Source organism: Hibiscus syriacus, unplaced genomic scaffold (assembly GCF_006381635.1).
Source record: "Hibiscus syriacus cultivar Baekdansim isolate YM2019G1 unplaced genomic scaffold, ASM638163v2 tig00116971_pilon, whole genome shotgun sequence".
Classification (NCBI taxonomy): Eukaryota; Viridiplantae; Streptophyta; class Magnoliopsida; order Malvales; family Malvaceae; genus Hibiscus; species Hibiscus syriacus.
The window spans coordinates 2,462,483-2,534,571 of NW_024063495.1; the positions used below are offsets into that span (position 1 = coordinate 2,462,483).

Consider the following 72,089-nt stretch of genomic DNA (forward strand, 5'->3'; position numbering starts at 1 on the left):
TTTGTTCACTATTTTAAACTTTAGCCTTAATACTGTAAGATCTTTTGAGAGATTGCCTGGTGCCACGTCAAAACATTCTTAGTATTTGTAAGAGCTTTTGAGAGATTGTCATTTTTCTAAAAGTTGATGCCTAATATCGAGAGAGTTAGGTTTGATTTATGTGAACAAAGGAACTAATCCGAGATGGTGAGGTTCTAACCCGCTTTAGAGATAAAGAGAGGATTTCATTCGACTAAAAGGGTGAATGCTTGAGTGTGATAGGCTAAAAGTTACAGTTTACGCTGAGTATTGCTACAGCAACAGTTTGGTAAACCAAGGGTTGTAGTTCACGCTGAGTAGTATTGTCGTAGCAAAAGTTCTAGAAACCAATGTTATTAAAACCGGACCGACCGGTTGAACCGTGAACCGGTGGCCTGTCCGGTCTGGTTAACTCCCAAAACCGAATTAGCACAGAACCGGTAAAGAACCGGAAGAACCGGCTGAAAATCGGGAAAACCGGGGTGAACCGGCTGAAAACTGGCAAAACCGGTTTGAACCGCTGGTTCACTTTTTTTCTTTAAAAAAAATTAAACCAAACAACGTCGTTTGTTCAACGAGCCGAGTCAAATTCAAGTATTGCTGAGCTCGACTCGAACTCGAAAACTTTAAAAGTAAGCTCAACTCGACTAAAAAATTCACGAGCTAAAAATTATCAACTCGAAATATAATATTAAAACTTGAAATCGAAAAGGCTCAAACTCAAAAAAAATTTAGAAGTTTGATTGAAGCCTAAAATTTGAGCTCAATTGAAGCGAAAGAATAGTTCGCTTTGTGCTCACCAAAAGACTCCATGATTTTGAATGTCAAATTACCTCTATTATTTATAGAAGTAAGTTGGGATGCTCTTCTATGTTTCTTAGCCATGTGGGATTGTTTTGTTCTCATATTTTTACTCTTTAAACTTCTGAGATACTCTTCTATGTTTCTTAGCCATGTGGGATTGTTTTTTTTAAAACAATTAAACCAAATGACATCGTTTGTTATGATTTTTTAAAACCCCAATTTTATTTTTTTTGATTATAGTTTTATAATTATATTTATTATTTAATATGTTTTACCTTAAATATTATGTTGTAGTTGATTTGAATCAATTTGTTTCACTTGATTTTATGGTTTTTTATTTATACATGTTATGACTTGTGATATTTTTATACCTTTTAATATTGTAAACTTAAAAAAAGTGTTACATATATATTAATATTGCTTTGAATATTATGTAAAATTAAAAAAATATATTATTTTATATAAAATCCGGTTCAACCGCGATTGAACCCGGTTGAACCAGTGAACCAGTACCTTCACCGGTTCAATGTCCGGTCCGGTTTTGAAAACATTGCTAGAAACACACTAGTATATCCTGTCGGGCAGTATAGGCATAGCATACTAAATCATCCTAGACATAAAATAATTTCTCGCCATAGCAAAATTCAACCCAAGTGCTCCGTTAGAAGTTTGATTGTGTGAGGTTTTACAGAATATAGTACACTCAACATTTTTATTTGCTTTGACAACTTTTATTGTTTACCTTTGCAAATTTTTATTATCTCGACCAAACGTTTATTCTCACTTCACTTTATAATTTTTCTCGCCTCAATAATACTTTTCCATCCGTTCACATCATTTGTTACTGCTTGCTTTTCTTTTTAGACAAGAATCTTAGGACTAATTAGTGACACTTAGTTCTAGCTGTAGCAAATATAAAAAAATTGCCACCAATCCCTGTGGAGACAATAACTCACTTACTATTATATTTCCTGCATCGATTGTGTATCCTTACACAAATTTACGTCCCACAACACACAGTTACACATGATCAACAATCTTTGGAAAATCATCATCTTGTCTATTTTCTCTACCTCCATTAACGCACAACAACTCTTCTTTTCTTCTTTCTCCATTTTTATTGGTGTTCCTCCATTGGTGGAAGCTTGAGGGAGTGGCGTAACATCTGAGAGGAGCTCCTCATGCTATAGTCGTTCGTAGTGGCTTAAAGGAAGTTTATGTCGTGCACACCTAGTGTTTTCTTCTCCAACCTTTGCTCCATTTTTAGAGCTTCAAACTTTATTTAGGTTGTAAGGTCGAATGAACGATTGGGTACACTCCATGGTTTGTTCGAACCCCACCATGAACTAATTTATATTTGGCGGGATTCATTCGATGGATGCTTGAAACTTTATTTTAATGGTTGATGAATGTTTATCTTTTATTTTTACTTGTTTTGTTTATGTGTGCTTCATCTTCTAAGATTGTAGGAGGCATGAGAGTGTCCATTTCTTAGATGAAGACTAGATGTTTGAGAGAAATCTAGCCACTAATTCTTAAGTATTTGAGAAAAGCTTAAGTATTATTAATATAAGCAATGGGGTATAGTTAATCACTATAGTCTAATCCCTTAGTACTTGAGAGAGAATAAGTTAGGATTTCAACAATTAAGAGGGGTAGTTCAGCTTCAATAGTGTAGGTTTCCATAATTGAGACTAAGAGGAGATGATGTGGCATTCTATTCTGTTAGGTTCTTAGACTAGAGATAGCGGGAACATTTTTAGCAAACTCTGTTGAACAAGTAAAACATTAGAAGACTAGATTAGCTAGAAAGATAAGTTTTTTAGCTTCTTAAGTAACTCCTTACCATTCATTCCATAATGTTGGGTCTGCTGATAGGCTCGTGCTATTCATGATCATTTGAATCCTATGCTAGAGATTTGAATCCTGGAACTGTGGCACCCGAAATTCAAGTAGCCCATTTCGAGCTCAAACCTATGATGTTTAATATTTTGAATTCTATAGGGCAATTTGGGGGCAAGCCAACTGAAGATGTTAGGATGTACATTTGTATCTCTTTGGAGGTTTGTGATTCTTTCCTTTAACAAGGAGTGGATGAGGGTGTGTTCAAATTAAAGCTATTTTCATACTCTTTACGTGACCGAGCGAGGTTTTGGTTAAGTGGTGTTCCATCTGGTTCGATAGAGTCATGAGCATATCTTTGTAAAAGTTTTCTATTACGCTATAACCCTTCAAACATGAACACTTATCTACGGCATGACATAACACCCTTTTGCCAAAGTGATGACGAATTTAAGTATAAATGTTGGATCGGTACAAGAGTTTGCTTTGCAAATGTTCTAATCATGGTTTTCAAGACTGGACTGAAGTAGTTATGTTTTGTAATGAAGTCAATGCCTACACGAGGATGATGCTTGATGTCTCGACAAATGGAACATTGCTTGATAAATCACATACTGAGGCATTTGCTATTTTGGATAGAATTGCCAACAATGACTATCAATTTCCTTACTCAAGGCTTGGAACTCAGAGAAAAACACATGGGGCATTCGAGTTAGATACCAAGGACTTTGTGTCCACTCAACTCTCAGCTACCATTAATATGTTGAAAAACTTACAACACTCTATTGTGGTAAAGGAATTGAAGGCAGCTAGTTCGCCATGTCTGTTATGCCATGGCAATTATCTCGAGAGTGAATGCTCAACAAATCATGAGTCCATCAACTATGTAGGTAATTTCAATCGAGGTAATAACAATCCCAACTCCAACACTTATAATCCAAGTGGCGCCAACACCCTAACTTCTCATGGGGTAGTTAAAGAGCCCTTAATTCTAGTCAATCGACTCGTTAGCAAAATTATATTGAATCTCAAGGCTACCAAAACACTTATGCCATGCTATAATGCTAACAAGTGAGCCTCATCTTCAACAAACACTAGTTCTTTGGAGGCCACGATTTAAGATTTCATATCTACCACGAAGACAACATTGTAATACCATACTACATTAATTAAGAATCAATGATCTTTATTTCGTAGTTAAGGCGCCTTACTTCAAAGTCATAGCTCGTCTCTGATAGCTTTGGAAGGTTAAGATGGTCAGATTGTCACGACATTACAAGAGCGTTAGCAAGGTCGATTACCAGTGACACTAAAGTCACTAAATCTTATGGGGAAATAACACAATGTATTGACTCTTCGGAGTGGAACTCAGATTAATCAACAAATCAAGTTTGGGAGAAACCAACATGATGAGTCTACCCCCATTTCTGAACAATTTAAACTTAACTTACATGATGATATCAATATCGAGAAGGACAAAGACGAGAGTTATACTAGTGAACCTGTCGAAGCACTAAATTATGATGCAAATGCAAAAAGCAAATCCTACTCCCTCGGTTGAGGAAGTTAGACCCCCACCACTATTATCGTAAAGATTGAAAAAACACAATGATGAAGTTCAATTCAAAAAGCTTATGGACATTCTTGATCAGCTCAACATTAATGTACCTCTCTTGGAATCCATTGAACAAATATCGACTTATGTCAAATTTCTTAAGGAAATTTGTACCAAGAAGAGGAAATTTGAAAAGTATGAGACAGTTGCCATGAAAAAAGGATATTGCTCCGCATTGAGCAAGTTGCAGCCAAAGCAAAATAATCTGACCAACTTTATTATTCTATGTTCTATAGGAGCTAATTTCATTGGAAATGCACTATGTGACCTTGGTTCAAGTGTGACTTAATGTCAAAATCTATATTCTTGAAGCTTGGTATGGGAAATGCCAGACTCACTTCTGTGATTTTATAACTTGTCGATCGGTCCCATGTTAGACTTGAAGGGAGATTCGAGGATTTCATAGTGAAGGTAGATAAATTTGTGTTCCCAGTCGACTTTCTTATCCTTGATTGTGAATTTGATGCCAAGGCATCCATCATCTTGGGTAGGTCTTTCCTAGCCACTGGTCGTATTCTGATTGATTGTGAAAAAGATGAACTTACCATAAGAGTTGTCGACCAGTGTATGACTGTCAATGTTTTTCTTACTCTCAAGTATGTTGATGACTCCGAAGAATGCCAAGGCATTTTCAAAATGAACTCATTAGTTGAATAAGAAAATGAACAACTTTTCCAAAGTAATTTCATTCAATTAGTAGACTATGAATGGCCTATTGACGATGAAAGCATAGAGGAACATGACAAATTGCTAGCTGGGTGGAGCAATCTAGTTTACTACTAGCTATATCAGGTATGCACTTTGAATCCTTGATTTTGATAAATTTATTCCTTATAAGCCATCATTATTGCATACATATACCCTAAAGCTAAAGCCTTTTCCAGGGAATCTTAAATATGTTTACTTGGGTAGTGATAATACTTTACCTGTGATTATTTCCTCTAGTCTTACTACTAACCAAGAGAAAAGTTTGTTAAGTGTTTTTTCGCAATATAAGAAAGCACTTGGATAGACTATGGCCATGCATAAGATCCTACTAGAAGAATGCTTAACCCAGTCATAAAGAAAGCGGTGATGAAAGAAAAAATCAAATGGCAACTCTATATAACCACAACGAACACTCAACCCAGTCATAAAGAAAGTATTGATGAAAAAAATAATCAAATGGCTTGATTGGAGTGATTTACCCCATATCTAATAGCTCATGGGTGAGCCCTATCCAATGTGTGACCAAGAAAGGTGGTATGACTATGGTGACCAAATGAAGATAATGAGATATTGACCACGCTCATTGTCACTGATTGGAGGATATACATGGACTATTTTAAACTCAACAAAGCTACAAAGAAAGATGACTATTTTCCTTAACCCTTCATTGATCAAATATTGGATCGATTGGTAAGCAAAACATTCTACTACTTATTAGATGAGTATTCTTGGTATAATTAAATTATCATCGCTCCAGAGGACTAGAAGAATAACACATTCACATGTCCTTATGACATTTTTGCCTTTAGGAGGATGTCTTTTGGACTCCATAATGCCCAGACAACTTTTCAGCGTGGCATGCAAGCCATCTTTTCTAACATGGTTGAGGACTTCCTTGAGATATTCATGGATGATTTTTCCATTTCTGTAGAAGACTTCGAGCGATGCCTTGATAATTTTGCAAAAGTTCTTAAAAGATGCGAGGAGGCTGACCAGGTTTTGAATTGGGAGAAATGTCACTTTATGATAACTGAGGGCATTGTATTAGGGCACAAGATATCCCATAAGGGCATTAAAGTGGATAGAGCTAAGATTTAAGTGATTGAAAAATTGCCACCACCTACTTCTGCCAAAGGCATTAGGAGTTTTCTTGGACATGCTGCTTTTATAGAAGATAAGTCAATGATTTCTCCAAAATCTCTAAGCTCTTATACACCTTGCTTCAACAAAACCTCCTTTTGTGCTCGACACATTTTGCCTAAGCGCATTTACTGAGCTGAAGCAACGATTGATCTCAACGCCCATTGTAGTTCCTCATGACTAGACATCACCATTTGAGTTGATGTGTGATGCAAGTAATTATTCCATAGGAGTTGTTTTGGGGCAATACCAGGGTAAAATTTTTCATGTCATATATATATTGGTCGTACCTTGAATGAAGCACAAATGAATTACACAACCACTGAGAATGTAATATCCTAATTATCGGGTCAGTGACCAAATTGTAAGAACTTCTAAACTCAGTGTTTGAATTAGAATTAATATATAAATTCAAGGATTTATAGTAGAATTAATGTGTAGGGCTTATTAGAAATTTTGATAAATGAGAGAGGGCAATATGGTTTTTTTACGACAAAGGATATTTATCTTCTATAATTGGGTACTATACACGTGGAAATGAGGTTCTCAAGCTTTTCTTTCTTTCTTTCCTTCTTCCTCCTTTTGTCGTGCCCATCTCCATACAAAGGTAAGATTTTGAAAGTGATAGTTTCCTTTAATTTATGGTTTGGTTATGAAAACTTGGATGTTATATAAGCTTAAGAAAAGCTTATATAACATTAAAAAACAAGACGATTGTTTTAGAGATGGATTTGTAAAATGGGTTTTTAGATGAATTGTTAATATAATGTAGTTTTTGAAGTTTTAATTGGATGTTTTACTTGTTAGTAGGTTAATTAAAGGGTTAGGAGTTTAGAATTAGTTAATAACATGTTTGAAATTTTGGTATAATTTGAAGATTTAAGTGTTCAAAGTGAAATTGTGATGTTTAAAGTAGTAATTGTGCACAAGTTGGTTTGAAATTATAAAGATGAGTTTATAGACTAAAGGTATGTGTTTATGAGAGTGTTGCGAGGATTTTTAAGTGATTTTTGGGATAAAATTGGCTATTCTGGGCTTAGGGTATCGGTACCATTATAAACATGTATCGATACCTCATGGGTTAAATATGAGAAATTGTAGAGGGTTTTATTGATACCTTTTGATAGTGGTATCGATACCATCAGGGTAGTATCGATACCTGAAGGATGATATCGATACCCTTAAATCATTGAATGTAATTTCGGTATCAGTACCTTGAGGAAGTATCGATACCCTTGAAACATCGAACCTTATTTCGGTATCGGTACATGCGGAGGTATCGATACCCCTGAAGGGTGGTATCGATACCCTTAGGGTGGTACCGATACTTCCAAAGTGGTACCGATACCACCAAACATGAAATGAAATATAAGGTTTCTTACATTTCAAGTTATTATGATTCGATATAATTGAGATGATAACGATATTGATTTTAGATTGTTTTGTGTAATGATTGAACATTATTGATTTCCAATCAGTTTGGCAATTTGATTATCGATTCGAAAGGATTTGGACTAAACTTTAGTGAGGCAAAGGTGAGTGAAACTTCTCTTTATTGTAATAGAGTTGAGGAAGGCTTGCAACAAGCCAATCTTCATGTTTTTGATTGAAAACTTTATATTTATTTGATGTTCTATTTCAATGTTTTATATAGATTCCATTATATAAACTATGTTTTATGAAAATATGTTATGGAAATATGAACTTTGAACAAGTGAATGTGAACTTTGAACCAGTGAATGTGAATATACTCTATGAAAGAGAAGCTATGTGAATAAGAAACACTTTGAATAAGGATTTAACTTAATTATGTGATTAAAAGCCCAAAGTACATGTATGAGGATTAGATGTATAGTTGGCATGCCAAGAGTCGAGGGTTTATGTGGTTATTCGGGACAATTATGTGGTCCTCCGAGACAAATATGTGGCACTTCAGTGCAACCCTGTGTGGCACTTCGGTGAAAACTATAAGGTCCTTTGGGACAATTATGTGGCATTTCAGTGCAAATTACGAGATGTGGTGACATCATTAGTGCACAACCTTATAGTACTCAAATACCTAGATTTATCAATAGTATACCTTAGGCAATTGGAACAAAGACATGCAAAGTATAATTATTCATAAGTATATCTCTGATATGAAGATAAAGAAAGTTCTTTGAAAAAAACATTTTGAATAAAACAAATAATATTTATGTTAATAAGTTAGACTATTAGTGATTTTGAAGAAAACGTGTGTTTTCTCACGCGTAGGTTTGAAGAAAGCATATGACTGATTTTTGAAGAATAACATATCATCATAATATCATATCATAACAAATTAAATGTAGGTTTTTGGGTTAACTTTTGTAAACCATTGACATGTACTAAACTTTTAATTTGAAATGCTCTGATCGATTTTGTAAACTTTTACTTTTGGATATCTGTGTAAATTATTAAGATTTTAAGTGAAATGAATTTATATTTAGAATAGTTATATTCTCTTTATCTTAATTTGGATAACAAATTTTAATTTATTCCTATTTGTGAATTTCTTATGTTTTGAAAAGTCAAAGTGACACCTCGAATTCGTATCCGGGTCGGTATAAGTCAGGGGTGTTACATTTAACTGTTCAAATTGAAATTGAGTTGTTTGAGGGTAGTAATTGTGCACAAGTTGGTTTGAAAGTATAAGGATGATTTTATAGACTTAAGGTATGTGTTTATGAGAGTGTTGGAAGGATTTTTAGGGGATTTTTGGGATAAAATTGGCCATTCTAGGCTTAGGGTATCGGTACCCTTATGAACAGGTATCGATACCTTATGGGTTAAATATGAGAAATTGTAGAGGGTTGTATCGATACCTATTGATAGAGGTATCGATACTATCATGGTAGTAACGATACCTAAAGGATTGTATCGATACCCTTAAAACATCGAATGTAATTTTGGTATCGGTACCTTGAGGAGGTATCGATACCCTTGAAACATCAAACCTTATTTCGATATCGGTACATGCGGAGGTATTGATACCCCTGAAGGGTGGTATCGGTACCCTAAGGGTGGTATCGATACTTCCAAGCATGAAATGAAATATATGGTTTCTTGCATCTCAAGTTATTATGATTCGTTATAATTGAGATAAGAACGATATTGATTTTAGATTGTTTTGTGTAGTGATTGAACGTTATTGATTTCCCATCAACTTGGAAATTTGATTATCGATTCGAAAGGATTTGGACTAGACTTTAGTGAGGCAAAGGTGAGTGCAACTTCTCTTTATTGTAATAGAGTTGAGGAATGCTTGCGAAAAGCCAACCTCCATGTTTTCGATCGAAAACTTTATATTTATTTGATGTTCTATTTCAATGTTTTATATAGATTCCATTATATAAACTATGTTTTATGACTATATGTTATGGAAATATGAACTTTGAACCAATGAATGTGAATATACTCTATGACAGAGAAGCTATGTGAATAAGAAACACTTTGAATAAGGATTTAGCTTAATTATGATTAAAAGCCCAAAGTATATGTATAAGGATTAGAGGTATAGTTGGCATACCAAGAGTCGAGGGTCTATGTGGTCATTTGGGACAAATATGTGGCACTTTAGTGTAACCCAATGTGGCACTTCGGTGTAAACTATGTGGTCTTTCAGTATAATTTTGTGACACTTCGGTGCAAATTACGAGCTGTGGTGACAACATCAGTGCACAACCTTATAGTACTCAAATATATAGATTTATCAGTAGTATACCTTGGGCAATTGGAACAAAGACATACAAAGTATAATTATTCATAAGTATATCTCTGATATGAAGATAAAGAAAGTGCTTTGAAAAAAAACATTTTGAATAAAACAAATAAGATTTATGTTAATAAGTTAGCACTATTAGTGTTGTCTCACTAAGTTATCGACTTAGCGTGTGTTTTCTCACGAGTAGGTTTGAAGAAAGCAGAAGATTGATTTGTAAAGAATAACATATCACCAGAATATCATATAAGAACAAATTAAATATAGGTTTTTAGGTTAACTTTTGTAAACCATTGGCATTTACTAAACTTTTAATTTGAAATGCTCTAATCGATTTTGTAAACTTTTACTTTTGGATATCTATGTAAATTATTAAGATTTTATGTGAAATGATTTTTTATTTAGAATAGTTATATTCTCTGTATCTTAATTTGGATAACAAATTTTAATTTATTCCTATTCGTGAATTTCGTATGTTTTGAAAAGTCAAAGTGACACCTCGGATTCGTATATGGGTCGGGTACGGGTCAGGGGTGTTACAAAGAAGGAATTACTTACCGTGATATTTCCATTTGATAAGTTTAGACCATACCTAATAGGCACTAAGGTTATTGTTCACACTGATCACTTAGTATAAAATACTTAGTGAAAAAAAAAGATGTCGAACCTATACTTATTAGATGGATCTTACTTTTGCAAGAATTTGAATTAGAGGTTGTAGATAGAAAAGTACTAAGAATCAAGTTGTCAATCATTTATCTAGGCTAGAAAGCAATTATGAATTCCATGACATTTTAGATATTCAAGATAAATTCCCCGATGAGAAAATCTTATATGCCACGACAATCTCGTGGTATGATGACCTTGTTAATTTTCTTGTTAGTGGTATACTGTCATTTGAATTGAATAACCAGGGCAAGAAAAATTTCAAGCATGATACAAGGTTCTAATTTTGGGATGAGCCATATTTATTCAAGCATTGCGTAGACCAAATCATTAGACGATTGTATCTGAAGATGAGTGATAGGACATCCTATACCATTGTTATACGACCCCAAGTGGAGGCCATTTTGAGGAGCGAGGACCGCTACCAAGGTTCTGCAATCAGGCTTTTATTGGCCAACATTTTTCAAAGATGCTCAAGCATTTTACAAGTCTTGTGATCGATGCCAACACACTGGGAACATATCCAGGCAACATAAAATGCCATTGCAAGGCATTATGGAGATTGAGCTATTTGATGTTTGGGGCGTTGACTTCATGGGACCATTCTCATTTTCTTGTGGTGATTTGTACATATTGCTTGTTGTGGATTATGTATCCAACTGGGTGGAGGCGATTGCAACATTAAAGAATGATTCCAAAATCGTGCTTAAGTTTTTGCACAATAATACATTTACTCGGTTTGGAGTGCCTCGAGCCATCATTAGTGATGAGGAAACCCATTTTGACAATAATTTGATTGTCAAGACATTGAGGATATTAGAGTTCGTCACAATATTGCCACGGTATATCATCCACAAACGAATGACCAAGCTGAAATATCCAACCGCAAGATGAAGTAGATCTTAGAAAAGTGGTGAATCCTAGGCGGAAGGATTGGCGCCAACACCTATAATCCAAGTGGCGCCAATACCCTAACTTCTAATGAGGTAATCAAGAAGCCCCTAATGCTAGTCAATCGACTCGTCGGAAAAATTATACTAAATCTCAAGGCTACCAAAACACTGTGTCATGGCATAATGCTAACAAGGGAGCCTCATCTTTAGCAAACACTAGTTCTTTGGAGGCCACGATTCAAGATTTCATATCTACCATGAAACAATGCTACAAGACCACACTACTTCAATTAAAAATCAAGAAGCTTTGCTTCATATTCAAGAAGCCTTACTTCAAAGTCATAGCTCGTCTCTGAGAGCTTTCGAAGGTCAAGTTGGTCAGATTGATGTGACGTTGCAAGAGCGTTAACAAGGATGATTACCAAGTGACACTAAAGTCACCAAAGTTAGATGAGGCAATCTGGGCATATAGAATAGCTTTTAAGACTCCTTGGGTATATCACCCTTCAAGTTGGTGTATGGGAAGGCTTGCCACCTCCCTGTTGAGCTGGAACACGAGGCGTATTGGGCCATTAAAAGTCTAAATTTTGATGCTCAATTAGTTGAGGAGCTAAGATTTCTTGAGCTTAATGAGATGGAAGAGTTCAGGGCACAAGCATATGAGAATTCCAAGCTATACAAAGAAAAGACTAAAAAGTGGCATGACTAAATGCTGACTCCATAACATTTTCATGTTGGCTAACAAGTAGTACTTTACAATTCAAGGCTTAAGCTCTTACTTGGAAAGCTCAAATCTATATGGTCAGGACCATTTGAGGTGCATCACGTTTACCCTCTTGCAGTAATTAATATAAAAATATAGACAATGATACGATCTTAAAAGTTAACGATCAACGCTTAAAAGTTTATAATGGAGCTCCACCTTTGCACGATAAGTCGGTACTTTTCCTGCATGACGTTTGAGTGTGCCTTCCCCATGAACCAAATTTCAAACCCACAACATTGGATTTTGTTGTTTGTGCATAAATAAATAATTTCTTTTTTTATTTTTATTATTCATGGATATTTACAAATTATTTTGTATTGTAAGGACACACCAGAGCTCATGACTAAACGATGGAGCGGTTACCAATGAAAGAAAAGACAAAATTTAGGAGGGAAATATTCTTTTTACACTTTATTACTTTATTTTATTTTTGTTTCATTCTTTGATTTGTCCATTTACCCCTCATTTAATTCTTATTTTTTACTTTTTCACCTACCCATTTAACCTCATCCACTCACTTTTTTTCAACCGTCCACTTATTCTCTTTCTTTCACTATTTCTTTGAACTTTTCATATTATTCTTCTCTCATTCCATCTACACCGACATCATTGTTGCAAGCAAGTAAAGCTCTTAACTTTTTGTTCTTTCTTCTTCCAAATCATTGTAAAAATGGTGCGTATGCGACTTTCAAGAGTCAAAGCAACTCGCCCTCAATATCTCATGGATGAAGATGCGAAAGAACAGTTCCAAAACTTTAAAAATCGAAAACTCTTTTTTGAGTTAGAGTTTTTTTGCCGAAGAGCAATACAACAATTTTGTGCTGGATGTCATGGACATCGTCGAGCCCCATAAATGGAAAACATTTACGCGACATCCCGGTGCCATCAACGCCTCATTGGTTAAGAAGTTTTATGTGAATATCTCAAAACCAAACCAGCATGCTATTTTTGTTAGGGTCACGATATTTGTTTTACACCGTCAGCGATTATTCATTATTTTCACTTGTAGGACGTCGTCGATCAACATATTGATTTTGAAAAGGAAGTCGATAGTGCGACATACGATGGTATACTTGAAGATTTGTGTTTGTCAAAAACCAAATAGAATAACCATCAAGCTAGTCGTTTTTCTATTAACCGGGAGCGTCTCCGACCTCTTGCGAAATTATAGAACCACTTCATGAAACACAAGTTAATCCCGACTGCTCATAACATGACGTTAACCCTTAATTTTATAATGTTATTACATTATATTATGGTTACTCGTTCAATTGATGTGAGACGTATAATTGTTGAGCAAGTTCATGAGTGTCTAGGAAAGAAATCTAGTGCGTTGGTGTTCCCAAATCTTATCACGTCATTGTGCTGAAAAAAAGAAGGTGGTTGAAAGTGGTTTTGACGAGATTTTGTCTGGAGTGTCGGGCATCAGGAGAACATGGCTTCTCATTCTGTTGGGATTGGTTAAACATAAATCCAAGGAAGCCAACACCGAGGAGTCCAAGGAATATGAACTCTACAATACCGAGGCAATACTGCTTGCCCTCGAAGAATCTATCCAACAACAAGGACTCACTTAAGTGCTCTCATGGGTGATTTAAAGAATTTTTTTGACTACGTCAAGAAAAGGGATTGTTGAGTTAATCGATTGACGGAATTGGCCAAAAGGGGGGTGAATTGGCAATAAAAATTTTGGTGAAAGCTTTTGCAGAAAATTGAAAGAAATTGCATAGCGATTTAGAGTGGTTCGACTTTCTCAACCAAAGTCTACGTCCACTACCTTAGCTATCCACACTAAGGATTTTCCATAAATTCACTAATTTGTCTTTCTTTTGAGGATAAAGAGTAACCTTACAAACCCTCAAGAATTATACCCCAAATTCTTGAGAACACTATCTCCAAAAGAGAACAATACAAATTTACAAACTTACAAGGAAATCCTCACAAGGTAGATTGTTTGCACAATTCTAGAACAAAGAAAAGAACACTAAAAAATGAATACAATTGAGCACAATAAGTGTTCTTGAAAGCAAGATGAATATTGAATGAAAAATAGGCTTGAAATACTCAAACTTGAGGTTTGATGCTTTCTCTTTGATTCTCTCTTGATTCTAGTTGCTTGATGTTTCTTGTTTTTTATCAATGGCTTCTAAGCTTGCTTAAATACACCTTGAATCACTTTGAACGTTGGGGATGATTAGAGAAGATAATATAGCTGTTTTAGTGTGAAAACAACTAATAAAACAGCTTGGAGCGTGGGGGAATTGGTACCCCTATAGGAATTGGTTCCCTAAGTGTAAAATTCAAATATTTGACCGTTACACAGGGGGAAATTGGCACCCCTTGGGGGGAATCGGTTCCCTCCGAGCATACTGGAATTCTCGGAGCCAAACCATTCAGGGGGAATCGGTACCCCCTTGGGGGGAATCGGTTCCCTCTGAGCAATCTGGAATTTTTGGCTTTGAAATGGTTCGAAATACTTTGTAAAATTATTTTGAAATTGTTTTAAGATTAAAACTTAATTTTACACTTGAGTAGGGACTAAAAATGATTTTTGAAATATTTAGAGTAATGTTTTAATATTCAAATAATTATATCGAATATACTTAGAAAACCTTTATTGCACAATCTTAAAATTCATTTAACTTAATTTGTTATATCAAAATATCAAAATGTTTTCAACAATCTCCCCCTTTTTGATATAACAAAACATTTTAGTAATTTTAAGATTTTGAAATCAAAAACCAATCTCCCCCTTTTTGATATAACAAAACATTTTAGTAATTTTAAGATTTTGAAATCAAAACCGACGTTTTTGAAAATTACTCCCCCTTACTTTAACACTTACTCCTCTTTTAAAACATTTAACACTTCTCTCCCTTTTTGTTAAATCAAAAAGACATTTGTAAAGAATCTAAACAAGGTTTTGAAATCATTTAGCCAATTGAATATAGTTTAAGCTGCTAAGATCACAATCAAGAGAAATGTTAGCCATTAGTTTCATAATCAATATTCATAATTAATGTGACATGGCAAAATTGGTCATATTGCTAAAATGATGTAAATGATGCAATAAATTTAACTAAGCCAAATATATAAGCTCAAACGTCCAAACAAATCCAAAGTCTAACAATCCTCAAAATCAAACATTCCAAAATATTCAAAATGTTCAAGAAATAATCTTTTAGTTTAAAGTTTTAAAACTAAGCATAGAATCAAACATCCGGATCGGGAGGAGGAAAACGAGCCGCATAGCGGCCATTTCGTGAGTGAGTTCATTAATACGCGCGTTGGTTGCTTCTTTGTTTGCACGCATCTCCCGAAGAATTTTTAATTGTTGAGCTCCCGTTGTGGATAAATGGGACTCTATATAAGTAAAGCGTGAATCCATGGTAGCATATCGGAAATCGAATATCTCCATAAAGGATTAAAAATATGGAGGCATTTGATGTGTTTGTTGTGCTTGCTCCTCGGGCTGCTCCTCGGGCTGCTCAGGCTCATCTTCGGCTTCATCGATGTCTCGCATTAATTGTTGAAGCTCGGGATCGTCGTCAGCTTCTGGTTGAGCTCGTGAAGAACTAGCTCCCGGAGTATGTTCAGACAATCGAATCCATTCACCGGTTTTCTTATCCTTTATTCATCCCACTCTCGTTAGGGAAAGAAGGTTAATTTGTTTCTTTAGAGGAAAGGAGGCATCTAGACCAACTCTAAGCTCGGCTTTAGAAAATAGGTTACTCAAAATACAACCGTAAACTAGAGATGAACAGAGTTTCTTGTTAGGTACAAGGTTTACGGTTTCAACAATTTCAGCAAAAATGATCTGAGGTAGGTTTATTTTAATATCGTTTTCAAAACAATGTAACCACCAAAGATCCAAGGCTCTAAGAGTAGAATAACGACCTTCGGATGGTCGAAACCACCAAGAAATCATTAGATGAAGAAAACGTTCATGAAGGTCTAAGACACTTGCATTATCCCTTCTTTTATAACGAGATCCTAAGATTTGTTTCTCATTTGAAATACCATCATTATCTAATCCGAATGCATTGGCTATGTAAGCCGAGTCAATATATAAGAATTGTCCTAGGAGGTAGGAACGAATTCCTATGGTTTCGGTTTCAGTTCGGTTTTTAACACAAACGGCATTAGAATAGAAAATATGAACAAGTTGATGGTAGACAATGGGTTCAAGATCAAAAAGTTTATCAAATTTCCACTCCTGTAAAAGATGAAGATATTTAAAATTAATATCTAACATAGCTTGACGAGAAGGGATACGTTCTTCTCTAATTTTGTAAGAGTCGAAATATTGATAATACCAAAAACGATGATTTCTAGGACCAGGATGATTGAAGCACGAGTTTTGGATAGTCAAATTAGGATCAATGGGATTAGGATTAGGAATTGGATTTTCAGGAATAGGATGAGGATTTGGAGGTGGATTTGGTTGACGGTGTGAGCGACTAGACGATGACCTAGCACGTTTAGGATTGGACATGGTTTAGGAAATCGGAATATGATGGATAACCTGTAATTTATAAAACACATGTATGCAATTCAATTAATCCCAAAACTCAATTTAGTCCTCAATATTTCAAGGTTCTCTAATTCAATTCTAATGGGCAAAGTTTTTGAAAACTGTTTGAAAAATAAGATTTTGAAAAACAATATATGTATAGTTTTCATAACAACAACATAATTCAATCAAAACACAATAATTTAAAAAACAAAAAAAATTATTTCGAAAATTTTAAATATTTTGGAAAATTCTTGTGTTTTTGATGAAATTAGTTGTAATATCTAGTTTCTAATCACTAAACAATCAATGCCCGATCTAAAGTTCAACCTAGAACTAATTAAAATTAGTTCTATGTTCATAAATTGATGAAATATAGAGTTTAGAAAATTTTACCTTGAAGGATGAGATTGAGTGGATTTTGATGTTATTTGCATGATTTTAATGATTATAGCAAGTTTAGAAGATGATATTTGAAGTGAATTCTGATTAAAACCGATGATTTGAGGCAAAAATGGAGATTTGAGAGGTTAGAGAAGAGAAACGGCAGAAGGAAGAAGAAGAGAAGGTTTTGAGGATTTAAGGGTTCTGCCCGTGTTAAAATCCAGAACCCCAGGGGGGTATCGATTCCCCTGTGGGGGGAATTTGTTCCCCTTCAAAGGGGGAATCGGTTCCCTCATGGGGGTATCGATTCCCTCTGCACCAAAATGCTAAAATCCGATTTTAAATACATAAAATGCTAAATTAATTTTCTCTAGTGGTATTGGCAACTCATATATTGAAAATTAATCATGTTCAAATAATCAAGTTATTCTTTAAACGATATTTGAACATAAATTTAATTTTTCATCAAGAATCATAAACTCCCCCTAACTAATAGCAATGAATGCAATTAAAAATTAGCATTTTTCTTTTAGTCTTAAAAGTGCTAAAATTATTTTAAACACTAAGTGAAGATAGGTTGGTTAAACCTAATTCTCTCCTAAGTGTCCAAAATCTTTCCTTGTCTAAAGGTTTTGTAAAGATATCCGCTAATTGGTGCAAAGTATCAACAAATTCTAGAACTACATCTTCCTTAGTGACATGGTCTCTAATGAAGTGATGTCTTATTTCAATGTGCTTAGTTCTAGAGTGTTGGATGGGATTTTTAGTGAGACAAATAGCACTAGTATTGTCACACTTGATAGGAATGGTACCAACTTCAATTCCATAATCAAAAAGTTATTGTTTCATCCATAAAACTTGTGCATAACAACTACCAGCTGAAATGTATTCGGCTTCAGTGGTAGATAATGCAACACAATTTTGTTTCTTTGAAAACCAAGAAATCAACATATTTCCAAGGAATTGGCAAGTACCGGAGGTTCTTTTCCTATCTAATTTGCATCCTCCATAATATGCATCAGAAAAAGCATGCAAGCTAAAGCTAGAGTCTCCATAATCTGTATCTAAAGATTCTATTAACAGCTAGTAAATGTGATTCCTTAGGGCATGATTGAAATCTAGCATATAAGCAAACACTAAACATAATGTCCGGTCTACTTGCAGTTAGATAAAGTAGAGATCCAATCATTGACCTATATAATTTAACATCTACACATTTACCTCCTTCATCTAAGTCAAGCTTTGTTGAAGATCTTATTAGAGTGTCATGAGGTTTGCCATTTTCCAGTCCAAACTTCTTGAGCATATCTTCGACGTACTTAGCTTGATTGATGAAGATGCCATCTTTTCTTTGCTTGATTTGGAGTCCCAAGAAAAATGAGAGCTCCCCCATCATGCTCATTTCGAATTCACTTTGCATTAGCTTGGAAAATTCTTGGCAAAGAACATCATTAGTAGAACCAAATATTATATCATCAACATAAATTTGAACTACTAATAAATCTTTACCTTTATGCTTTAAAAACAATGTAGTGTCAACCTTCCCTTTTGAAAAACCTTTTTCAATTAAAAAATTTGACAATCTTTCATACCAAGCTCTTGGAGCTTGTTTTAAACCATAAAGTGCTTTTGTCAATTTAAGAACATGTTCCAGAAATTTTGAATCTTCAAAACCTGGAGGTTGTTCCACATACACTTCTTCTTTTATAAAACCATTTAAAAATGCACTTTTAACATCCATTTGATATAATTTAAATTCATGAAAATATGAAAATGCTAGTAACATTCTAATTGCTTCCATCCTAGCTACGGAAGCATATGTTTCATCATAGTCTATGCCCTCTTCTTGAGTATGCCCTTGAGCAACAAGTCTAGCCTCGTTTCTCACTATATTACCACTCTCATCAAGCTTATTCCTAAATACCCATCTAGTACCTACAGTAGATTTATTACTAGGCCTTTCAACTAATGTTCATACTTTACTTCTCTCAAATTGATATAACTCTTCTTGCATAGCCATAATCCAATGTTCATCATTTAATGCTTCTTTAATATTCTTAGGCTCTATGTATGAGATAAATGCAACATAATTACAAATATTTCTAAGAGAAAATCGAGTTGTTACCCCTTTGGATGGATCACCTATAATTTCACCATCCTTGACATAGTTGTACTCTCTTGGATAAGATACTTCCCTTTCTTCAATGGTTGGATTCTCAAGAGGATCATGAGTTTCCTCATTTTTCGTTTCTTCCTTTGATGATGGTTCTTCAACGTCATGTCTAACGTCATTTGTATTTATAACACCTACATCATCATTCACACAAAAATCCTTCCTCGGAATGGGATTATCATCGAACACATGTATAGACACTTCTACAACTAAAGTTCTTTTATTAAATACTCGATAAGCTTTAGAATTTAAGGAATAACCCAGAAATATTCCTCCATCACTTTTAGCATCAAACTTTCCAAGGTTCTCTTTACCGTTGTTTAAAACAAAACATTTACATCCAAAAGGATGAAAATAGCTAATGTTAGGCTTTTTATTTTTGAAAATTTCATATGGAGTTTTCTTTAAAATTGGCCTAATCATTACTCGATTTATAACATAACAAGCGGTATTTGTGGCTTCCGCCCAAAAATATTTTGGCAAATTATTTTCACAAAGCATGGTTCTAGACATTTCTTCTAAAGTTCGATTTTTTCTCTCAACAACTCCATTTTGTTGAGGGGTTCTAGGTGCTGAAAAATTATGGCTAATACCATTAGAATTACAAAACTCAATAAATCCAAGATTTTCAAATTTAGTGCCATGATCACTCCTAACACTAGTTATAGAGTAACCTTTTTCATTTTGGATTATTTTTGAAAATGTGATGAAATATTCTAATGCTTCATCTTTAGTACTTAAAAATACAACCCAAGTATATCTAGAATAGTCATCTACCAAGACAAATGCATATTTTTTCCACCTAAGCTAGTAGTCCTAGTTGGCCCAAAAAGATCTATATGGATCAATTGTAATATTCTACTAGTTGATACGTCATTAATGGATTTAAAAGAAACTCACTTTTGTTTTCCTTTAGCACAAGCATCACAGATTTTATCATTATAAAATTTAAGCTTAGGCAACCCTCGAACTAAATCACGTTGAATTAGCCGTTGCAAAACACTCATACTAGCATGTCCTAGTCTCCTATGCCATAACCAACTATCTTGTTCATCCTTAGCAACTAGGCACAAATTAGTCATATCAATAGAATCTAAATGCACCATGTATATGTTTCCTATTCTATGACCAACAAGCATAATCCGATTAGATGCAATGTCAATGACTTTACAACCATTAATATCAAACATGACATTGAATCCCTTATCACAAAATTGACAAATACTCAATAGATTATGCTTTAATCCATTCACATATAAAACATTCTTAATTTGTATGGAAGAGGTATTACCAATAGTACCAATACCTTCAATGTGACCTTTTGAATCATCACCAAAAGTCACTTCTCCTCCATTTTTGGCATTAAGCTCAATGAACGGTTTTTGTCTCCGATCATGTGTCTTGAGCATCCACTATCAAGGTACCATGAATTTGGATTTGTTTCTCGTGCCTTGTAGCAATGCTCCTTTTCCTACAAACATAGATTAATTTCTAATTTTTGGTACCCAAATTCTTTTGGGTCCATATTCATTAGTTTCCAAAATCCTAGTTCCCTTAGGTATCCATTTGTGTAGGATATCCTTATCTTTAGTAGTAATGAGCTCCTTAGGAACCCATATACTTCTAACGATTTTTATTAGAGGTTCTTTGGGGACCTCTATGATTGTAGTTTTTAAAACTTTTTCTAACAAAGTTGGATTTTGAATTTTCTCCACTTTCAAAATGTTTTGTTCCAACTTTATCAAAAGAAGCTTTAAGATCATCAATTTTCTTTTGATGATCATCATTGACCTTTGAAAGTAAATTTTGCAAATCTAAATTTTTCTTTTCAAACTCTTCTAGTTTGATTTGCAAATCTTTGATTTTACTTTCAAGATCGTTGTTGGTTTTGGATATGAATTTATTTTCATTTTTCAATTTTGAAACATCATTTTTATATTTTAAAAACAATTTCTCATAATCCGAAGCTAACCCATTATATTCCTCTAATAGCTCATCATAGGATAAATCATCAAAATCATATGAGTTAGAGGTTACCTTAGAATCTTCCCCGAATGCCATTAAGCGCAAGTTTGCTACTTTTTGTTCCTCTTCATCGGAACCTTCATGAGTAACTTGAAGTTTGTCACATATTTCTTTGGCGGTTGTACAAGATGAAACTCTTCCGTATTATCTGGTCCAAGAGCACAAAATATGGTATGGATTGCTTTGGAGTTGAGCTGGAACATTTTTGTCTCTCCTTTACTCCATAATCTTGGATGAGTGAGAGGCTTGAAGTATCATTCTTCTACGACATTCCATGCTCCCATGTCACTTGCTTGAATGAAGTACATCATCCTATTTTTCCAATAGGCATAATTAGCCCCATTGAAGAAAGGAGGCTTGTTGACGGGCATCGAATCGAGACCGGAGTCGAAGTTTGAAGTAGAGGCCATTGATGACTTTGATTATCGATATAACTCTTCCCGAATCGACTCAAGAGGCGATTAAACCTTCAAATGAGTTAGGCTCTGATGCCAATTGTTGAGTTAATCGATTGACGGAATTGACTAAGAGGGGGTGAATTGGCAATAAAAATTTTGGTGAAAGCTTTTGCAGAAAATTGAAAGAAATTGCACAGCGATTTAGAGTGGTTCGACTTTCTCAACCAAAGTCTACGTCCACTACCTTAGCTATCCACACTAAGGATTTTCCACAAATTCACTAATTTGTCTTTCTTTTGAGGACAAAGAGTAACCTTACAAACCTCAAGAATTATACCCCAAATTCTTGAGAACACTCTCTCCCAAAGAGAACAATACAAATTTGCAAACTTATAAGGAAATCCTCACAAGGTAGATTGTTTGCACAATTCTAGAACAAAGAAAAGAACACTAAAAAATGAATACAATTGAGCACAATAAGTTTTCTTGAAAGCAAGATGAATATTGAATGAAAAATAGGCTCGAAATGCTCAAACTTGAGGTTTGATGCTTTCTCTTTGATTCTCTCTTGATTCTAGTTGCTTGATGTTTCTTGTTTTTGATCAATGGCTTCTAAGCTTGCTTAAATACACCTTGAATCACTTCTGAACGTTGGGGATGATTAGAGAAGATAATATAGCCGTTTTAGTGTGAAAATAATTAATAAAACAGCTTGGAGCGTGGGGGGAATCGATACCCCATATGGGGAATCGGTTCCCTAAGTGTAAAATTCAAATATTCCGACCGTTACACAGGGGGAATTGGTACCCCCTGGGGGGAAATCGGTTCCCTCCGAGCATACTGGAATTCTCGGAGCCAAACCATTCAGGGGGGAATCGGTACCCCTTGGGGGGGAATCGATTCCCTCTGAGCAATCTGGAATTTTTGGCTTTGAAATGGTTCGAAATACTTTGTAAAATTGTTTTGAAATTGTTTTAAGATTAAAACTTAATTTTATACTTGAGTAAGGATTAAAAATGATTTTTGAAAGATTTAGAGTAATGTTTTGATATTCGAATAATTATATCGAATATACTTAGAAAACCTTTATTGCACAATCTTAAAATTAATTTGTTATATCGAAATATCAAAATGTTTTCAACAGGGATGCTGTTGTGGAGTCAATCTTTCAAGAGATGATGAAAGTATTCACAGGATGACTCTACGTGTTTGCACTGTTGAGGCAATGCCTAGATACCGTGTTTCAATAAATGGCATCCACAACATGTGTAGACCATAGTTGTGATGGGTTGACTCTCCTCGTAACATCGTAAAAAAGAGAAAAATGTGTATTAAGTAAAAAGAGAGTATAAATGTCTTAATGAATAAATAAATGTCATGGCAAAACTGGGGAACTCAATTAGAAATTGCCTAGATTCGTTAAGTATAAATTAGATACAATTACGCACACACACAACCACAAAGAATCTTGACCTAGGGAAAAGTACTTGTTTTTTATATGTCTAGCATGTGAAGCCAATTCTTTCTAAGGGTTGAAATTCTTTTTTTATCTTGTTGTCTTATTGTTGAAAATTACCATGACATTTTGATTGTGCTAATTGTTATCCATTGCTTGAGGACAAGTAATAGCTTAAGTTTGGGGGTGATAACTCCGTAAAAACGTTATTTTTAAGTCTTTTTCACTTAAGTTATTGTTTGTCTAAGGGTTCATATAGGTCATTTTAGATCCATGTAGTCGCATTTGTGGTGGTTGTGTTATTTTTACTTTGTTAAGGTGTTATATAATGGGAAAGGTATGGTTGGTTAGTGATGTGCAGGAAACAATGAGCATCGGGCAAGTTGAGAAGAATGGCGTGGTATCACATGTGTTGAAGCAGATTGCAATCCCTTGGCATTTCTGGCGCAAAAAGAGGCAAAGATATATTTTCACAAGAGAACAGATGTCAAATGACGTGTCTGCTGCTGGTAACCATCTGAATGGGGTCCACTACCACCTATAGAGATAAAGTTCACGCACAAGGAATGAATTTGGAGGTATGGTAGGATTTTTAGTGCAAAATTTCCCAAGAATACCCTTAAATATTTTATTTATAAGGACACCTCACAAGAGAGAGAGACAATCTTTGAAAAATCATCATTTTCTCTATTTTCTCTACCTCCATTAATGTACATCAACTCTTCTTTTCTTCTTTCTCCATTTTATCAGTGTTCCTCTATTGGTGAAGCTTGAGGGAGTGGTGTAGCATCTGAGAGAAGCTCGTGCTATAGTCGTTCGTGGTGGCTTGAAGGAAATGTCTGTCATGCACACCTAGTGCTTTCTTCTCCAACCTTTGCTCTATTTTTAGAGCTTCAAACTTTGTATGGGTTGTAAGGTCGAATGAACGATTGGGTATACTACATGGTTTGTTCGAACCCCACCATAAACTAAGCTATATTTGGTGGGGTTCATTCGATGGATGCTTGAAATTTTATTTTAATGGTTGATGAATGTTTATCTTTTGTTTTTACTTTTTTGTTTATGTGTGCTTCATCTTCTAAGATTGTAGGAGACATGAGAGTGTCCATTTCTTAGATGAAGATTAGATGTTCGAGAGAAATCTAGTCACTAATTCTTAAGTATTTGAGAGAAACTTAAGTATGACTAACATAAGCAATGGGGTATAGTTAATCACTATAGCCTAATCCCTTAGTACTTGAGAGAAACTAAGCTAGGATTTCAACGAATAAGAGGGGTAGTGCATCTTCAATAGTGTAGGTTGTCATAATAGAGACCGAAAGGAGATGTCGTGGCATTCTATTCTGTTAGGTTCTTAGACTAGATATAGCGAGAACACTTTTAGCAAACTCCGTTGAACAAGTAAAGCATTAGAAGATTAGATCAACTAGAAAGATAAGTTTTTAGCTCCTTAAGTGACTCCCCACCATTCATTCCTGAAGTAGTTTCATGTGTGAGGATTATCAAGCTATTCCTTTTATTTTCTATTTTTATCATTTTATATTGACTTGGCCTTTTCATCATTTCTCATTATAAATATTTCTCTTACCACGATACAATTACATTCCTTTACAGTCATTCCATTCACCCTAACATCTCCATTGCCAAAGCATCATCAGTGTATATATCATTTATATACTTAGATAAATTAGTGTAGTGTTGTGGTCAAACTCATAATTTCCACCAATCTCAGAGGACGATATTCATTTATCATTATATTACTTATTACGATTGTGTATACTTGCACATCATTTACGTATAATTTTATAATACTCACAACACACAATAGAAGGTTGGTGAGATTCATAAATAAGTTTTTGGGTAAATGTTAGTTCACTTTTATTACTGGAAGACAAATTATAGATTGTTCGCTGTTCACAAATGAAATTATTGACTATCTGACTCAGAGGAAGAGAAAAGTTGTTATCTTTAAAGCTGACTTTTGTAAGGCCTATGATGCAGTGGATTGGGTTTTCTAGACCTTGTGATGAATATGATGGGATTTGGGAAGAGGTGGAGAAGGTGGGTGCATGTATGCATATCATCGGTGTTTGTTGTCTTCTCTATTGTTTAATTTAGTTGGAGAAGCGTTGAATAGAGTGATTTGTAAAGTGGTAGATTTTGGAATGTTAAGAGGGGTTGTTGAGAATTTTGAGCTGCAAATTTCACATCTTTAATTTGCGGATGACTTAATTCTCTTCTCAGAGGTTAGTCTAAAGATGGTAGTCAATTTAAATAGAGTTGTGAGGGTATTCGAATTAGCCTCCGGGCTAGCGTTGAGCTTGAAAAGTTGAAACTGTTCGGTATTAAAGTTGATGAGAACCTATGTGCAGCGTGGGCAGCAACTTTAAAGTGCGAGGTGAACAACTTTTCTTCGAAATATTTGGGTATACCTTAACACCGTAGAAATTCGTGCTAGTTTTGGAGTCTCATTCGGGAGAAAGTCCAGTCTAGATTGGAGGGGTGGAAAGGGAAATTCCTTTCCTTTGGTGGACGTCTAACTCTGATTCAATCTGTCCTTTCGAACTTATCGGTATACTACCTCTCGCTCTTTCAAATGTCTTCTTCGGTAGCTTCGAAGTTGAATAAAGTGATCGTAAGGTTCTTTTGAGGGCTTCTTCCGGAAAAGCGATTTATTGGATAAAATGGGAACAAGTGTGTAAACCGAAGAAGTTTGGTGGTCTTGGTGTTGTTGATTTGAAGCTCAAGAATCGTTCCCTACTTAATAAATGGCTTTGGAGGTTTAGGGAGGAATCTTCAAGTTTGTGGAGGAAAGTTCTTGAAGCCAAGTATGGTCTTGACCAGTCCTCGATGGTTTTAAGATCGATAAATCCTAATAAGTCATCTTGGGTGTGGAGGAGTATATCGTGTCCAGTGGGAGATGTTGATGATATGTTTACCCAAAAAACACGATATGTAGTTGGTGATAGTAGTTCCATTGCGTTTTGGGAGGACTTCTGGACCATCGTGCCTTCCCTTAGAGTAACATTCCCTCGTGTTTTTGTTGTTGCAGTTCGGAAGTCGGGCAAGGTTATCGAGTTTGGATCAAAGGTTAATGGGGTGTGGATTGGCATATTAAATTGCGTAAGGTGTTGTTTGATTGGGAATGTGGTATTTTGGAGGAGTTTGTAGGTTTGCTAGATGCTACAGTTAGTGGTAATGATTCACATGACCACTCACCACTTAGTCTGGAAGGGTTCAAGGAATGAGGCGTATCCTTCAAAGAATTATTGTATCACTGTAAGGTGAGGGTTTGCTTCTTGATCCTGTTTGGAACTTGGTTTGGGAAAATCTCGCTCCGCCGAAGGTGGAGGCTTGTACTTTAAAGGATTCATTCCCTTCTTGAGTTGATTAAACGTGGAGTTGTCAATCCTGAATCCTGCATTTGTGTTTTGTACCGGGAGGAGCCAGAATCCATCATCCATTTGTTTTGCCATTGCAAAGTGGTTTGGAGAGTTTGGCAGACGTGGTGTGAGCAGTGGGGTATTAAGATTGTTTTTCCAAATGTATCAAATGCTTTCTGCTGGCTTGGAATAATCTACCAATCAAAAAGAAATCTAAACCGATCTGGCTTATGGCTTTTTTTTGGGTTTGTGTGGTCCATATGGTTTTTTAGGAATGACTTAATGTTTAATAACAAACCTTGTTGTGAGAGATACCCCTTACCCCATTACATATGGGAATAAGGGTCAGTTAATTTTCTTGTTATGAGAGACAGTTGTATGAGTTTTGTGAGGTTTTTAATGAGGCCCTAACCTTTGTCTTGTGTTTTGTATGGTCTAGCAAAAAGACTACGAAAATTTCTTCTTTAAAAAAAACAATAAATGAATATTTTAATTCAAATATGATCAGTAATGTTGATTCAAGATAATTTTGAGCTATTTGAATCAATTTATGATTAAAAGAGAGTTTTGGGACTAAAGTAAATAAAGTTTAAAAGTTGAAATTGGTGATGGAGACATAATTGAAAAATGATTCTCATGTAAATTACTAATTGAAAATTAATATTATATATTGATATTATATATTTTATTGGAATAATAAGTGATGGAAAAGTAAGAATTGATTTTTTTTGTTTTTTGTTTTATATCCATTTTGGATTATATATATTGGATCATTATACGATGAAAATGAAATTAAATGTCATTTTCTCATCAAGTTCGCCGTCTTCTTATTCTTCTAATTTGAGAATTGTCCAAGTTTTAAAAAATTGGGTTTTCTTTTTATGGTTCTTCATAAAAAAATAAGTAAATTATAAAATAATTTTTTAATTTTTTAATTTAGTACCTTCATTAAAAGAAGTTGATTTGGTGATTAAAAGAAGAAAATGGATAAATAAGAAAGAGTTAAGGTTTCAATGTTTATGAAGAAAGATGATATTTTATTGTCATTCAAGCATATGTTATATTTAAGCATTTAGAAGTTTCTATATGATATTCAAGTAACATGTATTACTAGGAAATGACGTAAGAATTTATGTTGATGACAAACTTATAAAATTTTAAAAGGGAATGAATTTATAAAATTTCAGGAGATGAAAACATATTATAAATAGAAATTACTCATAAAAAATATAAAATATAAAATATAAGAGAATTTAAGACAACTGCCCCACCCGCTCCTCCTTGGTCTATCCATGTGTTACATTTGATTAATTTAAAGTTTTCAAAGATGAGAATTAAGAAGGATCTTCGAAGGTGAAAGAAAAAAACACGGTGGAGTGAAGAGTAGAATTACTCAGTTCAATGACCAAGATGCAATAATTTCTCGCAATACGTTGAGGGTTCAATGGTTTTCGATTCGATGAATTAACTGACAACAAAAGGAGGTGACAAGGACAATGACATCGGCGGTCGATGATGGGAAAATAATTGAAATTATGGTTTTTAGAGTTTTATTTTTTTTAGAGTTTTAGAGAAAAAAGTTTTTTAAATATAATTTTTAAGTTTTTTTGTTTTACATATGTTTTAAAAAAATTATAAATGTAACAAATGTTAGAAAATATATTTTTAATTATCGTGATGGATCGTACCTGAAAAGAGAATGTTAAAAACATTAGACACTCACATTAAATAAAAAATATTTTAAAAATCTAAAGTGTATAAAAAATATAATTTAAACTCTTATTTTGTAAGCCATAAATAAATACATGGCTAGTTTTTATAGACTCGAGTTATATTTTTTTAAAAATATATATAAAATGGTAGTGTAAGTATGAAAGATATAAAAAATATATAGGAAAATAAGAGAAGAAGAATAAATTAAGGGCTAAATCAGAAATAAATAGAAATCTGATTGAGTTGGAGGGGGATGGTTTCTGACTCGTTACCTATAAGAAATACAAAAGGTTTTGAGTGGAGTGTTAGTGCTTATCACCTTGATGAGCGTGCCATTCCGTCCCCTTAGCTCGGCGGCTCCCAACCTTCTTCAATCGGCTCCTTTGCTTTCTCTATAATATTATTAAACATAAAATTAGCCTTCAACGTTTCTTAAAAGTCATTTTATTTCATATTATATTTTTTAGAGTATTTTATTCATACCATTTCATTTGAGAACAAAAAAAATCCAACATTTAATAGAATAATCATTTTGTTCCTTATTTTTTTAGAGCATTTTAACATTTAATGTTTTATTTTAGATTTAAAAGGCTCTTATTTTAGATAATTAATTATGTATTAACTAATGGTTTTATCTATAGATGAAAATTTTTATCTTAAATTTAAACGTTTGGGGGTTAAAATGCTCCAAAAAAAATTATATAAGTCAAAATGATTATTTTGATAAATATTTGGAACTTTTTTGACATTATGCCGATTATTAAATATGTATACACAAAATTAATTTATATTAAAACTATAATTGGGGATGGTACGAATTTGGTCGGATCAAATTTTTATTCAATTTGATCTAAATTGAGAAGCATATTTCTTTTATGTATACTAGTTTCGATTCAAATTTAGGGAGGTCTCATCTAATTCAAAACGCATTCTAAATTTTAAAATAAAAAATAATGTCCAATTCGATCTGACACCATCACACCAATATATAAAAGATTATCTTTATGACAAAATAAGGATATAATTTAAAATTATATCGAGAACAATATCATAATAATTATCTTTAAATATATAAAAAAAATATTATTATCTATAATCGGGTTAAGTTGAATATTTTTCCTCTTAGACCTAAATTTAATCTCATCTTTTACAATATTTAACTTGAGCTTTATTTTAAAAAAATCTGATCGTATTACAAAAGGAAAGAATAAAATTGTAAACTTACAAATAAAAATGAGTTGAGACAAGCATGTTAGAGCTGAACGCTTTGAATTTTCTCAACTTATTTAAATGTCATGGGTTCGATAAGAGGATGAATATAAGACTTAATTTATATTTAATATTCTTTATAATTTGTACAACAACAAAATTATAAAATCTCATAAAAGAATTAGAAGCATCTCTTGAAATCACCATAACACGAAAACCCGTGGCTTGATACAATTTACTTAATTAATTATTTATAAAGTTAGAGAGATAAAGTTATAAGATAAATTAATTGTTTAATTATATTTGTATTATCAGCCTACAAAGTACTCTAATAGAATTATAAATATATTTACAAACATTTTAAGAGAAAATATCTTTTACCATGTAATTATGATGATTTTGAGTAGTTTTATTGTGTGATAATCTAATTTAAGGTGATTTTTAATATAAAATGTTATCATATTTAATTTTAAAAATAATATAAATTTATAATATTTTTCGGTTGCAATCGAAAAATTATATTGTGTGGAATTTAAAACTAACAACAAAAAATATTATAAAAATATAATATTTTCGATTGTGATAAGAATGTTACTTTGTTCAACCTAAAAAATTAAATTCTTAATAAAATTTTCAATTATAATCAATTATTATTATTATTTAATCTTATTTTAACAAGTTGTAGAATTGGTCTCCCTCGATGAGAAAAAATACGAAGAGTAAAAAGGACCCCATAACTGTTGGTAATGCTCAATCACACATAGTATTGGAAACACTATTGGAAATGGGTATTTAAGGTTTGGATTTCCCACTTCCTTGTTGAGTGATAGAGAACAAGGGGGACTCTAACGCATCGCCGCCGCCGTCTCGGCTCGGCTCGTGGTAGTTTTATTTTGCACGAATTTTCATCCCCAACGGCTACAAACTGCGACAAACACATTCCAACATATAAATACAAGTTCAAGACACTTGAAGAAGGGTTAGAACACTTATCCAAGTAATCAAACACAAGAGAATAGTTTTTCACTCTTTATTTCCTTTCTCTTGTAAAAAGTCGTGTTTTTGTGCTTAATCTTTGTAAACACTTTTTTAGAGGTTTTCTTTGTTTACATATTTTTCCTTGTAAAGGGGTTTTAGTTCTAGTTGAGCCTTTGAAAAGCTAGGGAGTTTGTAAAATCTCTTTGTCCTTGAAAAAGAAAGAACAAATTAGTGGATTTATTGGAAAATCCTAAGTGAGGAGATTATGTAGTGGATGTATACTTTGGTTAAGAAAGTCAAACAACTATAAATCCTTGTGCAACAATTTTCCTTATCTTTAAATCTCCTTACTCCCTAAAATTATCAAAAAGCCAATTCACCTTGTAACACCCCAACCCGTACCCGACCCGGATACGAGTCTGAGGTATCACATTGACTTTTCAAACTTTGACTCTTGACAAAATTCAAAGAAAATTTAAAACTTTCCTTAGAGTAAAAGCATTTTAGTTATATAATTTTACCACAATAACCAAAATCGATCAGAGCATATTTAACTCAATCAATTAGTACATGCCAACTATATTCAAAATAACAAAAATCATTTAACTCATCTATTTTCTGATCTGAAATCTTGTAAGGGAGGTGCTGACCTGTCTTACTCTTATTCTCTTCTTTCTTGCTTCTGTACCCTACGTGTGAAACAATCACACGCTAAGTCGAAGACTTAGTGAGGCATAAAAACTTATAATGCACTTTATAACATATATCAATCCATGCATGTTCTGTTCTATCATGTTATACCAAATTACATGATTTCCTCGTATCATATAAAATCATATCAGATTAATTACAGTAAATACATACATACACATAACTCGTCATTAACAGTTTATCATGTAATCACATACTTTTATGCTTAACCTTTTCAATCAAACACTATACACGCACAACATCATATCATTTCTATAACATTTATCATATCACTAATATATTTGTTTATATCTCTTGATTAGCCCATGTACATATGTGAGAACTATAGATATGTGAGTTTATGGAGGTTGTGCACTAATGCTGTCACCACAGCTCATATAAATGCACCGAAGTGCCACATAGAATTGCACCGTAGTGCCATGTAATAATGTCCATAAGGACCACATATCATTCCTTAAGAATCATATACATATACTGGGGATCAAGTATGTGTCTCACCAGACTTCACACATGTTCCAAAGAATACATATATGTCCCGAAGGACCACATATCATTCCTTAAGAATCATATACATACTAGGGATCAAGTATGTGTCTCACCAGACTTCACACATGTTCCAAAGAATACATATATGTCCCGAAGGACCACATAGACCCTCGACTCTTGGCATGCCAACTATACCCCTAGCTCTCATGACACATAACATGGGCATTTTCTTTTATACTTATCATTTCACATAACACGTAGTTCAATTACTCATAGAACATTTTCATATGAGTCACATTTACATGTCACATAGCTTATATACTTTCTCACGTAGTTACATAGATCCAGTCATATAACATATATCCCAAAGTGCATATAATCGCATATATCATATCATATAGCTTAGATCATTTCTCAGATATTCATATAAACATACATATCATATCTTGTTCACATATGATCATATATGCTTCATATAACACATAGAAACACCTAGAACACTTTCTCATAGCTTATATCAATTTTCAGAGTCCTTTCATATTACCTGATGACATATATCATATAGATATATAATAACTGATATCATATTATCTACCTTATGCTCCATTTCTTTGTATTCCCTTTTTCATATCATCATACATTTAAATATTCTTATATGTCCTATCAATATCCTATAAACTTACTCATATTCCCATATATCATATTTTAATATAATTGTATAGTAATACTCTATAATTGTATCATATAATGATTTACCCAAGTACTCCTTTATAAAGTTTATATTACATGTTCAATTAGTCTCATGCTATCTTATAAATAATTTCCACTTATTTTATATCATTTCCTTTTCCACTCACAGAAACCATCTATTTATTTAGTTTAATTCTCATGACTTCCACAATACTCTTTAATAAAACTTTGTAGCTCTTCACTATAATACATAAACCATAGTTTCCTTTAATTTATCAATCTTCCCTATATAACTTATCTATCCTTATTTATGCCCTCAAATTCATACTATTCTCTTAGAGTCTCCTAACATTTCTCGTATAATCACTTATACCATATCATATAACTTATACTTGATTATCTTATTCTCTCATGTTCATTTCATTTCTTATGACTCTATCATATAACTTATTCCATGTCTTACATAATAAAGTCATATAACATATACAAAGCATATCATTATCTTTAGTCATGCATACATACAATCAATGTAATACAGATAATCACATATAATTATAACCACACATAATCATGTTCATGACTTCATGCATATTACTCTAGGAAATAGACTCATCGCAAGTCTTATTTCCATTAAACACTACATATCACTAGTATGCACTCACCTTGGCCTCACTAGTCAATTCCAATCTCTTATCTTTCCCTTGATCGATCTTACTTGCCAAATGTTCCAGAATTGCCTTATGCTCAGAATCTACATAAATGTACATTTTAAGGCAATTATTAGATACCTACACCTTGTAGTTGGATACTAGCAACTTAAACGAACTTATTAAACCAATATTCACATTTTTCCTTTAGGGGGAATCGGTTCCCTCCTGTGGGGGTATCGGTTCCCCCTTGACATTCTGTAAATTTTGGTTCGTTTGAGGAGGTATCGGTTCCCTTTGAATGGGTACCAATTCCCCTTGCCCAGAAATCACATTTTTGAGCTCGAAATTCACTTCATTTCAGCTTAAACCTTCATATTTTACTTCCTTTAATATTCCTAACTTTCATACACATATTTAAACTCATTTTTATTCCATAATCACTTCTTTAAACCAAAATTCCATCATTTACATGGCATTCAAGAATCACACTAAATTTTCAATGTGTTCTAATTCCAATTCTAACACTTCATGCTTCTTAATTAGATTAATGACAAGTCAAATTCATCCATAAAACTTCAACAACCATACCATATCAAAATTTCATCTTAAAACTCATATTACAAATTCCTTCTTAATTCCTTTATCTTATTGTTTAAATCCCATATAAGCTTTCCTTAAGCTTATTTAATACCCAAAGAATCAAAACTAAGCTTAAAACTCAAGAATTGACCAACTGAAATTAAACTTACCTTTGCCATGGAGCTTACGGGAAGAGAGGAGGAAGGAGATGACCCAGCTCCAGAACTTTCTTTTCTCTCACCTTTCCACGTTTTTATCACCTTAAAAGAAAGATAAAAATCTTTCTGGTCAAATGACCATTTACCCTTAATTTCCTTTAATAATTACTAAATAACCTTCAACATATATTTCCAATAATCATTAAATTATTTCATTCTTCTACGTTAGTCACCAAATTCTGAAACTTTTCAATTTAGTCACTAACCCGGTATTGCGGATGTTACAAATCTCCCCTCTTTTTAAGAAAATTCGCCCTCGAATTTTCACTGAACATTTTGATAAAATATCTTCTAATATTCTCATGTTACTTCATTTACTTACTCTTTCTGTCATCATCAGGAAACGTACTTTTCAATCCTTTAACTTTCAATTACCTTTTTCCTTTATACATTCATATCATGTCACTTATCACTTATACAACAACCAGCAACTTCAATCCATTTTCATCAATCAACATCATAAATCCATCTCTAATTACCTTATAATAATAACCAAATTTATTTTCCATCATCATTTAACCAAGAACACGACCTTAAATCTTCTTTAAATATGATTCAACATACACTTTATAAAATCTTTTCACTTCACCAATCACTCTTTTCTCACTTGTATATCCAAAATTATCACCTACACTTCCATATAACCTTTATCGTGTCTAATCCTTTAACTCAATCCCATTTCATTTCTTTATTCCATTTTCCTTATTTATTCCTTATACACAAATCATATATTTCCTTTCATGTTCACATACTCTTGTCTTATCACCTATATTCATCGTTATATACCAATCTTCATTGCATCCTCATAACTTTGATAACCTATTTCTTATACTTGTATTTTCATTTCTTAAAATTCCATGCAAATACTTATCTCCTTTTCTACATCATAGCTATCTGATCAGAATACCCAACTATATTCAGATTCACATCATAATTGATTAACTCAACTTTACATTTCTTCAATCTTATAACTCTATCACTTTACTCTGACAGTTAATCAATAACATCTGTCAATCTAGAACACAACCCTAATCAACCAATCACATACATCCTTAACAATCGAAATTACCTCAAAATTCGTTCACTTAACTTGTCAATTTCACCTCCATTCTCATACATCCTATAATTTTCGTTGTTCAACTGAACATTCTGACTTACTTTGTCTTATAAACTGATCATCGATATACCCATTCCTAAACTCTTCTTATCAATCCTCAGCTTTACTCAAATATACAAATCCTTATTCCCTTTACTATACCATAGTACTATGATCCAAATATACAATTGTATCCAGATCCATTTCATATTTGGTTGTCTTATCATGACAACATCTCAAAATATTAAATTTTATACCTTTTCCATCACATAATCTGGTTAGCCAACGCTAACTCTTTCCATCCAAAATATAAACCCTTATTCTATCCACATTCTTATTAATACACAGTACTATTCCTTTATTCAAACTCATCAACTCTGACTGTATATATCTTATATGCTTGTCACTGATGCACTTATTCTTAAACTTTCCACAAATTCTAACCACATCCTTAGATCTTTTAACATCCTTATGGTGACACTTGCTCACCATATTCTATCTTATTCACATAATAACAAAACTACTCTATATCGTGTTTCGATTCAAAACAATGAAAACTTTCTATCATTATTCAGATATGATTTCAGCTTTCTGAAATCAACTTTTGATCTTACTAGGCATTTTCTGAGGTGTCCGCTCTTCATCCTGCCTGGCCAGGGCAGGTGAATAGCTATCACAGTCAGGAATATCACATTTCACTTACTTCAAAATTATCACGATCGGATTTCTACTGTATTAAACTATTCTTATTCTATTAGCAAGACAACATACTCCTTACACTATCAGATCAGAAATTTTTCACTCTATGTTGGCATGTACACATTTTATGACACTTTGGACTTCGGTTTATGCCGAGAATCAGCTAAACCTTAGCTCTGATACCATTAAATGTAACACCCCAACCCGTACCCGACCCGGATACGAGTTCGAGGTGTCACATTGACTTTTCAAACTTTGACTCTTGACAAAATTCAAAGAAAATTTAAAACTTTCCTTAGAGTAAAAGCAGTTTAGTTACATAATTTTACCACAATAACCAAAATCGATCAGAGCATATTTAACTCAATCAATTAGTACATGCCAACTATATTCAAAATAACAAAAATCATTAACTCATCTATTTCTGATCTGAAATCTTGTAAGGGATGTGCTGACCTGTCTTACTCTTATTCTCTTCTCTCTTGCTTCTGTACCCTACGTGTGAAACAATCACACGCTAAGTCGAAGACTTAGTGAGGCATAAAACTTATAATGCACTTTATAACATATCAATCCATGCATGTATGTTCTATGTTATACCAAATTACATGATTTCCTCGTATCATATAAAATTATATCAGATTAATTACAGTACACATAACATATGTAAACTATAGATATCAAACACTGACAACATTTATTTCTATTTTATCACTAATGCTGTTACCACAGCTATATAAATGCACCGAAGTGCCACATAGAATTGCACCGTAGTGCCGCGTAGAATTACACCGTAGTGCCATGTATAATGTCCATAAGGACCACATATCATTCCTTAAGAATCATATACATATATGGGATCAAGTATGTGTCTCACCAGACTTCACACATGTTCCAAAGAATACATATATGTCCGAAGGACCACATATCATTCCTTAAGAATCATACATATACTAGGGATCAAATGTGTCTCACTAGACTTCACACATGTTCCAAAGAATATATATGTCCCGAAGACCACATAGACCTCGACTCTTGGCATGCAACTATACCCCTAGCTCTCATGACACATAACATGGGCATTTTCTTTATACTTATCATTTCACATAACACATAGTTCAATTACTATAGAACATTTCATATGAGTCACATTTACATGTCACATAGTTATACTTTCTCACGTAGTTACATAGATCCATGTCATATAACATATCCCAAAGTGCATATAATCACATATATCATATCATATAGCTTAGATCATTCTCAGATATTCATATAAACATACATATCATATCTTGTTCACATATGATCATATATGCTTCATATAACACATAGAAACACCTAGAACACTTTCTCATAGCTTATATCAATTTTCAGAGTCCTTTCATATTACCTGATGACATATATCATATAGATATAAAACTGATATCATATTATCTACCTTATGCTCCATTGCTTTGTATTCCCTTTTCATATCATACATTTAAATATTCTTATATGTCTATCAATATCCTATAAACTTACTCATATTCTCATATATCATATTTTAATATAATTTGTATAGTAATACTCTATAATTGTATCATATATGATTTACCCAAGTACTCCTTTATAAAGTTTATATTACAGTTCAATTAGTCTCATGCTTATAAATAATTTCCACTTATTTATATCATTTTCCTTTTCCACTCACATAAACCATCTATTTATTTAGTTCAATTTCTCATGACTTCCACAATACTCTTTAATAAAACTTTGTAGCTCTTCACTATAATACATAAACCATAGTTTTTTAATTTATCAATCTTCCCTATATACTTATAGATCCTTATTTATGCCCTCAAATTCATACTATTCTCTTAGAGTCCTAACATTTCTATAATCACTTACCATATCATATAACTTATACTTGATTATCTTATTCTCTCATGTTCATTTCATTTCTTGACTCTATCATATAACTTATTCCATGTTCTTCCATTATTACATAATAAAGTCTTACATAAATCATATAACATATACAAAGCATCATATCTTTAGTCATGCATACATACAATCAATGTAATACAGATAATCACATAATTATAACCACACATAATCATGTCCATGACTTCATGCATATTACTCTAGGAAATAGACTCATCGCAAGTCTTATTCCATTAAACACTACATATCACTAGTATGCACTCACCTTGGCCTCTAGTCAATTCAATCTCTTATCTTTCCCTTGATCGATCTTACTTGCCAAATGTTCCAAAATTGCCTTATGCTCAGAATCTACATAAATGTACATTTTAAGGCAATATTAGATACCTACACCTTGTAGTGGATACTAGCAACTTAAACGAACTTATTAAACCAATATTCACATTTTTCCTTTAGGGGGAATCGGTTCCCTCTGTGGGGGTATCGGTTCCCCCTTGACATTCTGTAATTATGGTTCGTTTGAGGGGGTATCGGTTCCCTTTGAATGGGTACGATTCCCCTTGCCCAGAAATCACATTTTTGAGCTCGAAATTCACTTCATTTCAGCTTAAACCTTCATATTTTACTTCCTTTAATATTCCTAACTTCCATACACATATTTAACTCATTTCTATTCCATAATCACTTCTTTAAACCAAATTCCATCATTTCATGGCATTCAAGAATCACACTAAATTTTCAATGTGTTCTAATTCCAATTCTAACACTTCATACTTCTTAATTAGATTGATGACAATCAAATTCATCCATAAAACTTCAACAACCATACCATATCAAAATTTCATCTTAAAACTCATATTACAAATTCCTTCTTAATTCCTTTATCTTATTGTTTAAATCTTAGCTTTCCTAAGCTTATTTAATACCCAAAGAATCAAAAATAAGCTTAAAACTCAAGAATTGACTAACTGAAATTAAACTTACCTTTGCCATGGAGCTTACGGGAAGAGAGGAGGAAGGAGATGACCCAGCTCCAGAACTTTCTTTCTTCTCACCTTTCCACGTTTTTATCACTTAAAAGAAAGATAAAAATCTTTTGGTCAAATACCATTTTACCTTAATTTCCTTTAATAATTACTAAATAACCTTCAACATATATTTCCAATAATCATTAAATTATATCATTCTTCTATGTTAGTCACCAAATTCTAAAACTTTTCAATTTACTCACTAACCCGGTATTACGGATGTTACACACCTCCTCTTGGCAATATTTTTGGTTGTCCAATTTGAGCCTCTTCAATCACAACACTATCATATAAATAAAGACAATCTAAAAAATACAACTCAAACAGTTACGAGATCATTTTATCATATTTGAGTGAGAAGTTAACGTCTAAGCTCAAATGACCACTCATTTTTTAACGGAAGATGACGAATTTAGAACATATGAATAGTTAAGTGACTATTTTTTAACTTTGGATAGTCGGAGGACTCAACAAAGCAACGCCTTAAAGTCGAGAGACCATTTTGTAACTTTCAATAGTCAAATGACACAATAAAACAACTATAGTCAGAGGATGTTGAGAAGTTGAATAAGAAGAAATGAATATCATCTTTTTTTATTATTGCTTCACTGTAACTACATCACAACTAGCTTATATAGTAGTCATGACTTAAAGCTTACTCAATCTCATAACTACTTGTAACAGCATCCATAACAAACTTCATACGTCACTATTCTTAACAACCATAACAACTCACACACACAGTAAAGCTCACTCAATACACACATTAGCATTCTACACACTCCAATATTCTCCCTACTCTTTTCCTTCTCCTTGAGCAATGATAAAACCTGCACTTTGGGTCGAAATTGCTCAAACGAAGATTTGGACAATGATTTAGTAAAACATCCGTTCTAGTTGAATCGAAAGTGTGATGCCTCCTTTTGTTCGACTTGCATCATAAGTGCGATACTTCCTTCCGTTCTACTTGGATTGAAAATGTGATGCCTTCTTTCATTCGACTTGAATCGAAAGTGCGATGTTTCCTTCCGTTTAACTTGAATCTATGCAAACTTTTGATATGAATGGACATTAAAAAAAATTCTAAAAAAATCTATTCTATAACAATGTGACCATCACATCATTGACATTTGGTCGAATAGATTGGAAACATGACCATACAAATCGTGGTTAGGATCAACCGCTTTTCCTTGAGCAAGATGACACTCATCAAAATTGTCTCAACTTGAGTATCAAAACCAGCAAGTTGGGTTTCGACATCAGCAAGCACAATACATAAGCTTTCCAGGAAAAGTGATTCCCTCATGGCAATTATAACAGCCACAAATGGTTGGTATTCACACGACAGCCCCTTCAAAATACTGATCACATGCTCAATCACAGAATCGGACTTCCACAGAAGGCAAGAGCATCTCACACCTCTTTAATTTGAGTAAGGTAAACCGTATTGTATCACTACCCTTCTTGAGCGATTAAAGTTTATAATGGAGGCTCATTATTGTTGTTGTCGACCGTTTGCAAATCCATTTCGCTTCAGGATCTCAGCAATGGTGACAATAGTAGGAATAGTCATTTCTAAGCCACAAATTTCAACCTCGTTGAACTCATTGATGTATCTCTTGGCATCCAGATTGAAGACGAAGGGCTTCTTGGTGATGGAGACTTGCACCTCTTCTGTTCTTTTCTTATTGTTCTTCATACTCTTGGTCTCTTGGACTGACTCGACATTTTTCGCTGGAGAAATGGTGAAAACAACCTCGGCATGGTGATCTGCGGTGACACTACAGAAATGATAATCAGTTCCTTGTCGTTCTCTAAGTTGAAGTTATCGCCAGAGATAATGATCTCCTCGATTCATCTTCTTCTTTGGCCTTAGGACTCTCTGATTCAACTCGTTCAGCTGCAATGCTCGACTCCATGAGTGAAGAAATGGAAAGAAAGAAAATCTAGAAGCGTGAAAAAAATGCCCAGAACCTTGGCGAAAGATACCATGTTGAGAAGTTGAATAAGAAAAAAGAACAGCATTGGTTTTTTATTATTGCTTCACTGTAGCTACAACACAACTAGCTTATAGTAGTCATGACTTAAAGCTTACTCAATCTCATACTATTGTAACAGCATCCATAACAAACTTCATACGTCACTATTCTTAACAACCATAACAACTCACACACACAGTAAAGCTCACTCAATGCACACATTAGCATTCTACACACTCGAATAAGGACAATATACTTTAGCCTTACTTTATGCACATAAGTATATATTTGATCCATGTATCTAATTATTAATTTTAGTTTTTATATTTTTTGCTCAAATAATATATAAATAATATAGCTAAACTGTAGTAAGTTAAAATGGTCAAATTAAAGAATATGAACTAAATTTACGATTTACTATATATAGACTCTTAGCAAATTTGACTTAAGAGATTTCATGTTATTGTTAAATTAGAATAAATTTTAAAATTTGAAAAATATAGAAAAAATGATAAAATTAAAAATACAAAGGAATAGACATGTGATTTAAATATGCCCGATTTCCCAATTAGTTTCAAAATTTAAAATTTAATTATTTTTATTTGTAAACCTGAGTCGTATTTTTATTTAAAATTTTAGGGTATGTTTGTTTTAAAAAAAATTCTATTTTTATTTTATGTTTTTATTTTCAGAAAACTGTTTTAATTTTCAGTTTTTCAAAAAATAAAAACATATTTGATTAATAGAAATAAACTATTTTCAAAAATGAAAATAATGAAAAGTGTTGGTACCCATTTTCTAAAATAAAAAATAATTATTAAATAATTAAAGTAAAATATAAATATTAGATGATAATAATAATAATAATAATATAATATGATTAAATAAATGAAAGTTTTGAAATCAATAAAAATTTATAATCTTTTCTTCATAAAAAACAATACTTAAATCTCACTATCTGTGTCATTGCCCAAACATAAAGATATACTACTATACATCAATAAAAATCAATCTATAATTGAATATAACTAAATACAAAAACCAATGACAAATAGAAGATACAAGTTACAAGCATTAACATTAAATAAAAAAAACTACATAAAATAATAATTTCATATGAAGTTTGTTATTTACCTGGTAAATATAAAAATTATCATATCAACAATTAATTTGTAATTTACGAGCTTTGAGATAATTGATATTTAAATATTAAAAGAAAATGTTAAAAGTAATTAAGGAAGATACTTTTATTAGGATTGGAAGTTATACTAAAGTAAAATAATTAAATGTGAACTAAATCGAAAGATATTATTAGAACTTTAACTCGTATAATAAATTAAATTAAAAATAGTTATACATATTAAAAGAAAATGTTAAAAGTAATTAAAGGAAGATACTTTTATTAGGATTGGAAGTTATACTAAAGTAAATAATTAAATGTGAACTAAATCGAAAGATATTATTAGAACTTTAACTCGTATAATTAAATTAAATTAAAAAAATAGTTATACAAAGATTTAATTTCATTCTATGTAAAGAACAATTAATAGGCAGAAAAATTTCAATTTTTTTAAAATCAAGTGCTAGTGACCTTGAAATATAGTAATTGCTTCCGATGCAAAGAACAATTACATATATTTGATCGTTGTTTAAGTCTAGTATGACTATAACGCTTAAAATATAATTTTTTTTAGAAGAACATTACCTTATAGTAAGAATTGTAGAAAGATTCTCCAATTATATCATAAATTTTAACAAAACAAATATAAAACATTGATGTTGTAGAAAAATCCTCAAAGTACGAGTTATGAGTGACGAGACTAACATAAACTTTGAAGGTTTTAGAGGCGACTTTGTCATTGAAGCCTAGATTTTGCAAAGCATTGATGTTCTTTTGATTAATTGCAAAGATAAACATGAATGCTTTCTTTGTTCTGTAAATTAAAACGTGAAACTCATAATTTTTTAAAAATTTGAAAATAATTTCTAAGAAAACACCAAAAACACAATTTATATGTTTTCAAATTTTCACTTATTTTGTTACATTTTCTAGAAATCATTTTCTAATTTTACCCTCAAACACGTTTTCTTTAGCGTTTTCTATTTTTTAAGAAAATGATATATTTTCTGAAACCAAACGGATTCTTAGTCTCTCTCTTAATATTTTTTCAATTTTACTTATTATTCCGACAGCTATAAAAAAGGTAAAAGTAACTTTGTTATTCCCTTATATTATTTTTATATCAATATGACTCATAATCTTTGAAAATAAATAAAAAGATCACAGATTGAATAATACAATTTTTTCAATCATGTACATTTACAACTTTTCAATAATCAAATTGATAGAAAATGTAAACATGGACTAAAAACTAAAAAGATATCTTTTTTAGCTAGATGGTTAACGATTGACGATAGATTGAATAAAAGAATTTAAAAAGTAATCAAGATTTCAAATAAAATATAAAAAATATATGGACTAGAATTAAATTGTATAATGGTACATGGACTAAATTGACATATTTTGTAAAGAAGGTCAATAATCTGTGTTAAGTAACCTGGCTTCTAGATCATGGTTGCCTCCTGCCGCAAGGCCACGAGTCCGGATGCGAACACCATTAACAGGCCCGCAATCACCTGCGGCCCTACCTAGGCCATGGATCATCCCATAACCCAAAAAATAAAAAAATAAATATAATTTTAAATGAATATTTATATAAATTATGTTAAAAATTTAGGCTAAACTATACATTAGTACTTAAACTATTCTTTTGTTTTATATTGGTACCTAACTTTTTTCTTTCAAATTATACCTAACATTTAGTTAAGTTTTAATTTGGTCCACCTTTAAATAATTAACAGAACTACTGACGTGATATTTTTATATTTTTCAATGATGACTTGGCCTTGCCTCAGGGTGACACGTCAACACCTGTTATTTTTAATGGCGGATACCAAAATGAAACTTAACTAAAGTTAGGTATAATTTTGAAAAAAAAAATTTGTACCAAAACGGAACAAAAACTAATAATTTAGATATTCAATATGAAGTTTACCAAAATTATAGTGGTCTAATTAATATTTTTATATTCGTTTAAATATTTATAGTTGTTATTATATATTTTGTTACATTTTTAAAAATATATATGAATTATATTAATAATTTTTATTATATTTATATTGACCACTAATAATTTTTTTTGTATTGTCACTACCAAGGTCTGGTGAGTGTCAATGGGTGGCTAACTCCAATGTTGACTAACCCTTTTGAGACTATTAGGATGGCAAACGGGTGGGGCAGATATATACCCCTTCCAACATCCTCATATCACTTAATATTTTCGTATTCATCACCTATTTACCACCCATAACATGTAAAACTTTTGAATCCATACTCGCCCACGCGAATATATCTCAAATCCACTTCCACACTTACTACCCAACAAGATACCCACCATTCATCCCGTCCCTCCATACCCGCCTAGCAATAACCTTACAGATTACAAAATGTTTATTCCCTAATTTTGCTTAAATTACAAGTGATGTCTATAAAATCTTAAGATTTACAAATATTTGAAATTATACCTAAATTCATAATGGTCCAAAATTTATATGGTGAGTAGTTAGTAAGCAGACAGATGGGGCGGTAATGTCCTAAACCCATCACCTACCCACTACCCATGACGTGTATGACTTTTTACATATACACCCTTTCAGTACCCATTAAATTTATACCTATCTCCGTCCCAATTAGAACGGGTGCGATGCATAATCCACAAAATTGTACTCGTCTATCATCCCTAGAGAGGATGTTGGTTATTGAGAAAGGGAAATCATATAACACATTAGTTGTTTGTATTAGGACCCCATGGTTGCAACTAGGGTTGTAAACGAGCCAAGTCAAGTTCAAGTATTATTGAGTTCGACTCGATTCAAAAGTTTAAAGCAGAGCTTGACTCAACTCGACTCGAAAGCTCGTGAGTCTAAAATTGTCAAGTTCGAATCAAACTAAAAATTAAAAATTGAAGTTTGACACGAACTCGAAATCAAAAATTGAAACTATTGGAGTTATGACCAATTTCTTTCTGGATCAGCCCATGAAGTTACAATCAAAACAGTGGTATGAAACCCTATAAAGAAAGTAGAGATTAGAGTTTGTGTGGTAACACTTGTAACATATCTTTTATTTTTCGATCTAATGAAAGTTTCTTTTCCTCTATCCGTGATTTTTTCATTTTGGGTTTTCTACTTAAATATTGGTGTCTTTTATTTTTTCTATTCGATTGTATTCGTTTGTCATTTATCGTTCAATAATTATAACATAAGCTCAACTCAAATAGAAAGCTCGTGAACTTAAAATTTTCAAGCTTGACTCAAGTTCGAAAAAACTTGAACTCGAAATATTCTCAGACTTAGTTTGATTGTAGCTCTAACTCGGTTCAAGGTCGAACTCAAGTTCAATAATGAACCTTAAGTACATGAAAATCTTATATTTTATTTTAAAAAAATAACATATTAATGTTAATATTATTAATAATTTAATTTAAAAATTAACATTTTAATATATTATTTTTTCAAGTTGCTTGCGAGCTTTTCGAGTCGGGTATCAAGTAATTCGCTTTGGCTCATCAATAACTCGAGTCAAGTTCGAGCTCGAGTTGAGTTCAAGCTTGAGTTGAGACAATTCGATTAGAGTGTTAATTGAATTTTGACCGAATTAAATTTGAATAACTTGTGATATGTCTCGTCTCATTTATAGCCCTAACTGCAACCCTAGCCTTCGGGTTTTCGAGTAAGCCACAAAGGAACAACATGATTTCGTACCACCACCATTCTAAGCACGCCGAGAGGAGACTCCGCAACCAATCGAGTGCAAGCAACCGGCGCCAACCTTGAAATATTGAGACAACAGTGACTCCATGCCACGTTTTTGAAGGAGCTTCCAAGATAACCATGTAAATCACCAACCCCATGTAAATCAGTTCGATTTTTAGCCTAAGGACTGAACTGGGGATGGAGATGAGTAGAAGGAGACGTAGTGTTCTGTGGAAAGTTTGGCTAAGGATTGAATATATTTCGGCTCCAAAGGCTTGACTACAAATGGGATCCACCTATTCGCAAATCCAACAATATTTTTTAGAGTTAACATATATATATATATATATATATATATATATATATATATATATATATTAGTAATAACTTTTTTCCGTATAAAATAAAAATAAATAAAATTTTAAGATAAAAATATTCAGTAAAATGAATAATTAACATAAAAATATTCGGATTTTGTATGAATCAAATTATCTTAATTATTAAAGGGGTGATTATTATCTCTAGAGGTTCCAAGTTCGAGCACCAAAGACTGCAAGAGTATTTGAGCTTTTATTGCAAATGACTATAAATTTATAGAATAAATATTACCTTATAATTACTCTATATTAATCAAAAGAAAGAAAGAAAGAAAAAAGTATTCAAATTTTAAAATAAACACTTACTCGCTATAAACCACACTTACATCAATTACTGAATCCACGGATGATAGACAAAGTGACCGGTGATGTTTCCAAATCCCATTGCGAGTGACCCTCCGGCTAGTTCCTCTTTGCCTAGATGGCTAAGGAAAAGCATGGAGATGACAATCTTGAGTGAAGAAGCTGTGTTATTGTTATTGGGCCTGCTAGCTTCCCTAGTGAAATCACCCTCTTACATAATAATGGATACAAAATTTTATATATGTTTCAATTTTAAAAATTATATTATAAATTTAGAAGTATAAAATTATAAAAATTTTAATAAATGTAAAATTAGATCATCAATAAAAAATATATAAAATATTCAAACTATATAAAACTTTAAAATTTTTAGGGGTGAACGCATCCCAATAACTCTTCAATCAATCTTTGCTCCAACCTACATGCATGTGATAACATTTCAATCGGATCTTCAAATTAAACAATTGTTTCATATTCTTTATCCCTAAGGGCGAAACTCAAGAAATCAAGTACATAAAAACGCGAACAATTCAACTCTAAATTTTTTAAATAATGCTTGAATTACAAAATAAGACATGTCAACTCCACTAACTCAAAATATTTGACTCGATCAGATACTCATCCTACTTAGTTGATACTATTTAAATAATTAAGTGGCATATTAACAAAATTCATAATTTGGTGGTAAAAAAGAACTATCCCTATAATTTAGTGGTAAAAAGAACTATCCCTATAATTTAGTGACTATACATGTAGTTTACTCATACAACAATAAAAGGTTTATATCACAAATAAGTGCCTAAAGTGAACAATGTTTTTCAATTAAGTATCTAACATTTTTGGGTCAAAATAAGTACATAAAGTTATCTTTTTGGTCAAAATATGTACTTAAAGTTATCTTTTGGTCAAAATAAGAACCTAAAGTATTTTATGTAAAAATAGGTACCTAAAACTATTCAATCTTTTCATATATGTTCTAAAAAAGTTGACATGTAACATCAATTAAAGAATACTTTAGGTACTTAAATGAAAAATTAAATACTTTAAGTACTTAAATAAAAAAGATGATGTACTTAACTACTTATTTATTATATAAGTTATAATAAAACGAGATCCTTAATAAAATTCCATCCGACATGAAGGTCGCACTCGAAATCTATTTTATTAAGTAAAAAGTAAATTTATTTTAAAATTAAATTTATGTATACATTAACATCATATCAATCTGTTTAAATTAGATATAATTCAACCATATTTTAAATATTTTTATCAATGAATAAGTACATCACATCACATCACATGATATATGAGATGAGTCATCAAATACCCACTGTCACACGTGCGGTGTGAGTGTACAATAAAATCAGATGATATTTATATTATTTATATGATCTCTGATTTCAGCAAGATTTTTCTGTCCGTCCACTCGTGCACATAATTACTTGTTCTACATATATATATATATATATATATATATATATATTGTCTCTTCTTTAATGACGAGACAAAGTCTGCATCCAAGTGATGCCCATGATTTAAATCAGTGTTGTCTTATACCAGTTGTTTATTAATTTGAGGTTCAAGTTAAGAATCATGGGGTACTAATTTGTTATAGGCTATATACTTTACCATTCGTTATCGTATCAGAATACATCATAAGAGATAATTATTCTAATACAAAATTAATTTTATTAAAATTATATTTAGAAAACGATAATGAACCCTAGATGACAAAAGCTAAGACTTATCAACTAACCAAAGATGCAATGACAAAAAACTCAAATAAATTAATGGGTCAAAACAAAGGAAATGTACAAAGTTCATCAAGTGGTGGGTCACCTTTGTGAGAGAAAAACAAAGCCAACAAGTAAAACAAGAGGGTTTGGATATACTCTCAATTTCCCCACTCTAATCTTACCTAACCCACATGCAATAATAAATAAAATAAAAATAATTCTTACTTACCGAAATAAACAATTATAGAAAACCAATTAATTTTTTTTTATAAATTCATGATAGAATACACTATAGTATCTGTTTAAGGATTTTAAATCATTTGACACTGAACATTCATACACGCTACTCAAACCCAAGATCTCAAGTGACATCGATGAAACTTGGTGATAGAGTTTAGGGGTAACTTAAAATTTTAAAAAATTTAAAGGTTTAAATTATGATTTTTTTTTTTAATTTGAAGGGTTTAATTTATAGTTTTCAAAAAAAATAGGGTCTAACTACAATTTTTGAAATTTTGAGAGGCTCAATGAGAATTTCTAAAAATTATGAGAGAGGATTTAATTAAGAACGTTAAAATTAATATTTAATTAGAATTTCTAAAAATTTTGGAGGGGCCAATTTGATTTTTTTTTAAATTTTAAGGGTTAAAATTAAATTTTTTTAAATTTGGGGTACCATGACCCCCTCTAGTCCAACTTGTGTTCCGCCCCTGTCAAGCTTGGCAATCCCTTAAGTACTAAGATCGTTTGATTCGAACAAGATTAATTCAATTTGAATAAAATATTGTGTATTAAAAGTCGAATCAATGTCTTATTATAACTGAAAGTCTTACAAGAAAAGCAAGAAGCTTGACCTCTTTCCAACATATAACACGGATTCTTACAATTCATCAATCCGATGCATTAGCTATTCACACTCTGAATAATTTATTTTAAAAAAATTCATAATCCGAATTTTTTTCAAAATATAATAGAAGAGTTTATATTTGATATATTGATAGTATATAAATTTATATGCTATCGGTTGATATCTTGTGATTCATTGAAAGTGTATGTGGAGGTGAATTTAGGAGAAGACTTTGACCTCATTAGTTAATGGTTAAATTATAATTTTAATCCTTTTAATTTTTAATTTTGGTTATAGAATTTTTCATTTTTAATTCGACCCTGAGCTAAACTTATCTCGAGTGAGGCTTACCATATTCTTGTCGCACATTAAGTTTGTACATTATACTTTTTTGTTAGCTTTGATTGAATACGAGAATTCAGATTAAAAAAAGACTCTTTGTAATATTAGATTTCTTTCACATCAAGCTTTTAATCTTATAAATAGATAATAAGAATTGTGATTATTATAAGACAAAAACTTAAAATTCGTAAGTGAGGTTTTATAGCCGCAAATCCTTGTATTTTTTAAATTATAATTAATTTCTCTCACATGGTAGAACACAAGATTCTTAACCTTGAGGTCATGGGATCGAGTCCCATGTAAGGCATTTCATAATTTAGAGGTCTCCTACGGAAGCTACTCTCAACCTAGTATTGGGACAGCTTACTATCTTACCTCCCCCTTATCCCATTACATATGGGAACAAGTAATATCCATTTTCTCTCACTTGTCTGTTACTTTTTCCTTTTTAAGGTCTCATACAAATCTTGATGCTTTTATTTTCAATCTTATTTATTTTTCTTGTCGTTATCTTCTCAATGGATTAGTCTAGAGCATGCATCTCATACCGAAACACACTATTAATGCGACATATCGATGTATACCATTAATTAAATTTTTCTTACTAAATAAATGTGAAACAAATATAATGATCTATTCACAATGAATTACTTATTATTATTTAGTTTAAATTTTAATAGGAATATAATTAGTTTAAATTATAAGGGTAAACTACACGAATAGTCCACTTATTTTTGGTCTGACCAAATTTGGTAACTCTTCAAAAATTAAGTCCGTTTGTTTTCTTATGTTATCGATCCGTTCGATTTTAGTCCCTCGACCGTTAACTCTCGTTAACATTTGAACGGAAATATTACGTGGCAATAATTTTTTTTAAAAAAAATCATGTGTTTCTTCTTCAAACCGCAACATACAAAAAGTAAAGCATCAAACACGTGATATACCCAAACTTAATGACATTTGTGCAAATTATGGACATTTAAGTCTTTAAGATCAACGAAACTCAGCAAGTAAAACAGATTGATGCTGAATAATTAGTATATTTGAGTCTCGGTACAGTGCTCCCATCTAATAGTGTTTTCCAGCTTAAGATCCTTATAAAAGGGCTTCACAAACTTCCTCGACAATCACATTGAGTGTCATTAACAAAATTGTTATGTTTTGCGCCTTTTTGAGATCCAACACTCTGTTATCTTGATTTGGTGATGGAAGAACAGATCACGGAGTTGCTTGGTTTGGTTTCGAATTTGGTGTCTTTGCGACAAATAGTGTTTCAAGGCGAGCTGGACGACATTGGGTGTTTCCTCTTGATGACGGCAGTGTAGATTGAAGAATGCGATTTTTCGGTAAAGATAGGGTTGCTGGAGATGGTTTTGATGGTTGCTCTAGGATGATTTTATAAACTTAAATGAGTTAAATACTCCAATCCTAAACAAATAAAAATTCTTAAAATAATTATAATTTTAATAAGAAAATATAATCTAATTATATTTCTATTAAAATTTAAACTAAATAATAATAAAATATTCATTGTGAATAGTTCATTATTTTTCAAAATTATTTTATAAAGACAATTTAATCATTGATGTGCATCGGTGTGTTACATTAGTGGTGTTTCAGTTTGTGACGTCCATTCTAGAATTTTTCCTTCTCAATTATATTAATAATCCATTTTAATAGTCTGAAATTATTACAATACAATATTGTTCAAAAAAAATTTAATCATTGAAAATGCACACACACTCTAAATACAACTACTCAAACCTAAAACTTAAAAAAGGTCATTTTTTACCATTAATGTAATTTAATAAATTCATAGTCCTTAAACATATAAAGTAATAACGATTAATGTATCAAATATAGATCAACCTCAAAACAGTACATCATTATTTAATGATGTGCAACCGATGATTAATTATAATAGCACAACAAAGTCAAACTGAGGACCTGGTTGGGCCATTAATTCTGGATTATTATGTTAATAATTATTAATTTAATTGGGAACCCAACAAACTTACCCTAAAACATTGTAGGGTACCCTTAAATTTGCCAATTTATTATAATTTTGTAGAAAGGAAATACAGAATCTTGTTGGGATATGCAACAACCAGAATCTGCGGACTCATGCTGGTCGACTCGTCTCGTCTGCTCATTCATCTTTTTGCTTCTTTCGTTGCACCCCATTTCCATGCATAGCTCAATATGATATTCTCAAATATAATTACATGACAAAAGTATGATAATATATTTTTGACCATATAAAAAATAATAAAATATGTAAAAAATTTAAAATATATATCTTCATGCATTATTGTTTCTTTCATGGTATTAGGTCATGGAGCTTGCACATTCATTTTCCTGTAAAAGACTAGAGATTAATTAACATAATATATCCTACTAACAATATGCTTTTCCTTTTTAAAATAATAATAATAATTTCATAGGGTGGGTAAAAGTTAAACCAAGTTTCAATCTTTGTCCCACAAAGAAACATCATCTCAAATCCCACCTTTCTTTTCAATAATATATATATACACACACGCGTGAAAGGACACACGAAAGGATAGAATATTATTATATAAAATAAAATTATTTTAGTATTATATAAATTTATGATCATTGATAAAGATAAGTTGAGGATAGTCGTCTTTTGAAAATTTTAAATTTTAAATTTTTTTATATTTTAAATTTTCTTGTGTATTTTTTATCGATAATATATTTTTGTATCTCATAAAATTGTATAAGTTCTATCTCTAAAATTTTATAAATTTGCCTATAACAAAAAATCATGTATCCATCCCTGACCTTTGGATGAGTGAAAATACTACTGAGACTAACAGTAGGAAATGAGAAGATATTCACTAAATAAAAAATAATAAGTTAATTTCAGTCATCTATTTTTACTCATTGAATGATTCTAAATATGTGTAAAACTAAAAAAATTGTAAATGAATCTTATCCCATTTATGAATATAGATAAGATTTTGGTACGATGTATAATATATTTTAGTTTTACATTGTTCTAAGATTATAAAATAAATATTAATTAAAAAAACATTTTTATAATTAAAAAATAATTTCGAAAGAGCTAAATAACGTTATATTATGACTTAAATTTATTTAAAAGACTCTAATATAACTCAGTTTAATCATATATATTTTTTAAAGAAAACCCAAATTATGTGTGTTAAAAACAATTATCTGACCCTTATTTCCATATGTAATTGGGTAAGAGGGAGGTAAGATAGTAGGCTGTCCCCAACACCAAGTTGAGAGCAGTTTCTGTACCTCTGAATTATGAAATGCCCTCCATGGGACTCGATCCCATGATCACAAGGTTAAGAACTTTGTGCTCTACCAATTGAGCTAAATGATCATTTCAAATTAGTTGACCCTTATTCCCATATGTAATGGGGTAAGGGGGAGGTAGAATAGTAGGTTACCCAACGCCAGGTTGAGAGCAGCTTCCGTGGGAGATCTCTAAATTATGAATTGTCCACCGTAGGACTCGATCCCATGACCTCAAGGTTAAAAATCTTGTGCTCTATCAAATTAACTGACCCTTATTCCCACTTATTCTCATATGTAATGTGTGTTAATATTACTATTTTTTTGTTTGAAATTTTGGCTTTTGTAATTATCGAAGTACCTTTAACTATTTCTTTTTCTTGAAAGGTAAAGCTCTCGAGCCTATGTGGCTATGTCTTCCTCCAACGACAAAAGGTTTTGAGCTTTCCATATATAAGTCTGAATTTTAGGGTAAATTTAATGGAAAGAAAAATAAATGTTGAATTTTTTAGGGATATGAAGATGAAGGCTAAATAGTTAAGGAATTAAAAATGTTTGAATAATATAAAATAAAATCATTCGTGTTCATGCTCGTGTAAATACATATATTTGATAGATATCACATGTTTTTATTATTTTTTTAATAAAACTCATATAATTTTTTATCTCATTTTCTCATTTTTTTATTCTGGCTCAATCTTTGCAATCATATTTTCACATAGGTAGAAGGCATGGCCTGCAAGACGCATTTTTAAATGTACGTCTAACATGATGTGCTTTTATATCTTACCCACATAAAAAGATGTCAATTCAAGAATTAATCTATAATAGATATTAATTTCACAAATAATTTATGTACACTGAAATTTGGGTAAAAAGACCTTAGCCTTAATCCTAAACTCCTAATTTTTACTCTCAATATATATATATATATTATTAATTTTATAGAATTTTAAGTTTTTAAAAGTAATTTCCTTTACCTAATATTTATATATAATGAAAATTGAACTTACTTCCTCAAGGTAAGTTACCTTCAACGTTAACAATCTCAGTTATTTTCATTTTTAAAAAGAAAATTATGAAACACATTTCATGCTCACTTATTTACTATGAATGATATAAATCACTAATGTTGGATTTATTTTAAATTGTGTATGTGATTACAAGATAATATCAGTTTATAATTTTCCTTAATCGTTGATAGTGTACATACCCTACAAACGTAACTGCTTGAACCCGAAATCTCTAAAGAAAAAATATTTTCTTTAGCCATTAAAGTCATTTAATGGGTTAATATTGTAATTTTGAATTAAAATGAAACTTTGGAAACATGAATATAGTTATTATTGGATTGTTTTTATCAAAGGCATTCGATCAGTGCATAAACTGCAGTAGGTGGTTAATCTAAAAATATTTATGTAGGTTAACGATATAAAAATTTTATACGGAATAAATATAAATAAAATATTAGAATTAATACAATTAATACAATATATAATAATAAAATAAAATTCGGATTTAAGATTAGGCCGTAGAGGAATGTATCCGCCCCTGACTGCAGGAGGTAGCTATGAGCTCTCAAACTATCATTGATGTCTTTGTTTCTTTATCAGTCGTCCATTTCCGAAACAAAGAAAGCTTGTCAAGGTTTTGCTGCAACAACATATTTGATTATTTCACAAATTATTTTATTAGGACATCACACAAATCAAACCAGATTTGCTTGAAAACCTTGACGATAATATCATGGTATTCGTTAGAATTGAGGGAAAGATAACAGGCAAGCAAATCCTCCAAGTCCTTTGACGCCCTTATGTTGTTCTCCATGATCATCTCCACCATTGACTCCTTGAAGTCTCTCTGAGGATCCGATGAAAACTTCACCACAGCGAAACTGCCCGAAAGACTCGAACTCGACGACGACGATGCGCTTCTCCGACCGTGAATCCTTCTGCTTGCGATTCTCGGAGAATTTACCCTAAGCTTCACACCGGGAGAATTTACGGTGAATTTCTTTACACAACTGTTCTTCTTCGTCGTTTCTTTTACCGTGATCGTTTCTTCCTTTGCGACCTTGACGGAGACCGAACTCCGACGACACTTGATCGGAGGGAGTTCAACTTTAAGCTCATCAGCTTCGGAGCTCATGAGTTTACAGCTGAATTCAGTAGTGAGAATGCAGTCGGACCTGAATTCTTTCTGCAGATTAGAGCTATCACCAGAAGTGGATTTTCTCGGATTTATTTTCCCGGAAAGCTGTTTCGAAGATTTGGATTTGGTTTCGAATCCACCGCCAGCAGGGATATGCTCCCTGGTGAAATGATACGACTTTCTTGGGTAAAAACTGTGGGGTTGGTGAGGGCTTTGTTTTTTCCTGGTATTATCATTACAGCCGCCTCCGCCGCCGCCGCTACTTCTGTGGTTTCTTCTGGTTCTGCCCATGTCTTTCAGCTTGTAAAACCAGACATTGGGTATCATGTCTGATAACCTAAACCTGTAGTTACCCATGATCAGAATCTTCTTCTCTCTTCGTGTCGAAACGTTGATGGAATTGTACAGAAGAAATGAGAGTGAAAGATGAGAATAAGATGCAGAGAGAAGAATGGGTTCCAGGTGGTGACTGCCTTTTGCTACTTATAACGCTTTAATCAACAAACCAAAGCATCAATTTTGGATTCTTTTATCATCCTCACTGCTTTGTTCACACTTTCTCAAATATGTGTAGGAATGAAGTAAGAATTTTTTCAAGTAATCACTTAACTATTGTTCCTTTTCATTTTAATAGTTCATATTTTAATTTTTTTCAATCAAACAATTAACTATTTAAATGATATTAATGTGGCAATTAATAAAATTAATATAATTAAACATTTGATCCTTAATATTTTTACATTTTATCAGTTTAGTTTTAATTTTGTCACTTCCTGATTGAAGGGTTAATTTATTGAAACCAAAATTAAGGCCAATTGCTATAATATATATGTATCGAGGATCAAATGTGTAATTTTGTTAACTGCTACGTCAAAACTTATGTTAAATGTTTAACGGTATATGGCTTGATCGACATCATTTTAATAGTTAAATGGTTTGATTGACAAAAATGAAAACTTAGTGGTTAAAATGAAAAGTAAAATAGTTAAGTGCTCATACATTTAGTTTACCCATTTTTTAAAGGTTGGAAATTGAATTATAAATTTTTAAAGAATTAAAATTAAAATTTATTATTATATTCAAAGAGAATAAAATTCGATTCTATTTTTAAAAAATTGACATTCTCTTAATTTTGATTTATTCAAGTCAATTAGATTTTTTTTTTGAAATTTTAGTTTTAGATGGATTTGAATTTGTAAAGTTTGAAAAATCAAAAAACCAATAATTGAAATGATGTTGGTTTAATCTTTAGTTAAATAATTTGAACTTTTTGTGATTTGATATTTGATTTTTTTGTTTATGTAATTTCTTTTCGTTTTAAATTTATTTTTTTATTAAATTTGAATTTTATGCTTCTCGAATATGATAGAATACATGTGTAACTTCAAATTTTTTAGAATAATTTTTTTTCAATCTAATGTATCAACTTTGTGTTCTATTCATTTTAGTTCTCTCATCACGACTCTTTTCAAATTTTTGCTCTAATCAATTACTTCATTCATTTATATTCTCATATATAGTTTTTCTAAAAATAAATTATTTTAAAATAATCGTATAAATATATTATATAATTTTAGATGATTTAAATCATTAAATAACATTAAAAGTCTTACACGTGTTAAATATATATATATCGTAAATGGTTAGAAAGAGTCATTTAAATTAGATCAATTAGTATCAAAATATTATAAATAATTATACTTAAAATTTTATAAAAAAATTAAAATAAATATATTCGATTAAACTTGACTAAAAAAATTCAAATAAAATTTGAGTAATAAGATGACACTCATTGATTCAACCAACTTAATTCTTTTTCACTCAACTCGATTTATGCATCTCGATCAAATATGAACCTATAACTTTACAATTTTAGAAGAATTAAAGGTAACCTACATGTTTAACCTAACTCAATTATCACAATTTCACTTTTATTTCTTTTTGGTCACTCGACTATTTTTTATTTCAAAATCATACCTAACATTACGTTTCGATTTCATTTTGGTCACCCACTGTTAAAAAAATTAACGGTGATGTTGATGTGTCACCATAAGGTAATGCTACATCATCATTGAAAAAAATGCAAAAATACCACATCAACAATTCTGTTAATTTTTTAACAGCAAGCGACTAGAATGAAACCAAAACGTTAAAAAAATAATAGACTGGTGACCAAAACGGAATAAAAGTGATATTTGGGGTACTAGACATGGACTTTACCCAAGAATTAGATACTATTGTTTTTAATCTTTTTTTCCCCTGCATTACAGACCCCAGGCCCCATCATCTATGTCTTTGGGTAATAAGGTTAAAAATGATCAGTTGTTTCATATGATAATTCACCAAATGTTGTATCGACGTGGCTCACATGACGGCCATTAGATTGACCCCACAACAACCATCTCTTGGTTTTTCTTCCACATGTAAACTGGGAAAGTGGTTTCAGGAAAAGGGCAGCTTCAGATTCAGCTTTTCCATCTGCGATGGCATTTGCTTTTCTGTTCTAATACACACTTTTCTTTTCTTTTCTCTCAGATAATAGGCCTATTTTCATGAATATGACTTTAAACCCTCAATTATATGCACTTTGCTTTTCTGCATTTGAGGAATCCATTGTTTTAGATGAAATGGAAAGCTGGAAAACAACAAAAGAAAGTTTGGGGTTTTGAAAAGGAGCTTTTGGGAAAGCAGTGTGTGTGTCAATTGTAACATTGAGCAATCCTGTGGCCCATCGATGCAGATTTTTGTATGTAAATGAAGTCTGCTACTGATATTGGACACTTTGCTGTTCATGGGAAAGAGTCTCGTACATTGTATCGATACAACCAAATAGCTGGTTGTCGATACAACGACAGTTTGTTAGAGATTAGCAGGGAGGGAACTAAGATTAGATAATAGAAGGGGTTTGTTGACGGGACAAATGGATCGTGTCGACCATTAACAGTTCATCACTTTAAATTTAGGTAGAGACTCGCAATCAATGGATTTCCGACTAATAACTGGTTAAATATGATAAAGGATTTTCTCTATATTCCAATAATGAGAGAAAAAGCGGAAGAGGAAGCCCTTATTGTACTTTGTTATGGAGATTCATACACTAACCTTTAATGCTGATGTGTTAGAAAATGGAACAAAAACGTGAAGTCAAATATGATTTTAAAAAAATTGTTGAATGACCAAAATGAAACCGTGAGAATAGATAAGTGACTAAATATATAGTTTACCCACGTGTAAAAATATTGGTTAAACTTTGTGGCATTATTAGGTGTTTCGGGCTTAAATGTTAGGCAACTGCAATCAATCCAAGGTTTTTTTTTTTCTTCTTTTTTCTTTATCAGCAATGAATTATTTTAGAACCATTAAAGGACGAAATCATGAGTCACAACAAAACACAAAGAACGAGTTCAAGCAGAAACCATGGACACTGAGTCATCAACTGTGTGTGATCCTACAAGGTTATCCAATCGTTGTCTCATTTCTGGACATCCTTAAAGTAGCTAAAACAAAAGATCTGCACACACAAACCTTTCTCTTCTTTTTCCCTGCCCATCACCCTTTTCACCGATACGTTAGTGTCACTGAAAAATTTCTTAAAAAGCTCGGTGGTACGCATTTACAATTTTATGACAATTATTCATTTGTCTTCCATCACTTGCACTTCTTGATTTATCACACAAACTCATTCCTCTAAAGATATGATAAGTTTCTTAAAGTATAGTTGAGTTCAAACAATTGTATTGGTAGGTATATGAATATTAGTAATAAATAAAAAAAATTAAATAGATGTTATTTTGTAATTATTCAAAATACACCTTTAATAGAGCTAGATTAAACCTTTACTAAGTTCGAACCTAATCTTATCAACAGTAATGTTAAACGGACCCTTATGAAGCTCGGTTTTCGAGGTTCTTAGATTTTGGTCAAATGGTCCCGGCCTTTTATGGTCTGGGCATGTTGCTTGAGGAAGAAGACCAATGGGTGCAGGGGGTATAGTAAATGTGTCCAAAGTCTCTAATCAATTAGAGTGGGGACCTAGTGGTGATTGCTTGACCTGCCTCGAATATATTTTTGGAGTTAATGGCACGTTTGTTGAATCATTGACGAAGGACCCAGAATGTTTTTTTTACACACTTGGATGTGAATGTAAGTGTGTTTTCACGTGTAGTTGGATCGATTTTATGTTAGGAATGACGAATTTATAAAATTTTATATAAATAAAAATATATTTTTAATAAAAATATATCTAAAATATATAAAAATTTACCCAGTTAGAATCACTGCAACAAGTAACAAACTGACAGGTGGAGGCTGGAAATTTAATGATCAGTTCTTAACGTTAAGACAATGTGGTCTAAATATAAGACATGGAATATGATCAAGGATGTGCATGGGCAATTAGGTTGATTTTTTATCCATTTCAATTTGATTTGAATATAACACTCATTTACTTGTTATTTGATCTAATTTAGATTCAAGAAATATTCATACGAGTTGAAATGCCACTTGATTTTTAGTATTAAAATTTTAAAAATATATATTTTCAAATTTTATTATTTATAAAATAGTTATTTTTTAATAGAAACCGCTAGTTTTATTAAAAGAGAAATATCTAAAATTAAAATGAATGTTTAAAATCATAATTATAAATTAAACATGTAACTATGATATCTTCATATAACCATTAACACAAGAAACAAACCACTTTAGATCATACAAAGACCATATAAGAAAAAGTTTAAGAATCTAACCAAAATACTCGAACGAAGATAGATACGAATAGATCTGATTGCATCAAAAAAACGAATCACAAAAGATGATAAAAACTATTGAAACGTTACCGACAAACCACATATAAGAGATGTGAGAAACTATCCACAAACGCAACCATGTATCTCAATCCAATGCGAGGGTCTAAAATAAGGAAGATCATCAGGACAACAAATAAGAGTTATCTTGATCATTCGAGGCGTCGTCAAATCTAACCTTAAGAAAAAGATAAAATTAAAATAATTGTCAAATGACTGAAAACGTGTCAAAAGGCAAAAGAAAATGTGTCATAAATGTAGAAAAAATATACCATGAAAGCATAATTATTTACAAACTAAAAATCAAAAGGAAAGTAAAGATGAAATATAAAAAGATAAGAGAAAAATAAGAAGTATCGACGATCGACAACCAACATTAAAACCTAATAAAAAACCTAAGGAGTTTGTGTATAGAAAATAGTTAAAATTCAAATATGAATATTAAATTTATTCAATATATTTTGATTTATACGTACAATTAATTTATATATCACACGAGAATGTAAACTAGATGAACCAAAACACAAATTGCAGTCATTGTCCACTCCACACTGCTACCAGCTGAGCTTTGGCGTATCCTTGAAAGTTTAAAGCTCACCTGATCCAATGGTTTGGTACACGTCCTCGTACAAACAGTGATGGATGGATGTATTGTTTAAAGTGAAAACGTGATTACTATAAAATCTAATTTTTTTGTATTAGTTATTAATTTTATTGAAAATATTCATTTTAAAATTTTATTTGTATTTATTTCATTTAATTTTTTATTAATATATATCTATCTATTTTAAAAAATATTTCTAAATTTGTCTCGCATACAAATAGACAGCGATGATACCTATAAGCTCCTTATGTTTTCCTCCGCCAAAGAGCCCATCACAAAGAAGCAGATAATGTTCGGTATCGGTCCATAGCCCATCACAAAGAAGCAAAAGTTGACCATAACACGTGCAGTTGAGATGGAGCATTTATTTCTTTGCCCAATATCACAATCACACTAAAATCAGTGACACTATAAGCACAGTACACAATGTTTCAGTCCTGGGGTGAAGGATGTAGTTTTGCTGTATATAGTTTTAATATAGAAAAATTTTATAAAAAATATTTTTTTAAAAAAAATATATGTAAAGTGTTATTTAAAATATTATTTTTTATCCAAAAAATATTATTTTAGTTAATTAATTTCTAGTAGAACCCAATATTAACATTTTATGTAAAAAATAATATTTTAAGTACCGTTTTACCAAAAATATTAAAAAATAATAATGTTTCCAGTAGTATCTTTCCTTATCCGTATATTAAGGTTGTCGTACATTAGACATCCCATCAATTGTAGCAGCCCAAACTGGTCCTTTTGAGACATTGAGACATTATAAGGGTAATCTATACGTTCAATATATCAACTATTACTTTTGTTCTGTTTTAGTCATCAAATTATTATTTTCTCAAAATCACTCAAAATTTAATTTTGGCTTCATTTTGTTCACCAGTCGTTAAAAAATTATTAATGATATTGACATGTCATCATAAGGTAATATCACATCATCATTGAAAAAAATATCACTTCAACAGTTTTATTATTTTCTATAACAATGGGTGATCAAAATAAAACTAAAATGTAACAATTAATTATTGTTTTAAGAAAAAAATAGTCAGATAACTAAAACATAATAAAAGCGATAATTATGATATTAAACATGTAGTTTATCTAATAACAAATTCAAATGTGCAGACAATGATATTTTTCATTGTTGAGCCATTCAGGTTTCAATGGAGATCTACCAATGGAAATGCAGCAACTGGATAAAAAGGTTGAGATGTTCTTCTCCACACACTTATTATGTATATAAACAGTGGAATTTGTTTGAAATAAAACCAGCCACACCAAAACTCCAATAATTGCACATGAATTCAGATATTCAATTTTCTATCCTAATATAATTTACTTTTGGGGATAGTGATTTCAGAATTTTTTATTTATCTTATTAATATATTTAATAAATTCAAATATACAAATAGTTTCTGAGGATTATAAGACAATTATTCATAATTTTTTAAATTTATTGATAACACGTACTCTGGAAATGTCGTTGCTCAAACCCATAACCTCTAGAGAGATCAACATATTCTTTTACTATTGAGACCATTTGATGAGTTCAACAATTTTGTTAAATTTAAAAATTTTAATATAGGTAATAAATGATTTAATAGGTACATAATAATATATATTCATTATGTAGTCACACTCAAAACATGAGGGATAGAAAATAGTTTATATAACAAATTATTTATAAAAAATCATTCAATAATAATCAGATAAAAAAAAAACCAATTTATAAATCTATCGAGAAAAGATAAAAACATCGTTATTAATATTCTTGATGATATTTTTTTTTACATTTTTTTTAATAATTCTTACTTAAGAGGGGAATAAGAATTTTGTTTGTAATAAATATTGAACCCATAATCCACGGAAGAGATAATGTGTCAACCGAGAGCTTTTCTTTAAATAGAAAAAATAGAAACCGATAGTTTTATTAAAAAAATCCTAAAATTTCAATTAATATTTACAACTATAACATTAAACTAAAACACATAATTATGATGTTCTCCTATAACCATTGAGACAAGAAACTAGTTAATTGAGATCATATAAGGACTATATGAAAAGGTTAAAAATTCAACCAAAATATTCAAACAAAGATAGATATAAATAGATCTGATTACATCGATAAACGAATCACAAAAATAGGTCATAACCACTGAAAGATCACTGAGAAACCGTATATCAAGGTCAATTGTATAATGAGTAAAAAGATATTACACCTATATGATTTAGAACTAAAATTTAAAAAATTAATATTAAAAAAATATCAAAAATAATATTACATGAATAACATAATAAGGTTAATTAAGGACTAAATTGGACCATTTCAAAGTTAGAAAACCAATTCAAGAAAGATAAAAAATAAAGTGACCCTTGTGGGATTTGTATGTTTTTTTTACTGTTTTTTGGGTGTTTTAATCGGTCTCCATTTTTCTGCTGAAAATAGTAGATTTCTTTAGCTCATGTGGTATGTTTTCTCTTCCATTTTAGGATTGGATTTGAGGATCTTCTTTTATGTTGGCGTTTATTTGATTATCTAGTTGTTTTATTTATGCTTTAGACTTTCGGGCTAGTTCTCTTTTATTGATAGTTACTCACAAATCACAATCATAAAATATAAGTTGCTATTTAATTAAAATAAAGTTACTTTGTCAACCTATCAACTTATTATATGTATTTTTATGTTAATGTTCTTTCTATTTTTCTTTCAACGCCGAGTATGTGTTTGTATCCATTATTTTCTTTAAGTTGTTTCAAACCATCTATTTTATTCTTTAAGAGTTAGTTTGTACATTCTAATAATTCTAGAAAAAATGATTGGTTATGTGATTAGTTTACTCTAATTTTGCATACCCTTCGTAAAATTTCATTATATTTTAAAAAGAGAAAATCGCCTCAGTGACCAAAAAAAAGTTATAATATACGATTTTAACCAACTTTTTTTGGATTTGCCAAAATGACCAACAAAATCGCAACGCGATCCCCAGAATCGCAAATCAATTTCCAAAATCGCAACGCGATTCTTGAAAATCGCAATGCGATAGTACAAATTCGCATTGCGATTTTCCAAAATCGCAACGCGAATATGAAAATCGCAACGCGAACACATAAATCGCAACGTGTATCCGTATATCGCAACGCGTATCCGTATATCGCAACGCGTATCCGTAAATCGCAATGCGTATCCGTAAATCGCAACGATAATCCGTAAATCGCAACGCGTATCCGTAAATCGCAACGATAATCCGTAAATCGCAACGAGAATCTGTAAATCGCAACGATAATCCGTAAATCGCAACGAGAATCTGTAAATCGCAACGATAATCCGTAAATCGCAACGAGAATCTGTAAATCACAACACTGAAATTTTGGGTATATAACACTGAAATCATAAACTAAATCCCTAAATCGCAACTCATTCCATCTCCATCTATCACTCTCTCCGGCGACATCCGTTCCTATATCCAACGACATCCTTCCCAATCCGGCAACAGGTTTTAGTTTCGCAGCTCGTCTGTTTAGTAAATTAATTTACAACCATGAAATCATCTAATGTTGATCATGTTTGGATAGATTTGTGTTTTGGAGGGTCATGGGATAATGTTCATGGTGTTTTACAATATATGCCTTTACCCATGAATCTTCAACTAAAATTGTCTTTACAAAAGTTAACTTATGAAACTCTAATGCTACGTGTTTCAAATAAATTGAATTTAGAGCCCCTAAGTGGATTTAGGCTATCTTCAGAGAAATGGTAAAGTTTATTTGTTAACCGACAATGAAGATGTTGAACGATTCATTGCTTACATTAGTGTTTCACAAGATGATGTTACATTGTATGTTGTTGAACCTAGAAGTAGTATTGTTGGGTCAGTAGCGGGTAGTAATCAACTAAGTTTTTCTCAAAACCCACAACCTTTCTCTAATCCAAATCCCAATCAACTTTCAGCACCAAATTCCGGTTTTCGTATTGACCAGTTAGACGATGATGCCAACAGAAAAAATTGTGAGTACTAGTCAGTATTCGAAATTTGGTCTTGGTCAATATCCGGACTTTGATATTGGTCAATACACGGATTTTGATGATGTTTCAGAAGAAGAAACAGACCATGTGTGTAATGATTTTAATATTGGTCATACCCGAATTTTGATGATGAAACACCCGTTGCCGAGGAAGATGTTGTTGATGATAATGAGGAGGAAGTTACGACTGTGAATGAACATGTTGAACATCCATTCTGTAATTCATATAATCCTGAAGAAGAAAAAGAAGAAAAGTCCCCGAAGAAAAGAAAATGCCACGGGAGTAACTGGAATATGCCAGAATTACTTCAGTTACCGGAAGAAGAGTTGGCAAAGAAAGCAGTTGATTGTTACACAAAAGTTATTCGTGTCAAGAAAGATGATTGTTTTGATACAAAGGAAGACTTGAAGATAGCTTTGTATACGAAATGTGTGGAAGATGGCTATCAACTAAAAGTTAACAAATCAAGCAAAGATCGTTTCGAAACAAGGTGTATGATTGACAAAACTGTACGTGGCGTATGATTGCAAAGAGAATAAAAGATTGCAAATGTTTCAAGTTAGGACTTTTATTGATAAACATACATGTTCAAGAACCCAAGTTTTTCCTCACCATAGACAGGCAAACAAAAGGTGTTGGGTGGTTTTCTGGCTGAGTTAATGTTTTTGAATGCAGGGTATATCGGGGACATGAAATTATGACTGACATGAATGCTCGGTTCAAGATTAGTATATCATATTCTCAGCTTGGAGAGCCAAATGTTATGCCTTGGAATTGTTGAGGGGGTCGCCAGAAGCATCGTTTGCCCAACTGCCGGCTTATTGTCACAATTTAAAGCTGAAAAATCCTGGTCGGTAACTCATATCAAAACAGATAGAGATGGACGCTTTGAGTTGCTATTTATCGCCATTGGTGCTACGGTTAGTAAATCAATATAATTTTGTTGACTCATTTTGTTAGTTACATGCATTTCACATTTAAATGATTATATTTCTTGTGTATATTATTTTGTATATTCGTTCGTTTATTACTTGCATGCGCCCAGTTATTATAGTTGACGGAGCACATTTGAAAGGTCGATACCTTGGAGTAAACTTATTAGCAGTAGCCATGGATGCTAACAATGAGATATTGCCAATAGCTTACGGGGTTGGCAAATCTGAACCTCTGATTCATGGACATGGTTTATGGGGCATCTTAGGGATTGCATAGGTCCTATTAGCAATCTGACAATCATATCCGATAGGGCAAACTCAATTGACAACGTTGTTAGAAGGTGTTTCCCAGATGCTTTTCATGGACTTTGTGGTGTTCATTTGTATAGAAATCTAAAATCAAGGTCTGCTGGTATAAAAAAGCACAAATGGACATACTGGAAGGCTGTAAAAGCTTATCGGGAAGTGGATTTCAATAAGCATATAAATTGTTTAAGACGTGTTTTGCCTCAGTGCTCAAACACTAGAAGATGTCGGGTTTGAAAGATGGTCAAGAGTACATCAACTTGGAGCAAGATATGGTTTCATGACGTCTAATAGTGCAGAATCAATCAACGCTCTAAGTCGTCATTCCCGGAAATTACCCATTACTATGTTAATGGAGTTTTTTCGAGCCTCTATTCAACAGTGGTACTACAAGAAAGAACCATGCAGGTATTATTTATTTGAATTCGTAACTTATCATATTTATATATTTTACTAATATTGTTTATTTAAATTTACAGGAACATTGGAACATCGTGTTACACCATGGACTGAAAAAAAGATAACGAAACGTGTTGTGAAGTCAACGTCATGGAGAGTTGAACCATGTTCAAACACTTTGTTTCAAGTACTGGATAATAACTTAAATGGGCTAGTCGATCTAAATGCAAAGACTGTAGTTGTATGAAATGGCAAACATCTGGTTATCCGTGTGGCCATGTTATAAAAGTTGCTCTTCATTTAAACCAAGATGATTCAAGCGCATACGCTATGGATTGCTACACTACAGAAGTTTATCGACAGACTATGCCGAGATTGTCTACCCTATTCCACATCCTTCTGAGTGGGACATACCAGATGACTTACAAACGTTTTGCCACCAGCCATGGACAGAAGGCTACCTGGCCGACCAAAAAGTCACGATCGTATACCGTCTAAGGGTGAAGAGAAGAAGAGATCGACATGTAGTCGGTGCAAGGAAAGTGGTCATACAAGGTTGACATGTGGATCACCAGTGCCATCAAAATCATCTTTTCCTCTACCAAAATATGGATCCTCATCAAAATCCAAAGCTCATATGGTGTCAAGCAAAAGGCAACCATCTTCAAAATCCCAATCACAATTGGCTTCACCTTTTGGGACTGTTAACTTAGGTGATTTTTAAATGCAAACGTTGTATTATGTGGATTTTATGTGTGAACTTTTAACATTTTCAGTTGAATTAATGACTCAGGCCAACCATTTTTGACTTAATTATTCAGTTGTTATCACTATTAGGCATGCATTTGACTATCGCAACACGGAAATTACAATCGCAACGAGAGAATCGCAATGCGAAATGAAAATCGCATTGCGATTCTCTCGTTGCGATTTTCATTTCCGCATTGCGATTTTCATTTCGCATTGCGATTCTCTCGTTGCGATTTTCATTTCGCATTGCGATTTTCATTTCGCATTGCGATAGTCAATTTTGCCTTCAACATAATGCAGATTGAAATCAACAAAATCAACCATTACATTTCAATCAATTAAACAAGCACAAATAAGAATTATATTCGCATCAATTACACAAATCAACTTTTACAAATCATCTTTTACAAATCAATTAAACAATCAAAAATAAGCAATAATTCTTATTTCCGATCATCTACTATTGAATCAACTTTTACAAATCAATTAAACAATCAAAAAACAATCAATTAAACTATGAATCAACTTTTGCAGCCATACATCATTTCACGCAGTTCACTTCTGAGATTAACCTGCAGAAACCAAACATTTGCTCAAACAACACTTTCTACACATCTAAAACCTACAAACAGCAAATTATTGAATTCTAGGTACTTAACCAAACATTTTCAAACCAAAAGTATATAAACTTACCAATTGTTTATGGACATTTTTATAACGCGGATGCAGGTAGGCAGCGTCTCGTATATATCGATTTAGCCATATAATGCCGAAACCACACGCCTACTGCAGCTCTATCTCTATCGGTGGGAGGTAGATACTTGATGCTTCCCGTCGTCAAACGCTCCAACGCCAAGCATACGAGAGGACCACAATCTCCTCTGGCTCCGCTCGTTTGTTGTGGCGCGGTCTCGTCTCTAATAACTATAATATTGAGCTTCTTTGGCTTCTTGTTTCCAGAACGAGTCCAATAATTGATCGCATCCAAGAATTTAGCCAAATGAGAGCTCCATCCCTTAATAACATCTCTTAAATCAGCCAATGGTATGTAATTTATCATGCTGTCATACACTATTGTCTTAAGGGATGGGAGCTGAAGCTCGACGAGAATCCAATGTTTACGTTCCAAAACAGGGATAAACACCTGCAATCATAAGTAATAATTCATTCATTTGCGCACTTATTTCATAAAACCTTTAAACTCAATCTAAAATAAATACTAACCTTATCGACCTCCCACCATGCAGGATAAAGTTTAGCTTGTCCATTGCCCAAATCAAATGATTCATTTCGTGCATTCTTCAAGTGAACGGCGTGAAAAGACGTCGGTATAATTGTATATCGTATATTTTTATTTTTCTTAAGTTTTCTTATTATTAGAAGACGTGTCACCCACGCATCGATATGCTGTTTTACAAAAAAAGACATATATTAGTGACTTACATAAATTTAAAAAAAAAATTAATCAAATTGAAATATAAGAAAAATATAAGACTTACCCCCCCATCGAAATAGCCATTGTCTTCGACCCCTAATAATACGCCCCACCAAGACCGATCAAGCAACAAATAGATATCATCGGTGAGCTTGCATATGTCAGTGAAACACCCCTGGCTCCGCTCATGTAGATAAAATCAACAGCGGTCTTAGCCCAAAGGGTGTTATCCAGAATTGTGTCCGGTAGTTGTTCCTCTCCTCTTCAGATACCGGTATGGTACTGGCCGGTAACTCATACAAGAGCCAACTTGAATCCATCATGTCCGGCACGTCAGAGGGTTTCTCAAGAAGCCTACATATGACGCCATGTGAATCGGGCTCTTGAATGGTGGGAGGGACCTCTTCAATGATGACAGTGGCCTCTTGAACGGTGGGAGGGGACTCTCGAGGAATGATAGGGGGGGCCTCTTCAACGATAGGAGTGGACTCTTGAGGGATGACAGGCGAGTCGGGCTTCTTCTTGCGGTGTCTTCGCACTATTGGGGTGTACGGAGACTTAATAGCACGTGCACGCTGTCTGATGCGTGAACTCCGTCGTGCAAGCATAACCCGACGTAAAGCATCCACTCTATCGGGCCGCTAAATAATTAAATACAAAAATCAGTAAATAAACAGATGATATTTAAACAGTGAAAACAAAGACAAATATGTTTCAAACTTGCATTGTATTCACCCAAGTCATTATTCTATCATAGTTCACAAAATGCATCAGATAACAAAGAAAAATATGTTTCAAACTAATACCCTGAAGTTAGTATTTGTCTTTGTTTTGTCTTTTGGTTGAAAGTAAATTTATCCATTCAAGTTTCAATTGCAGAAGAAGAAATAGTTTACTTTCGCAACACGAAACTTAAAATCGCAACGCGAAACCAAATCGCAACGCGAAATGAAAATCGCAACGACAGAATCGCAATGCGAAATGAAAATCGCAACGAAAGAATCGCAACGCGAAATGAAAATCGCAATGCGATTTTGGTTTCGCGTTGCGATCTTGTCGTTGCGATTTTGGTTTCGCGTTGCGATTCTGTCGTTGCGATTTTCATTTCGCGTTGCGATTTTGGTTTCGCGTTGCGATTTTAAGTTTCGTGTTGCGAAAGTAAACTATTTCTTCTTCTGCAAATTGAAACTTGAATGGATAAATTTACTTTCAACCAAAAGACAAAACAAAGATAAATACTATTTCACAGTGTTAAAGAATACACAGTTTAGCAGAATTGGCAGCAACCGAACAAATTTACTTTCAACCAAAAGACAAAACAAAGACAAATACTATTTCACAGTGTTATAGAATACACAGTTTAGCAGAATTGGCAGCAACCGAACAAATTTACTTTCAACCAAAAGACAAACAAAGACAAATACTATTTCAGTGTTAAAGAATACACAGTTTAGCAGAATTGGCAGCAACCGAATAAATTTACTAAGCAATCTAAGTGAAATGGCTAATCTAAGTGAAATTACGAGTAAATTTATCATTAAGTTAAATATGGAAAATCTTAAACTTACCTCGTTGCGTAGAGTATGAACCTCATTCTGCAACGATACTATCATCTCACGTAGAGCGGCAACCTCACCACGTAAAGTTGACACCTCCACACGCCATGCACCATCGTTATCGCGTAGAGTACCGATCTCCTCACGCAAGGCATTGACCTCATCACGTACTCCCTTGACTCATCCCGTTGAGGTGGAGGTGGAGAACAGGAGATAGGAGTCGTGGCATCTTTGCCGGTCGCCTATCATGAGGTGATGGTGGAGAAGAGGCTCGATGATGTGACGGGATAGGTGATGGCTCTCGTTCTAGAGTGTATAGTCGGGTCGATCGGGTGATGGCTCTAGGTGAGGTGATGGCTCTCGAATTGGAGGAAGTGGATGCTGCTCATCATCCGTGCCATCAAAAAAACTCTGACTAGCTTGCCACCAATCAGTGGCAAGCTCTTCCTCCGTGGGTGTCAGTCTTTGTAATGGAATGTTAGCCTCCTAAAATATAAAACTCAACAAAGTTAAACGTCTACTATTAAATAACTTGTTTATATATTATATGAAAGTATTTGTGTTAACTTACATTATTTATTGTGGCATATGGTATTAATCTTCCAATCCAACAGAGTTTTCCTCTTCCAGGAAATAGCCCTGGGAATATCATTTGACGTTTTTATTGCATATGTACGCATGCTGGGGAAAGCCTCGAATATCCAAATCTACAAACATATAATAACAAAATTAGTAATTGTTAAATATTAATTATAATTTTAGAAACATTATATAGAAATTCTTACCTAAAGGCCCAAACAAAGCCTGACAAGTGTATTTGGACCCATCGCCCCGCAAACTTTTGCGGTCATCAAAGGCAGACGACAACTTAGTCCAGGTAGCTTTCCATATATACGAACCCCACGGAAACAGATTCCATGCATTCAGGTCCTCTACCAATATTATTAGCTCCCGATGAATAGGTTGTCTGGCCTCTCTGCCTAAAAAGCCGGCATACACAAGTAGTAGAAGCATACTCGGACAACATCGACGTCATCCATCCGAGTGAAACCAGCTTTCTTATTAAACAATTTCTTCAGGTCGTCGACATGTAGGTTCGGCTTCTCCATTGACTCATCCGGAAAAACCCGGGATAACCATGATGGGCGGGCGATATGACGAGTGTACCGGCCTACATCATCGTGTCCGAATCGTAGACCAGTGATTAAGCAGACTCCTTCCGCCCAAAACAAGTATACGCTGGTGGAAAATGAAACCATATCTCTTCCTCACCACGTTGTATACTGTCGGGTAGATTTGATGTCATGGTCTGAAGCCACAATGGGTCAAATTAGCATCTCCACCCGGATGCTGTACTCTCAGCCATGGCCCGAAGCAGGTTTCCTCAAACAATTGTCTTTGAGCAGGTGAAAGCTTCTTTGCAATTGTAGTGGCCAGGCTGACTTTATTTCTCAAGGTCAATTGAGCCGAAAAAAATTTCTACAAAAACAATAAACATACCAAGTTAGATATACCAAAAACTACACTGTGAAGATATACCAAAAACAATAAACATAAAAAGTATAGTTTATTCTTGAAACTAAAATTTGCAACACTGTTTTGTCTTTTGGTTGAAATGAAAATCGCAACGAGAGAATCGCAACGCGAGATGACAATCGCAACGAGAGAATCGCAACGCGAAATGAAAATCGCAACGAGAGAATCGCAACGCGAAATGAAAATCGCAATGCGATTTGGTTTCGCGTTGCGATTCTCTCGTTGCGATTTTCATTTCGCGTTGCGATTCTCTCGTTGCGACAGTCATTCTCTCGTTGCGATTTTCATTTATCTCGTTGCGACTCTTCTGCAAATTGAAACTTGAATGGATTGCATTACTTCAACCAAAAGACAGAACAAAGACAAAGACAAATACTAACTTGAAAATCGGAACGAGAGAATAGCAACGCGAAATGAAAATCGCAACGACAGAATCGTAACGCGAAATGAAATCTAAGTGAAATGGTTAATCTATTATTGAAATGACCAGTAAACTTATCATCAGTTTCAATATGAAAAACCTACAATAATGCAACATTTCAAAATAAAAATAATTAAAAAAACTAACCCTCGGAGGTTGATTTTCCATTTCTGAATATTGTGAGGGATTTCTGGCCGTGAATGGTTGTGAGGGATTTCGCCGGAGATGGGGACGGAAATCTTCGGAGATGGGGACGGATTTCTTCGCCGTAGAGAGTGAGAGATGGAGATGGGACTGAGTTGTGATTTTAGGTTTTAGGTTATGAGTTGCGATTACGGGATTTTGTCTTAATATTCTTTTTGTAATTTGAAAATAAAATACGCGTAGCGATTATAATGGCGCTTTAAATATCGCGTTGCGATTTACGGATACGCGTTGCGATTTTATGTATTATCGTTGCGATTTACGGATACGCGTTGCGATATACGGATACGCATTGCGATTTACCCATACGCGTTGCGATTTACGGATACACGTTGCGATTTACGGATACGCGTTGCGATTTATGTGTTCGCGTTGCGATTTTGGAAAATCGCAATGCGATTTTCATATTCGCGTTGCGATTTTGGAAAATCGCAATGCGAATTTGTACTATCGCATTGCGATTTTCAAGAATCGCGTTGCGATTTTGGAAACTGATTTGCGATTCTGGGGATCGCGTTGCGATTTTTATTTCGCGTTGCGATTTTGTTGGTCATTTTGGCAAATCCAAAAAAAGTTGGTTAAAATCGTATATTATAACTTTTTTTTGGTCACTGAGGCGATTTTCTCTTTTAAAAATATAATTGGTTTAGGCTGTTAAATTTAAAAAAAAAATCAATTGAAGTCTTAATTTCCTTCACCGGATTAAGTCCTTGTATTTCAAATTTTTTGTTAATTTACTCTTTTTGGCCAACACTGATAGTTAATAG

General features: G+C 32.6%; 1 protein-coding gene across 1 annotated transcript; it reads right to left on the bottom strand.

Moving 5' to 3' along the window:
• Positions 1-40,001: 40,001 nt before the first annotated feature.
• On the bottom strand, positions 40,002-54,701 carry LOC120192119 (transcription repressor OFP1-like). The gene is made up of 2 exons (XM_039194957.1): positions 53,908-54,701; positions 40,002-40,287 (listed from the first exon to the last, which is right to left on the bottom strand). The coding sequence occupies exons 1-2, from the start codon at positions 54,699-54,701 to the stop codon at positions 40,002-40,004; spliced, it is 1,080 nt and encodes a 359-aa protein (XP_039050888.1).
• Between the last annotated feature and the right edge of the window lie 17,388 nt (positions 54,702-72,089).

Bases quoted from the DNA above. Each gene is read 5' to 3' on its own strand.
- LOC120192119 (XM_039194957.1), bottom strand. From the start codon at position 54,701: ATGGGTAACTACAGGTTTAGGTTATCAGACATGATACCCAATGTCTGG. The intron at 40,288-53,907 runs GTTTGATTTGTG...TCATTTCTGTAG, and splicing joins AAGGTTTTCAAGCAAATCTG to TGTCACCGCAGATCACCATG.